Here is a 72,089-nt window from a genome sequence, read left to right on the forward strand (position 1 = left end):
AGTCCCTATCTGTATGTCTTTGGAGTGTGGGAGGAAACCGGAGTACCCGGAGGAAACCCACGCAAACACGGGGAGAACATACAAACTCCTTGCAGATAGTGTCCTTGGTGGGATTTGAACCCAGGACCCCAGCGCTGCAAGACTGCAGTGCTAACCACTGAGCCACCGTGCCGCCCAATGACCCCAAACACACCTCCAGGCAGTGTAAGGGCTATTTGACTAAAGCGGGCTTTACACGCTGCGACATCGCTAACGATATATCGTCGGGGTCACGTCGGTAGTGACGCACATCCAGCGCCGGTAGCGACATCGCAGCGTATGACGCAAATGAGCGACGGTTAACGAGCACAAATATGTGCGATATCGTAGCTCATTGTCACGTCGCTCATTTCCATAATATCGCTGCAGTGACGGTACGATGTTGTTTGTCGCTCCAGCGGCATCACACATCGCTGTGTGTGACGCCGCTGGAACGACAAACATCTCCCTACCTGCCTCCACCGGAAAAGGAGGAAGGAAGGAGGCGGCCAGGAGGTTCCGGCTGCTCATCTCCTCCCCTCCTTTTCTATTGGGCGGCGGTTCAGTGACGCTACTGTGACGTCGCTGTGACGCTGAACGAATCGCCCCCCTTAGAGAGGAGGCGGATCGCCAGTCACAGCGACGTCGCAGGGCAGGTAAGTAGTGTGACAGGGGAGTGCGATTTTGTGCGCGACAGACACCGATATGCCCGTGCCGCACAAAAGAGGGGGCGGGTATGCACGATAGTGATATCGTCACCGATATTGCTCCCGTGTAAAGCCCGCGTAAGAAGGTGAGTGATGGGGTGCTACGCCAGATGACCTGGCCTCCACATCACCAGACCTGAACCCAATCGAGATGGTTTGGGGTGAGCTGGACCGCATAGAGAAGGCAAAAGGGCCAACAAGTGCTATGCATCTCTGGCAACTCCTTCAAGACTGTTAGAAAACCATTTCTGGTGACTACCTCTTGAAGCTCATCAAGAGAATGCCAAGAGTGTGCAAAGCAGTAATCAAAGCAAAAGGTGGCTACTTTGAAGAACCTAGAATATAAAACATATTTTCAGTTGTTTCACACTTTTTTAAGTATTTCATTCCACATGTTTTCATTCATAGTTTTGATGTCTTCAATGTGAATCTACAATTTTTATAGTCATGAAAATAAACTCTTTGAATGAGGTGTGTCCAAACTTTTGGTGTGTACTGTATCTGCGAATGAAACAGACTGTATTACGTTTATGTTTCTGAATAGCAGAAGGAAACCTTTGCAGAAGGTAACAGTCTTGAAAGCCTTGTATATATACTGGCCGAGTCAGTTACTAAGGCGCTAATGTGAAGGACTGTATACAAAACAATGTGTGTGATACCTAAGTTAAACGGACTGTAATACCGTGTATGTTCCTTTAAGCCATAAGAGGCTTTTGTGTTTACGTTGCATTTGTGGTTTATGTCACTTTAAATAAACCAATGGACTTTTTAAATGGAAACGTGTTCCTGTGTGCCTCAATCTAGCAACCAAGCGAGTGTCCCCCAGTACATTCAGTTGAGTGCAGCCTCACACCACACATTTTGCATTTAGCCCAAAATGTTCTCCTCTGACTATAACACCTTTTTCTACATAACAGCTGTGTCCACTACATGGCTTTTTGGAACCTGCAAATTGCTTCTTTCTTTTGAAAATGTCTTATTCTTGCCACTTTTCCATAAAGCCAGATTTGTGGAACATACAACTAATAGTCGTCCTGCTGTGATCTCTTCAGCTCCTCCAGTGACCATGGTCTTCTTGACTGTTTCTCTCATTAGTGCTCTCCTTCTTGAGGTTTTGTTGAGGCTGGGACACAAGCGATCCCTTTTCGATCTGACCGCTGTTTCAAATTAAAATGTCATGAGTGCACGTGAGACTAAATAACGGACAAAGAGTCAGTTACATCTATCTCCATGACTGGCACTGAGGCAACTGAACTTTATTGTTTAAAACTTTTCACAACTCTTCAGAAGTGAAGGGCGTGGACAAAATACAGTCCAATCAAGTATCGTAGGTCGGGGCTTCATGACATAGAGAGATCTGCATATCCTCCTTGGATTGGTCAGTCCAGGCTCCAGGAATTTCTTTTGTTTATCACCTCGGGTGTAGACAGGAAATGGCAGCCATCTTTAAAATTACATGTGCTGGTATATACTGTGTCTAAGGAAAATACACTGAATATGCAATATACATATATATATATATATGTTAGTAAGGAACAAAAGCATACATAAACATGTGTGTTAGTTTACATTTACAAAACTATATACCTGAGTCTATGAAATAGCTGAATTAAGTATTTTTTATACTCAATTCTTATCCTCAACAGTTTCAGTTTTGGTGGACGGCCATGTGTTGTAAGTTTGCAGTTGTGCCTTACTCTTTTCATTTTTGGATGATTGATCTGTGAGATTTTCAGAGGTTTGGTTATTTTTTATAACCTAACCCTGCTTTCCTCTTCTCCTCTTTATCCCTGACCTTTCTGGTAGGTTCCTTGTTTTTTTTCGATGCTGTTTGATCCCTGATATTCTCACACACACTTCTGACGTCTTCACAGAACAGCTGTAGTTTTATTGAGAAGAAATTACACACAGGTGGATGCAATTTACTAATTTTGAGACTTCAGGAGACAACTGGTCACTCCGGATTTTACGTAGGGGATTAGACTACAGGGGTCTGAATACAAACGTACAATTTTCAGATTTATACTTTTTAAAATATTTAGAAAACCAGGTATCAATCCTTTACTCTACAAAACTACTTGTATTTAGTTATGGTTTCACATAAAATCCCAATAAAATAAATTTAAATTTGTGGGTGTAACGTGAAAAAATGTGGAAAAGTTCACAGGGTATGAATACTTTTTGAAGGCACTGTATATACTAGCTTTTTAAAATCATGTTTCTTATGCCTTGGAATGTTCTGTACCATGATGTTTTTTTCTAGATACGATGAACTGACAGAAACAAGATATGTTAACTTCTTCATGACACATGACAAACTGGGTACATCATGGATCGTGTCAGGTTAATCCCCACCCACTGCCGTGGGCAGCCAGCAGCAATCCCTGCACATGTCAGCTGATTTGAATAGCTGACATGTGTGGCTATCAGGCAGGAGTGGATTTGTTTTCCACTCACGCCTGTCAATCCCTTGCATCTTGATGTCAAAATGTGACAGCGAGATGAAACAGTGCGCCGCAGTAAGCATTCACTTACACGGCACCATCAGGTCACATGACGGGATCACCTGACATCCGATGGTTGCCATGGTAGCACAGGGTCACGTGATGAGTCCTGTAGCTATCATGACTCGCTTCCTCTTACTGGCGGCAGAATGCTGGCTGTAAGAGGAGAGCAGCTTTTCTGTAGATTTCAGCTCTACAGCTGTGATCTACAGAAAGGAACAAGCGATCAGACTGCTGATTCTTAAAGGCCCCTAGGGGGACTAGTAAAATACAAAAAAGTCAAAAAAAGTTTTAAAACATTAAAAAAAAAATAGAAGTTCAAATCACCCCCCTTTAACCCCATTGAAAATTAAAGCATTAAAAAAATAAAAAATATACACATATCTAGTATCGCCACATTCAGAAATGCCTGATCTATCAAAATATAAAATCAGTTAATCTGATCTGTAAACGGCGTAGCGGCAAACAATTCCTAACGCCAAAATTACGCTTTTTGGTTGCCACATATTTTGCGCAAGATGTAATAACAGACGATCAAAACGTAGCATCTGCGCAAAAATTGTAGCACTAAAAATGACAGCTCGAGATGCAAAAATAAGCCGTCACTGAGCCATAGATCCCAAAAAATGAGAATGCTACGGATCGTGGAAAATGGAGCAAAAAGTGTGCCATTTTTTTGGACAAACTTGTGAATTTTTTTGAACTCCTTAGATAAAAGTAAATCTATTGATTCATATGCAAAGTTTAATCTGCCCAATTTCTGGATTAAGGTAATCTTCTCTGATAATAATAAATAATAATAATCTTTATTTCTATAGCGCCAACCTATTCCGCAGCGCTTTACAATTCAGGAGGCTCATATACATATACATATCATATACATAAACATATACAAATAAGTATAGAAGATACAATATTTAAAGGGAAAAATGGCAACCCTGCTCGTGAGAGCTTACAATCTACAATGAGATGGGGGAGGGGCATGGTACAAGTGTTTATTTACAATGACAATCCAGCCATCTCACGGAAATGGGGGATAGATAATGGTTTCCTGGACCAATAGGCCAGAGCCTTGAGATGCATTTGGGTGCCATGGAGTTTGACGTGGGGTTATGTTCTGAGAAGTTGTAGAGGGATTAGGTGAAATTAGTTTGGCTAGGGAGTGTGATAGGCCGCCCTAAAAAGATGCGTTTTTAGGGAGCGTCTGAAGCTGAGTAAGTTGTGATTTGTCCTAACTTCTTGGGGTAGAGCGTTCCAGAGGTTTGGTGCAGCTCGAAAGAAGTCTTGGATTCGGGAGTGGGAGGTTCGAATTAGTGTGGATGTTAGTCAAAAGTCGCTTGCAGAGCGTAGAGAATGGGTGGGCTGATAGACAGAGAGGAGGGTGGAGATGTAGGGGGTGCTGCACTGTGGAGAGCTTTGTGGGTGAGAACAAGCAGTTTGAATTGGATCCTGTGATATATGGGCAGCCAGTGCAATGACTGGCAAAGAGCAGAGGCATCCGAGTAGCCAGATAGGTGACCCTGGCTGCTGCATTAAGGATGGACTGTAGAGGAGAGAGTCTAGTTAGGGGGAGACCAATTAATAGAGAGTTACAGTAGTCAAGGCGAGAGTGGATCAGGGCCACGGTGAGGGTTTTTGTCATTTCCATTGTGAGAAAGGGGCGAATTCTAGAGATGTTCTTGAGGTGCAAGCGGCAGGAGCGGGCAAGAGATTGTTTGTGGGAGGTGAAGGAGAGATCAGTGTCAAGTATAACACCCAGACAGCGAGCCTGCGGCCTAGAACTTATCGTTGTGCCACACACAGAGAGGGAGATGTCAGGTTTAGGAAGGTTGGAGGATGGAGGGAAAAGAAGAAGTTCAGTTTTGGAAAGGTTAAGTTTCAGATAAAGAGCAGACATGACATTGCAAACTGCAGTCAGGCAGTCACTTGTGTTCTGTAGTACAACGGGGGTGAGCTCAGGGGATGAGGTGTATAGCGGTGTGTCATCAGCATAAAGATGGTACTGAAAGCCAAATCTGCTGCTGGTCTGTCCAATTGGGGCAGTGTAGAGGGAGAAAAGAAGAGGGCCAAGGACTGAACCTTGAGGGACCCCAACAGTGAGAAGAAGAGAAGAAGATGTGGAGCCAGCAAATCATACGCTGAATGAGCGGCCAGAAAGATAGGAAGAGAACCAGGAGAGCACAGTGTCCTTTAGGCCGATAGAATGGAGCATAGAGAGAAGGAGATGGTGGTCAACAGTGTCGAAGGCGGCCGAGAGGTCAAGAAGAATGAGCAGAGAGTGGTCTCCGTTACGTTTTGCTGTCAATAGGTCATTGGTCACTTTGACAAGGGCAGTTTCTGTTGAGTAATGATGAATGATGAATCTAATTTTCAGCTTTGCCCAACATCTGGTGGTCTAATGGTTAGACGGAGACTTGGAGAGGCGACAAGCCACAGTGTCTTGCACCCACTGTGAAATTTGGTGGAGGATCGGTAATTATCTGGAGATGGTTCAGCAAGGCTGGAATTTTGCAGATTAAACTTTGCGAAGGACGTATGAATCAAGCCGCATACAAGGTTATCCTGGAAAAACAGCTGCTTCCTTCTGCTCAGGCAATGTTCCCCATCTCTGAGGACTGGTTTTCCAGCAGGACAATGCGCCATGCCACACAGCTAGGTCAATCAATGTGTGGATGAAGGACCACCACATCAAAACCCTGTCATGGCCAGCCCAATCTCCAGACCTGAACCTCATTGAAAACCTCTGGAATGTAATCAAGAGGAAAATGGAGAGCCATAGGCCATCAAACTAAGAAGAACTGCTTACATTTCTGCACCAGGAGTGGCATAAGGTCACCCAAAAGCAGTGTGAAGACTGGTGTAAAGCAGCCAAGATGCATGAAAGCTGGGATTACACATCATGATTATTCCACAAAATATTGATTTTTGAATCTTCCTGATGTAAAACATTATTAGTATTGTTGTTTCTAAATGATTATGAACTTGTTTTCTTTGCATTATTTGTGCATTGTTCTGTTATTTTCACCATTTCTCATTTTCAGAAAATAAATACAAAATTTACTGCTTGGAGTAATTCGGAGACGTCGTCAGCAGTTTATAGAATGAAAGAACAATTTACATTTTACTCAAAAATATAAAGAGAAAATTCAGAAAAACTGACAATTTTTGCAGCAGTCTCTTCATTTTTGCCAAAGCTGTATATGTATATTTTTATATAGTAGTTCTTTATTTTAACTGGGGAAAAGGAGGTGATGAGAAATGTTATGGGGTTTTGTTGTTGTTTGTTGTTATTCTTTTCTTTTTTCTTCTCCTGTAACTCCTGTTCTCCTGTCCCTTAAATGATGGGATTCATCAATATTTGCTGATAAATATGACGTAAGTGAGCACCACTTTTGGGAGCAGCAAAGGCGCACTAGAGCAAATCAGTAGAGATGACCTATCATGCTGCTGCACTCTGCATAGGCAGATGACAAATAATGATTCTACTGATTACTGAATGCTTTGTCATCTTGGTTGCTGCCTATGCAGAGTGCTGCAGCATGATAGTTACCTTAATGGCTGTACTCTGCTGTGCTCTGCATAGGCAGCAACCAAGATGCTGTAGCATTGGTTGTACAGCTCTTAGTGACTATAAACCAAGAGGGAAGATTGTAGACAATAATGAATGCGGAGGTGGAAGTACAGTCAGGAGACACCGGGAAGACCCTGGTGCTTTACTCAAAACACAGGTGGGTGATCATGGACAGAGAAGCCGATGATTCCGGTGCTCCACATACCGGCCGGATGCAGGGCAGAGGACCCAGAGGACATGTGGGCACGGAGGTTTTGGGCTGGAGGCAACGACATTATTCTATTTGTTCACCTTAGAAGAAAAGTGAAATGGAATCATGTGCAAAGCGTCCATTGTATTAATGATGGAAGTAAAAGCTGAGGCCCCGCTGATTACTATGGGCTTTGTCTCAGTCCCGTTTGTATCAGTTTTTAGAATGGAAAATAAAGTCCCCCATGCAGAATATTTTCTTCCAATCGAAAAACTGGCACAAAACGGACCCCATAATAATCGTAGGGATCCCTCTGCTTCTGCTTTTGAAATTTGAAATATACGGAAGTGTGAACGCAGCCTTATATAACTATTAGTATTTTCTTAAAATGCAATATATCAGCTTGGAGAAGGGATTCAAAGCATGGTCTGGTGGAAGGAGGTGCGAAATGCCGGCTGTGCCCAAGGTGCTGGGAAACCATGCAGTGTATAAATACACCGTGTGCAGAATTATTAGGCAAATGAGTATTTTGGGGCTGGGGCGCAGGCACCACACAAGAGGGGCTGGGGCGCAGGCACCACACAAGAGGGGCTGTGGCGCAGGCACCACACAAGAGGGGCTGGGGCGCAGGCACCACTGGGGGGGCACAGATATCACTTGCGGAGCCCTAACATCAGTGGGGGGGGGAGGAGGGACACACAAACCTGGGGGGATACAGAGCATTGGGGCGTACACAGCACTGAGGGGAGGGGGGCCACAAAGCACTGTGTGACGCCCTGGGCAAGCCAGGGGTCACAGGTCATAACACTACACGCACCCCACATTCCCTGCAGGAACACCAAGGTCAGAACACAAATCCTTGTTGCCTTCCTCCAGAGACTGATGATCACACCAGGGGGTGGAGCCAGGCGGTTGGTCTCCACCCATCGAGGAGTTCACAGCACTGGAGGCGGGAAAACCAGGCAGATGAGTTTTAGAGTTGAAAGTGTGAGGAGTAAACAGTGGAGTTGTAGTGAGAAAAGGAAGAAGGAGAAAGAGAAAAGTGACAGCAAGAAGCCTGAAGTTGGTCCGGGTGTGTGCCCCGGACTGAGACAGCAAGGTTGGCAGACGGAGGTGACCGTCTGCAGGAGAGATTGCTCGGAGGTTGCCGAAAGGACCGTGGACGGGTGGTGACCCGGCGGTACCGGAGCGGTATACAAAGAACAGTCAGCACCAGGGCAGGGGCCTTTCGGATCCCGGCAAGGCTAGGAGTCGCCATAATATGCCAAATCCGTCAGTGAAGGGGTCCACTGGGTCTCCCAACAACCAAGTCCCGATTGAAGGCAACAGTCCGACCGTTAAGGGGAGACACCGCCACCACCAAGGCACCAGTTTCCCAGGGCCAGCGCCTGCGGGCAAGAGAGGGGCTCCTCCGGCTCCTATCTAGGTCGGGGAGCGGGTTACCGGTGGGAATCCATCGCTACCAAAGGACTTTACAAAGGTGCAAGGAAGAGACTGTCACCGCTAACTGCAGGGAACATCAGCACCGTAGCCGTCCGAGGGACCCGTCCAACCAGCCGTTTGTTTACCGAGAACTTTGTCATCATCCTTTGGCTGAGTGAGTACCTCCGTGCCGCGCGGCACAGCGCTGCCCCTGCGTCCCTGCACCTCCACAGGCCCCATAACCCGCCTGTCCACCATCCCAACCCCATCACTGGGCCCCGGGACCACCAAACCCCCTACCCACGGAGGGGCAAATCAACAACTGGCTGCTCCATACTACCACTTCTGGGATCCCCAGACAGAGCAGCGGTGGTGTCCACACAATCACCACAACCGTGGGTGGCGTCACGGACAATAAACTATCCCAACAACCAAACCCCTTTCACTCACGGGCGAGGAGCGCCGCTCGAGTCCCCGGGATCCGGCCCATCGCTCGAGCCACCGAGCAGCAGCAGGCTGCAGCAGTAGCGGCAGCCGGACCCGAGCAGTGGGAGAGCGCAGCGTCCCCTCCTCCACCCGCGACAACTTGGCGTCACGAACAGGATCTTACCGCTCTGCCGTTGGGTAGAGGTGCGCCTTGTGACCGCCGGAGGTGTCCGGCCGGAAAATTTCAGAAGCCGCCATCTTTGTCGTGAAGAGTTCCCGCTCGAGCGTCTTCTCGAGTAGCAGAGGCGCGAAGGCCAAAACCCCGCCCCGATAGAGTAGGGGCCGGAAAGAGGCTAAGGGGGACGGAAACAAGATGTCTGCGCCCGACGGAGCTGCTGGAGGAGCGGTGGTCGCAGCCGCAGTGGCACCCGTGGATGGGAATGGGCCTGCCCAGGTCCCGGTCGTGCTGGCAGGAGGTGCCGCGGCCCCCACTCTTGCTCAGGTGATGCCGTTCTCCTTGCCCTATGCGCCCGGAGCTACCTGGCTACCGCAGTATGACGGGAAACCTAATGCTTTACAGGTCTTCCGGAAAAAGCTTAATCCGCTTTTGGAATTGTACCCCCTGACTGATAAGCAACGTGCAGCGGTAGTGCTGGGCCAGCTAACCAGCGCGGCTGAGCAGGAAGCGGAGACCTGGGCCGAGGGGGGACCGGCTCTCTGTAGCCACCATATTTGAGAAGCTACAGACTGCCTTTGAGACCCGTACCGAAGCTGAGCTGAGGATTCAGTTTTACCAGTGCCGTCAACGGCCTGTGGATAGCATTCGGGACTACGCTTTATGCCTGCAAACCGCTCTTCGCACCCTAAAGCGGGTAGACACTATCAATGAGGCGGACAGCAACAAGATGCTAGTAGAGCAATTCGTGCAGGGGATGAGGTCCTCTGAGGATCGCAAACAGCTCTGGCTGTGGGCCCTGGAACACCCTGATGTGGATTTTGCTGTGTTAAAGGAACGGGCCATTAAAGCACTGCAACCCCCAGCTTCAGAAATCTTGGAGCCAGCCCCGTGGCCCATTGAGACAGCCCCCGTCGTGGTGGCCCCTGCTCCACCAGCCTCTCCAAGGCCTACAACTCCCAGCAGCACAATTGAAGAACTGGCAGCCCAGGTCCGCCGCATGGATGGAGACCTCGCCAAGATTCTCGCTGCACTCCAACCTTTGACCAGATCCCAGTCTCCACCCAGGATACAGCTCGCTGACAGCCCTGAGGATGTTCCCTGGATGCAGCGGAGAAGTGCTAACAACTCACGGAACAGACCTCCAACCTGCTACAAGTGCAACAAGCCTGGCCATTACTTCCGACAGTGCCCGTTAAACGAGCAACCCCTGGGGCCACGGGCCAATCCTCAGGAGTAGAACCCCGTGGCCCCCCAGACTGGCGGGACCGGTATATCGGTGCCCGGCCCATCATCCCCGTGGCTGTGGACGGCATACCGGTGATGGCTCTCTTGGACACTGGATCACAGGTAACCACCATACCATACACATTATACCAGCGGTATTGGGGGACAGACGAGCTGGCACCCCCAGATACTAGTATAACACTGATTGCTGCTGATGGACTCCCGTTGACCCAAGTGGCATATAAACAAGTGAACCCAGTGACCATAACCCAAAGATAGTGCTAGGAACCAATGTGATGGAGCACTGTATGGGTGATGTGTTGGCCCTACTGCAGCAGCTGGCCGCCACGGCGGCGGGGAGCCGACAGAGAGCTGTGCAGCGTTAGATCCGAGCCTTGATATACCGCCAGCATGTAAACTCAACAGGTGGAGAGATTGGTGGAGTGAGAGTGATGGATGCTGCTCCGTTGATTGTACCTCCTAGGAGTGAGATGATGATTTGGTGTAGAGCGGCAGTAGGGCCTCAGGGACGTGACTACCCTGCCATGATAGAGCCCATGCCCTCCGAACACTGGCCCACCGTAATGGCCGCCCGAGGGGTGGTAGATGTAAAGAAGGGGAGAGTGCCCGTGAGGGTGCTGAACTGTGGGGAGGAAGAAGTCAGGCTTCCCCGGTATGCCACCCTTGCCAAGCTGCTCACCCTAGATCCCCACACGATCCACGAGGCAGCTCCCCCAGTCTCCCCACCTATTACCAGCACTCACCCGCCCCCAGGGGAGTCAAATGAGTGGCACCAACAGCTACACGTGGGCACTGACGATACCCCTATACATCACAAAGAAGGGGTGTACAGGGTGGTGCGGGAGTATGAGCAAGTTTTCAGCAAACATCCATTAGACTTTGGGCAGATTAAAGGGGTCCAACACCACATCCCCACCGGTGAGCACCCTCCTATCAGAGAGAGGTACAGGCCTATTCCCCCTGCGCATTACCAATGCGCCAAAGATATGTTGAGGAACATGAAGGAGGCAGGGGTTATTCGAGACAGCTGTAGTCCCTGGGCCGCCCCGCTGGTGCTGGTCAAAAAGAAGGATGGCACCATGCGGATGTGTGTGGACTACCGGAAGATTAACCAGATAACGCATAAAGATGCTTATCCACTGCCCCGTATCGAAGAGTCTTTGGCCGCACTGAGAACTGCAAATTACTTCTCTACCCTCGACCTCACCAGTGGGTACTGGCAAGTGGCAGTGGCACCGGAGGACCGGGAGAAAACCGCCTTCACCACCCCAATGGGGCTCTGTGAATTCAATAGTATGCCGTTCGGACTGTGCAACGCCCCTGGAACCTTCCAACGGCTGATGGAGTGCTGTCTGGGACATCTAAACTTCGAGACCGTCCTGTTATACTTGGATGATGTGATTGTGTACTCCCAGACGTATGAAGCCCATCTGGAGCACCTGGCCGAGGTGTTCGCATGCCTTGCTAAATACGGGATGAAGTTGAAGCCCTCAAACTGTCACCTGCTGAAACCCAGAGTGCAGTACCTGGGGCATGTAGTGAGTGCAGAAGGTGTCGCCCCCGACCCTGAGAAGATCACTGCCATCCAAGGCTGGCCGAGACCAACCAGAGTGAGGGAAGTAAGGCAGTTTCTGGGTCTGGTGGGGTACTATCGGCGCTTTATCAAGGGGTACACGAAGATGGTTGCCCCCATGCAAGATCTCCTCATGGGACAGACCAAAGGTGGTAGACCCATCGGAGCCCCACTAGTGTGGGAAGAAAGGCATGAGGAATCCTTCTGCCAGCTGAAAGCGGCCTTGACCGGGGAAGAGGTCCTAGCGTACCCTGACTATGGCTGCCCATTCATCCTATACACAGACGCCAGCAATGTGGGATTGGGGGCAGTCCTGTCCCAGGTCCAGGACGGGAAGGAAAAAGTGATTGCTTATGCTAGCCGAAAACTCCGGCCCACCGAAAGGAACCCTGAGAACTACAGCTCCTTCAAACTCGAGCTCCTGGCACTGGTATGGGCTATCACCGAGCGGTTCCGCCACTACTTGGCCACAGCAAAATTCACCGCTTTCACGGATAACAATCCGTTGACTCACCTGGACACGGCCAAGTTGGGCGCGTTGGAGCAGCGGTGGGTGGCCAGGCTAGCCAACTATGACTTCACAATCAAGTACAGAGCTGGTCGTGTCAACATTAATGCTGATGCACTCTCTCGGATGCCCCATTTGTCAGAAGAAGGGTGCGAGGATGACGACCTCGAAGAGATCGAGTTACCTGCCTTTCACCAGCCACCAACTGAGAAGGTACATGTCCACCAACAACGGGTGAACCTGGACCCACTGCCCAGCCAGGAGTGGCAGGAAGCTCAAAACCAGGCGCCTGCTGTCCGCCTCGTCAAGACCCTGGTGGAACAAGGCGCTGTTGGAATGGACCCTGCCGCCCCAGCGGAAGCCCAACGCTTGTGGAAGGAACGAAACCGGCTGTATCTACATCAAGGGAAGCTGTACCGTGAGTTGATCAACCCGAAGACTCATGAGAAAATCCGCCAGTTGGTGATTCCCCAAGCTGATGTGCCCACTGTTTTGCAGGCATACCATGATGGTGCCGGACACTTCAGATGGAAGAAGCTGGAGATGCTGTTGAGAGAGCGGTTCTATTGGAGTGGGATGCGGGAGTCTGTAGAGGCTTGGTGCCGAGAGTCCGGTCCTTGCACGCTGAGGAGGAAGGACGAGGCCAGCCAGAGGGCGCCCCTACACCCGATCATTACACATCAGCCGCTGGAGCTGGTCGCCCTGGACCATGTCAAGCTCACCCCCAGCCGAAGTGGGTACGCCTACGCGTTGACCATAGTAGACCACTATTCAAGATTCAAGGTGGTTGTCCCAGTCAAGGACCTAACTGGTCGTACTGCCGCTAGAGCATTCCAGGCTTATTTCTGCCGACCACATGGATACCCAGAAAAGGTGCTTACTGACCAAGGCCCGGCTTTTGAAGCAGAGGTGTTCCATGAGTTCTGCCAGTTGTACGGCTGTAAGAAGATCCGGACCACCCCTTACCATGCCCAGACCAACGGCATGTGTGAGAAAATGAACCACTTGGTCCTGGGACTCCTCAAGACGTTACCGCTGGAAGAACGGAACCTGTGGCCGGAGAAGCTACCCGACTTGGTTGATATGTACAACAACATCCCGTCCAGCTCAACAAAGTGCACCCCAGCATATCTGATGAGGGCTCGCCCCGGCCGACTGCCGGTGGACCTGGAGATGGGATTGGAGGCCCCAGAAGCACTCCCTTCGACAGCTGAATGGGAAACTCGGCGGAGGGTACAATACCGGCAGATTCAAGAATATGTTGAGAAGAACTTGAGACGGAGTCGGGAACTGCAGGAGCAGCGCTTCAATCAAAAGGCGTCTGCTGGCCCTTTTCAGCCCGGAGATGTCGTCCTGAAGCGGAAGAGGAGAACCCACAAGCTGGATGATTAATGGGAACAAAACCCGTACGTCATACAGCCCACAGGATGGGAAGGCCTACCAAATGAGTCGTGACCAAGGGGGCACTTTGGCCACGGTTTCCCGGGACCATCTGAAAAGGTGCCCACCAGCCTTAAGAGCGGCGGCTGAAGTACCGGTTCCCCTACCAGCAGAAAAGGCAAAAGAGGTGATCCACACTGCAATGGGAGACTTCCCAGTGGACTGGCCTACACAGAACGGCGCGGTGATTCTTCCAGTGATACTGTTCCCACAACCCGTGGATGAAGAAGTGATGGAAGCGGTCAACCGTGAGTCAGTGCCAGTGCCCAGGGATGAACCTGTACCCAGCTCCCCTATGCCTCCGCCTGCCCCACACGATAGCAGGGAGGAGGAACTGATTGTTCCCTCCACCCCACTGCCCAGCCCTACTTACACCGGACCCCGGAGGTCCACCCGTCCCCACTTAGGTACAGGGAAACCGTCCTTTAAAAGGGGGGGGGAAAGTCTGTTTGTGTTTGCAAGTTGTTGGAAATGAAAATGATAAGAAAATGGAACCGAACAGTTACCTGATTGTCCTACCGTGATTTGGAAAACCGGCCGTTGCCGGCACCGTTGTCCCCGTGGGGACCGTTTGCAAATTGTTTGGCATAAGGAACTCCTTATGGACAAGCCCGTGAACTTGCAGGGCAACCACAGACGTTAGTGGCCTGTAAATAAGTTGTGTTACCGTTACCATTTCCGCAATTGCCGCCTCCGGAGAGGCAGGTTGGAGGGAGGGCCCGCAGTAGAGCAGGCTGGGGCCCAGCCACCACCGGGACCGGTGGCTACCCTCTGGAGGGGAAGGACAGATCCCGTTCGGGTAACTTGGTGCAGGACTGGGGTCAAGGGGTGCTGCCTGTTTCTTAGGGGCAGCATCAGGGCCAGGTTGCTTGGGTGGGTGAGAGCGGAGACCGTAACCGTTAACCGTTTAAAAACCGTAACGTTAAGCAATGTGCCTCCTGCTGTGGGATGATGTTAGTATACCTGTATATGTGTTACCGTTTTTCTTATCTTTCAGAAAAAAAAAAAAAAGGAAAATAAAACCGGTGTTGGACGGGCAGGCCGAGGACGGTCTGCGTTTTGCTAAGGGGGAATGTGACGCCCTGGGCAAGCCAGGGGTCACAGGTCATAACACCACACGCACCCCACATTCCCTGCAGGAACACCAAGGTCAGAACACAAATCCTTGTTGCCTTCCTCCAGGGGCTGATGATCACACCAGGGGGTGGAGCCAGGCGGTTGGTCTCCACCCATCGAGGAGTTCACAGCCCTGGAGGTGGGAAAACCAGGCAGATGAGTTTTAGAGTTGAAAGTGTGAGGAGTAAACAGTGGAGTTGTAGTGAGAAAAGGAAGAAGGAGAAAGAGAAAAGTGACAGCAAGAAGCCTGAAGTTGGTCTGGGTGTGTGCCCCGGACTGAGACAGCAAGGTTGGCAGACGGCGGTGACCGTCTGCAGGAGAGATTGCTCGGAGGTTGCCGAAAGGACCGTGGACGGGTGGTGATCCGGCGGTACCGGAGCGGTATACAAAGAACAGTCAGCACCAGGGCAGGGGCCTTTCGGATCCCGGCAAGGCTAGGAGTCGCCATAATTTGCCAAATCCGTCAGTGAAGGGGACCACTGGGTCTCCCAACAACCAAGTCCCGATTGAAGGCAACAGTCCGACCGTTAAGGGGAGACACCGCCACCGCCAAGGCACCAGTTTCCCAGGGCCAGCGCCTGCGGGCAAGAGAGGGGCTCCTCCGGCTTCTATCTAGGTCGGGGAGCGGGTTACCGGTGGGAATCCATCGCTACCAAAGGACTTTACATAGGTGCAGGGAAGAGACTGTCACCGCTAACTGCAGGGAACATCAGCACCGTAGCCGTCCGAGGGACCCGTCCAACCAGCCGTTTGTTTACCGAGAACTTTGTCATCATCCTTTGGCTGAGTGAGTACCTCCATGTCACGCGGCACAGCGCTGCCCCTGCGTCCCTGCACCTCCACAGGCCCCATAACCCGCCTGTCCACCATCCCAACCCCATCACTGGGCCCCGGGACCACCAAACCCCCTACCCACGGAGGGGCAAATCAACAACTGGCTGCTCCATACCACCACTCCCGGGATCCCCAGACAGAGCAGCGGTGGTGTCCACACAATCACCACAACCGTGGGTGGCGTCACGGACAATAAACTATCCCAACAACCAAACCCCTTTCACTCACGGGCGAGGAGTGCCGCTCAAGTCCCCGGGATCCGGCCCATCGCTCGAGCCACCGAGCAGCAGCAGGCCGCAGCAGTAGCGGCAGCCGGACCCGAGCAGTGGGAGAGCGCAGCGTCCCCTCCTCCGCCCGCAACAACTGGACAGGACACACAGCAGCGCCGGACTCACAGCACCGGAGAGCAGACACCGGACACGCAGGTCCGATGACTGGGGGCGGGCACGCAGCTCCGAGGGTCGGGGGCGGGAACGCAGCTCAGAGGGCCAAGGGGCGGGAACACAGCTCAGAGGGCCGGGGGACGGGAACGCAGCTCAGAGGGCCGGGGGGCGGCACGCAGCTCTGAGAGACGGGGAGCGGGAACGCAGCTCAGAGGGCCGGGGGGTGGGAACGCAGCTCAGAGGGCGGGCAACGCAGAGCACTAAACCCGCCCACAAAGTAAGTCCTCTCTCGCTGGCACTGGCCAGCGGGAGAACACATTGGTAAGCACAGCAGCACATGTGCGGATTTAAAGGGCCGGTGGCGCACAAGATGGCGGTGGCAGCTCGAGCACTGCCACCCCCGGGAATTTGCCCGGGGGCCGCATAAAAGGGCATGGCGGGCCGTATACGGCCCGTGGGCTGGAGGTTCCCCACCCCTGGTTTACCTGGTGAAAATAAACAAATGAGATGGGAATATATTTGGTTTTTATTAAGTTGTCTAATAATTCTGCACAGTAATAGTCACCTGCACAAACAGAATCCTCCTAAGAAGCCAAATCTAAAAAAGACCGCACTCCAACTGCCAAAAATATTAAGCTTTGATATTTATGAGTCTTTTGGGTTGATTGAGAACATAGTTGTTGATCAATAAAAAAAATCCTCTCAAATACAACTTGCCTAATAATTCTGCACACGGTGTATACTGTATATATGTGTGTGTGTACATACATATTTATTATTTTATTAACTTTCCTCCACACTAAAATTACAACATCAAAAGGAAAAGTCGTAGAATATGGAGATCACAGAATGGAGACGTCCCTGATCTGGCAAAAAAGGTTTTCATAACCTTTGGATTTCTTCAGTCTGGAGTCAGAAATCCCGGCACTTGCCGCCTCGGCTGCTGTCAATCTGGTTATTAAAGGGGTTGTCCAGGGATAACAGTCTGCAGTGACTCTCCTTGTAACTCCACACAGCCTCATAATATGATTGAATATGGCAGAAAAATAAATGACAGCTCTGATGAAATGTAACATTTTATTGAAGGAAAGTTTGTGAAGAATCATTTCTGGGGGTTGATGACTCTTGCGAAGAACAGAATACTGTTGGTTTTCTTGTCATATATAGATAATGTGAAAGGACGGTTAAAACTAATATCTGGATGAGTGGAGGTTGGGATCATCTCCATCACTGTAGTGCCGGCCGCCTCCGTCCCCTTCTCATCCACACTGAGAACAGCTTTATGGACAGCCTGCGGAGGGGGAGAACAAGACGCCTCTTAAAATCCTTACTATAGTTGGTATGAAAAGCATTCAGACCCCTTTAAATTTTTCACTCTCTATTTCATTGCAGCCATTTAGTAAATTCAAAAAACTTCATTTTTTTTTCTCAGTAATGTGCACTCTGCCCCCATCCCCCAACTTGACAGAAAAAAACCCAGAAATGTAGAAATTTTTGCAAATTTATTAAACAAGAAAAACTGAAATATCCCATAATCATAAGTATTCAGCCCCTTTGCTCAGTATTGAGTACAGGCACCCTCCCTTTTGAGCTAGTACAGCCATGAAACGTCTTGAGATTCTGGATTTGGGGACCCTCGACCATTCTTCCTTGCAGATCCTCTCCAGTTCCGTCAGGTTAGATGGTTGACGCCATTTTCAGGTCTCTCCAGAGATGCTCAATTGGGTTTAGGTCAGGGCTCTGGCTGGGCCGGTCAAGAATGGTCACAGAGTTGTTCTGAAGCCGCTCCTTTATTATTTTAGCTGTGTGCTTAGGGTCATTGTCTTGTTGGAAGGTGAACCTTCGACCAAGTCTGAGGTCCAGAGCACTCTGGAGGAGGTTTTCTTCCAGGATATCTCTGTACTTGGCCGCATTCATCTTTCCTTCAATTGCCACCAGTCGTCCTGTCCCTGCCCCCATAGCATGATACTGCCACCCCCATGTCTCACTGTGGGGATTGTTTTGGGCAGGTGATGAGCAGTGCCTGGTTTTCTCCACACATACCGCTTAGAATTATCACCAAAAAGTTCTATCTTCGTCTCATCAGACCAGAGAATCTTATTTCTCATAGTCTGGGAGTCCTTCATGTGTTTTTTTGCAAACTCTATATGGGCTTTCATATGTCTTGCACTGAGGAGAGGCTTCCGTCGGGCCATCCTGCTATAAAGGCCCGACTGATGGATGCTGCAGTGATGGTTGACTTTGTGGAACTTTCTCCCATCTCCCTACTGCATCTGTGGCGCCCCTGAGGCTTCCGTCGCCACAGAGATATTGCACCTCAGCCAGAGGTGTGATGTCCTATCCTAGGTAAGGACAAAGGTATATACCGGTTCACAGGCAAATTCACATGAACACCCATTGTTAGGCACATACAGGGACCAGAGATAGTGGCAGCTACCCCTGTGCTGTAGTCAGGGGGCCGTAAGACCCATCTCTCCTCCCATGGGGTGGGGGCCTAGCAACAGGAAAAGTGGGAGGAGCCAACTAGAAAGTGAGGGTAGAAACAGGAAGTTCAAGGGCAGAGTAGTCTGTCAGTAGGAGAGAGGAGTGAGGAGTCTGCGTGAGGCAGAGGAGGAGAGTGGTAGTAGGTTGAGACAGTGAAGAGAGAGAAGTTTCCTGGTGGAGATCCTGGGCCCCAGCTAGGCCCAGGTGACACCACAGACAGAGAAGAGAGGATCCCAGGGCCACGGAAGGGCATATTTGCTCGTGGCCTGCTCCACAGGAAGATCGGGTGGAGGGGTCTGGCTGCATTCGGGGACGGTTCCCAGACAGAGCGAAGAAAGACATTTCCTCAAAGTAATAACGAAGGCCCCGGGTGGTTGCAAGCGCCCAGGGCCACAACCTGCTGTAGATCCCCTGGGAAGAGGCAAGATTCCAGTCAGGCAAGCCCCCTTGACCAGATTCTATGGGAGAGGCCAAGACAAGTTCTTCTATCAAAGTCAAGGCTGTGAAGCCAGCCAAGGAAAGAGACCTAAAAGTGGTGCACCGGTATTAACCCTAAGAATTACCTGGGATCGGTGGAGGCACCGGATGGTGGATTCCAGCACTCCAACGGCAACCAGTCTGCTGCAGCCCTGGCAACAGTGAGTAAAAGACCTTGAACTGCAACCTCCGGTGTCACTTCCTTTATTTTGCCCTGCACTGCGTCATTCACAAAACACCATAGACTCTTACGAGCACCAACGGTTGTCCCGGGGTACCGCTCCACCTGTGGGGAGCAGAACCACCATAGCTGCCATTACATCAGCCCCGGAGACCCCATCCAGCAGCGGCAGCTCCATAGCCGCAATCCACAGGTGGTGTCACGAATATATTTCCATAAACTTTATTATTAATCATCACCATCCATACCGCCACTTTAATTGACTCCACCAGGGTCACGGAGTCGGGCCCCGCCACCGCTGACTACCCTGGACTAGTCCGGCCCGACACCGAGTCACCTAAGGCCCTGGGGTGGGCGAGTCACATCTCTGGAGCTCAGCCACAGTGATCTTGAGGTTATTCTTTACCTCTCACCAAGGCTCTTCTCCCACAATTGCTCAGTTTGGCTGGACGGCTGGGTCTAGGTAGAGTTTTGGTGGTCCCAAACTTCTTCCATTAAAGGGTTATGGAGGCCACCGTGCTCTTAGGAATCTTGAGTACTGCATAAATTCTTTTGTAACCTTGGCTAGATCTGTGCCTTGCCACAATTCTGTCTCTGAGCTCCTAGAGCACTTCCTTTGACCTCATGATCCTCATTTGGTGTGACATGCAGTGTGAGCTGTGAGGTCTTATATAGACAGGTGTGCGCCTTTCCAAATCACGTCCTATCAGTGTAATTACACACAGCCGGACTCCAATGAAGGAGGAGAACCATCTAAAGGAGGATCACAAGGAAATGGACAGCATGGGACTTACATATGAGTGTCTGAGCAAAGGGGCTGAATACTTATGACCATGTGATATCTCAGTTTTTCTTGTTTAATACATTTGCAAAAATTTCTACATTTCTGTTTTCTTCTGTCAAGATGGGGGATGGAAACTAAATTGGGAGAGAAAAGGCGCAATAGGGTCTTACCCGATTTACTGGGTAAAAAGTATAAAGAAGCGGTGCACTCACCTGATCGGGTTGTGCCAGTCACAACTCCTTTAGTGGCATAAGCGAGTGCCTAAGTGGTCCAGCAGCAGCCCTGTTGTACAAGTGGAACATCAACTTCGGAACTGGAGGAAAACAGGTTTAGCGCCGCGCTTGAAGACCACAGACATCAGTGTTGAACAAACAATTCTTTTATTTCATTTCATTCCTACGCGTTTCGGAGACCACAACTGCCTCCTTCTTTTCCCTGAAGAAGGAGGCAGTTGTGGTCTCCGAAACGCATAGGAATGAAATGAAATAAAAGAATTGTTTGTTCAACACTGATGTCCGTGGTCTTCAAGCGCGGCGCTAAACCTGATTTTCCTCCAGTTCCGAAGTTGATGTTCCAAGATGGGGGATGGGGCGCAGAGTGCACATTAATGAGAATTTACCAAATGGCTGCAGTGAAACAAAGAGTGAAAAATTTAAAGGGGTCTGAATACTTTCCGTACCCACTGTATATAGAATGGAAATAAATCGGAGATAGATGGATCGATCGATGGATCTTACCTTAGCAATCTTTGCATTGGTTTCTTCAGTAATTCCAGATAGATCAGCCTTGTCTGAGAAGACGTCTACTATGCCCATCTTGCTTAATGTTTCCTTAATGTTGATAGTGCTGGAGATCTCGAATTTTGGGAGGAATAGGTCCACCACTCTATGTAAAATAAAGAGGAGCAGAATCATATATATATATATATATATATATATATATATATACTTTGTTATCTTGTCCTGAAAAAATGTACTTGCCAAGAAAAGGATTGTGTTTCTACATCCTGACACACGGTGATCCCTTCATGACTATTGTAGTGCCCCCAAATTACTCCAAGATGGAAAAATAGACTAATGCGGGCGTCACACGATACGATCTATCGTGCGATCACATGAGCGATCGTACCCCCCCCCCGTCGTTTGTGCGTCACAGGCAAACCGCTGCCTGTGTCGCACAAAGTCGTTAAACCTCCGTCACACGAACTTACCTGCTGAGGGGCGTCGCTGTGGGCGGCGAACATCCACTTCCTGAAGGGGGTGGGTTGTTTGGCGTCACTGCGACGTCACACAGCGGACGCCCAATAGAAGAGGAGAGGCGGAGATGAGCGGGATGTAAACATCCCGCCCACCTCCTTCCTTCCGCATTGCCGGCGGGAGCCGCGGGACGTAGGTAAGCTGTGTTCATCGTTCCCGCGGTGTCACATGGAGCGATGTGTGCTGCCCCGGGTACGATGAACTACCTGCGCAAATAAGATTAAGCGATTTTTTTAAAAATGAGCGACGTGTGCACGATACACGATTTACAACCGATTAAGAGTCGCTCTTAGGTGTCACACGAGACGAAGTCGTGAACGATGCCGGATGTGCGTCACGAAAACCGTGACCCCCACAACATATCACACAATAGATCGTCTCGTGTGACGTCCGCATAAGGGTGATGATTATGAGAGATGAATATATAAGAGTGACCAAAGCAGAAAGAATAGAGAGAAAGAGGAGAGAGGGAAGAGGCTGTATACACAGTTATAGTGGGTGGCCGGGTGACTAAAGAGCGTCCTCCTTAGCCTCCATAATGGCCGCCTATGGATACAACTTCCTTTTTAGTTATGGCAAGAAAAACAGCTTAGTGTGCGATAGACAGAGACATAGATAAACACTATAGATAGATATCAGATAAAAGTCAGGTGGCCATATATTTCTTTACCGTCTCCTCATCGACTTCTTCCACTTTTGAATTGTTTCGCTATTATAATTCTGTTCTATTTCGCGTAACTTTCCCTTCTTCGGCAGGATGAATAAGGCGTTGGCATCTCCTTTATAGGGTATGGAGATCACGGTGGCCTCATCACTAAAAACCACGTCATACCATCCCATTCTATTCATGAACGGCACCTTCACAGTTGTGCTCTCACTGACGTGAAAGTCTCCTTCTTTCGTCCGGTCTACAGTAAATGGTTTTTCCCATTTACCTATGAAGAAATAGAAATAAAAATGGTTGTATCACTGAGATAATAGTGGCTGAGCTGTGATATTATATGACAGGTGTTATTTACACTCAAAAAATGTGAAGTAGGAGAAAACTTTACCCAAAACTTTACGCAACTGCAAGTGAGACATCCCATTGATAGCAGAGGACGGTTTACTAGAGAAGGGTTTGGTATTAATATTTCCATCTTAGATAATCATGGGCGCTACTGAGCATGGATGGGGGGGTGAAGACAGAATTTATATGACTATGTGTGGTGGACTATGTGTTATAATGTAATTACCTCTGAAATAAATGTAGTTGATCAGGACCAAAATGGCATCCTGGTCTACGCTGTCCAGCAGATCTGTGATCTTGCCATGGGTGTTCTTTTCTACGTAACTGTTAATCTGATTTTTCGCTTCTTCACTGTTCCTGAAGTCAGTTGAAAATGCCTCGGAGTTGTAGAGTTTCTTCGCCTTATCTAAGAACGTCTGGAGAATCTTATATTCTCTGGATATGAAGAGCGCATTCCCACCACTGAGTTGCAGCTCCCTGTCCACATCATTCAGGAGAACCTGAAGTTGGTGAACGCCTTCATGCATGTCTTGTTCTGAAATCTCCGAAATATTGAAACCGATTCCTTCAATGATTTGTGAGCGGGTGTGATCCTTAGCACCAAGAGACAGCAGAGCAAATGCAGTCGAAATACTGACCGGTGAGAAGACAATGTTCTCTGAAGGATGATCTAGAGCCACCTGCCGATACAGGTCAAAGGAGAATTTTGAAGTGAATGGAGCTATCTTGTGGCAGGGCATGGACTCGTTATGGTGTTCATGGTGCTCCTTGCATTGGGTTTCCGCTTTCATGGTATGGCCATCATGGTGGTCATTGTTATGTTTAGGATCGCCTTCATGGTGATCAGCAAAAGCCAATGTGAGAAGTAGAGCCACTCCCAAAAACAGAAAGAACCTCATTGTTCTGAAAGAAAAAGAACATTTCACTCCTAGTCAGATTATGCTGAAGACAATAAAAATACGTCCTCTCTATACCTCCCACTATTACCTGCCATTAATCACTTAGTAATAGGATGTACTTTTATATTATATTTGTGTTTTTTGTTGGCTCTCAGAATACTTTGAGCCTAATTCATCATTTGCATTTTTTCATATTTACTTTTTATGTCTTGTGATATTTCTTGACTTTTTCAAAATGGTGCAGGCTGTTAATGGCAATGAAAAAAATGTTTACATTTTTGGCTTTAAACCTTTTCCCAATTTTCTGATAAAATATTACAAAATTTTGTCAAGAAGTTATGACGTACATGACCTCACTAGAGGGGGGGGGGGTGTTGGAGTATACTTGCGTAATAAAAGTTATGGCACTGTTTAAAAAAAACTAAAACATATTGAAAAGCCCAAACTGCGCCCACAATAATGAGCAAAAGAAAAACAGTCAAACACGTACATAAAAGACTTTAAAAAAGTTGCAAATTAGAAAAAGAATAAGGTGCAAATGAAATGCAGACAAAAGATGACAAAAAGTAAATAGCAATATTGACTATTGGAGACCCTTTGTTCTTTGAGAAGTCATCTAAGAAGTACGGAACATTGTAGGTGGTTTGTCAGCAATAAAACATAATTAAGACAAAACAATCACTGATCTCGAGGAGACCAGCCAGAGAAAACACTGCCAGCAGCCAGCGAGGGCGCTCAAGACAGTGAAATCCTAGGTACATTGCCCCCTGGGAAATGTGCAAATCAAAAAAGTCCATGGAGCCTCTGTTAGGAGTCTCAACACAGAAACCAGCCAGATATCCCTCCGGGAAGGACCCAGCCAAGGGGTGGCTCTTTTTAGGAGACCACCATAATCACCATATTAAGTGGCCCTTTTGGTCAAATATCCAACAAAACAATCACTGATCTCGGGGAGACCAGTAGTTATGGTGGTCTCCTTAAAAGAGCCACCCCTTGGCTGGGTCCTTCCCGGAGGGATATCTGGCTGGTTTCTGTGTTGAGACTCCTAACAGAGGCTCCATGGACTTTTTTGATTTGAAAAAAACATAATTATACACATGAGAGGTAACTAATTGGTGCAGGAGACACTCTACTGTCCAGTCGTGGATGCTAAAATGTATAACAATATAGGATTAGAAAGTTGTGACTCCTTTCATCCAGAACCAGTGTCACACCCGTGCTCAGATTGAAGTCATATCTGTCAGCACTAACGTAGGGTAGGAAGATCATGGGGACATCAGAAAACCATTGGACTCATTGACTCTTATTATAGAGGAAGCAAATTGAAGAAAAAATATGAAAAATTCCACAAATTCGACAATGTCGTAAATGTGAAAAACATCCATTATACACAACATCTCGGTACTCACGGTGTTTCCAGCTCCTCCAGACCTTGCAGGTGTCTCCAGGATCACAGATGACTTTATATAGGACAATGGCTCCATATTCTTGTAAAACCTTCGTCCTCTAATCATTAACTACATAATCTGTGCCCTGCCGGATCGTCTTTGCCAAAGTCAATTAAAATTATTTGGTTTTGAGTTATCTCAGTGTTCGGCACACTCTATTCCCCTTGTCCACACGATGCAGACACACAGTCAAAATTGCAATATTAGTTTTCTCAGTTATTTAAAAAGAAAAAAGTTCCAAAAATTTGGTTATTTTCTTTGCCATAGATTTGTCAGATGGTCAATATTTAAAGGGGAAAATTGGACATAGTTTCACACAAAACCTCAGAAATGGTCTGGACAAATTTATCAACACCTTTTCCAAATTGTGGGTAAACAACTTTGGTTCAAGAATGTGACGCACGTTCAACCTCAGCTGTGACTAGTATTAGCTGTGGGCAATAAGAAAATCACACCTGAAACCAGATAAAAAAGGGAGAAGTTGACTCAATCTTCGCATTGTGTGTCAGACTAAGCATGGAGAACAGAAAGAAGAGACGAAAACTATCTGGGGACCAAAATTGTTGAAAGATATCAACAATCTCAAGGTTACAAGTTTATTTCCAGAGATTTTGATGTTCCTTTGTCCATGATGCGCGACAAAATCAATAAGTTAACAACCCATGGCACTGTAGCTAATCTCCGTGCATGTGGACAGCAAAGAAAAATTGATGATATGTTGCAGTTCAGGATAGTCCGGATGGAGGATAAGCCCCAATCAAGTTCCAAAGAAATTCAACCTGTCCTGCAGCTGAGGGGGCATCAGTGTCAGCGAGAATTATCCGTCCATACCTGAATGAAATAAAGCACTATGGAGGAGACCCAGGAGGACCCCACTGCTGACACAGATACGTAAAAAAGCCAAAATATACGTAGGTAACCAGAATCCTTCTGGGAAAGCGTCTCGTTGACAGATGAGACCAAGATAGAGGTTTATGGAAAGCACATCATTCTACTGTTTATCAAAAACAGAATGAGGCCTATAAAGAAAAGAGCGCAGCATCTACAGTCACACATGGTGGAGGTCAGAGATGTTTGGGGTTATTTTGCTGCCTCTGGCACTGGAGGCCCTGTCTGTGTGCAAGACATCATGAAATCTGAAGATTATCAAAGGATTCTGGGTGGCAATGTAGAGCCCAGTGTCAGAAAACTGGAGATGCATCGAAGGTCAGGGGTCTCCAGCAGGACTATGACCCCAAACACTTCAAGAATCTCCAGAAATGGATGGAAACAAAGCACCGGAGAGTTCTGAAGAGGCCGCAATAAGTCTGGAGCTAAATCCCATTGACACCTGTGAAGAGATCTGAAAATTGCTGTTGGGAGAGAAGAGAAGAAGAAGAGAAGAGAAGACGCCTTCAGATATGAGAGACCTGGAGACGTTTATAAAGAAGAGTCCGAGATTCCAGGTGAGAGGAGGAAGAAGCTGTGGATGTGTCCTGTATAGGAGACGACTGATGGAAGGGATTTATTCCAAAAAGTGTAGATCCAAATATTAAGTTGAGGGAGGCAACAATTTTGTCCCCTCAATTTTTCGAGTTTTGTGTGAAATTATCTCTAATTTGCCTTTTTCTGTTTTTTGTTTGTTTTTTTGTTGTTTTGTTTTAATACAAGAAAATAAACACGTGTATAACAAAATGTTTGACATTGTGAAAATTTTCTGGAGAAATACGTCTTTCTCTGGAATATTTTCAAGGGTGCCGCTGCCAACATTTTCGGCCATGACTGTCCATATTCAGGACGATTTGTTCTCTTCACCGCTCCTGAGTTCTCTATGCCAAATTGGGGACAAAAATAAGATACAAAATGTACTGCACAGTTGTATCAGTCTTTCCAATTTACGCCGTAGATTTGGCTGGACGTCGCGCTCATTGTTCCGTCTTCTGTGTTATTGTGCTCTCGTTCCTTAGTCACTTACTTGGGAGAAAAAAGATTTCGAAAGAAGCTGACAACAAAATAATAAATAACATTTCCCACATCGCTCCTTTACATCTGCACAATTTTTGAAACATGATTTTTTTTTTAGATAAGTTAGAAGGATTCAAAGTTCATCAGCAATTTCTAATTTTTCCAACAAAATTTACAAAACCATTTTAGGGACCACATCACATTTGAAATGACTTTGAGAGGCCAAGGTGACAGAAAATACCAAAAAGTGACCCCATTCTAAAAACTGCACCCCTCAAACTGCTCAAAACCACATTCAAGAAGATTATTACCCCTTTAGGTGCTTCACATGAATTAAAGCAATGTGGAAGGAAAAAAAGAAATGTTTCCTTTTTCCTACAAAAATGTTACTTTACCCCAAATTTGGCATTTTTACAAAGGTAACAGGAGAGAATAGAGTGTACAGTTTGTTGTGCAATTTCTCCTGAGTATGCTGATAACTCATATGTGGTGGAAAACTACTGTTTGGGCACTGGGAAGGGAAGGAGCGCCATTTGACTTTTCGAATGCAAAATTGTCTATAATAGATAGTGAACACCATGTTGCATTTGCAGACCCCCTGATGTACTTAAATAGTGGAAACCCCCCACAAGTCACCCCATTTTGGAAACTAGACCCCTCAAGGAATTTATCTAGAGGTGTGGTGAGCACCTTGAACCCCCAAGGGTTTCACAGAATTTTATCACGTTGAGCTGTGAAAATGAAAAATTACATTTTTTCTACAAATATATTGCTTTAACCCCAAATTTTTAATTTTCTCAAGGGTAACCGGAGATAGTGGACCATACACATTGTTGTCCAATTTTTCCTCAGTACAGGGATGTCCCATGTATTATGGAAAACTACTTTTTTATGGCAGGAGTCACAAGTTAAGGAGCACTATTTGAATTTTGGAATGCAGGATTGGTTGTGGACACCATGTCGTGATTGAAGATCCCCTCACGGGGCATAACAGCAGAGACCCCCACAAGTGAAGCCATTCTGGAAATTACACCTCTCAAGAAATTGATCTTGAGGTGTAATGAGCAATTTTAACCATTAGGTGATTCACAGAGATGTATAACATTAGGTTGTGAAAATAAAAACTTACCATTTTTCTGCTAAAATGTTACTTTGACCCCAAAGTTTTAATTTTCAAAAAGGGTAATAGGAATAAATGGACCATAAAATTTATTACACGATTTCTCCTGAGTTCGCCAATACCCCATATGTAGTTGAAAACTACATGGCTTTTTGCAAACTGCAAATTACTTATGGCTTCTTGCTTTCAAGAAGACCAGATTTGTGGAGTATACGTCTCATAGTCATCCCGCTGTGATCTCTGTGGCTCCTCCGGTGACCATGGTCCTCTCGGCTCTTCTCTCATAAGTGCTCTCCTTCTTGAGATGTCAGTCTCGGTGGACAGCCATGTCTTGTAGGTTTGCAGTTGTGCCATACTCCTTCCAGTTTTGGATGATGGATTGTACAGTTCCCCATGAGATGTGCAGAGCTTGAGCTACTTTTTATAACCTAACCCTGCTTTACTCCTCTCCTCTTTATCCCTGACCTGTCCGGTGTGTTCCTTGGTTTTCTTGATGTTGTTTAATCCCTGATGTTCTCCTACAAACCTCTGAGGCCTTCACAGAACAACTGTGAACAAATTACACACAAGTGGAGGCAATGTCCTAATCATGTGACTTCTGGAGGCGACTGGTCACTCAGGATTTTACTTAGGGGATTAGACTACAGGGGGCTGAATACAAATGCATCTCACAATTTTCAGATTTATATTTTTTAAATATTTAATTACTATGTGCAACTTTCTTTGGTTTGGGCATATATAGATGCTCTATGGCAATTTTGATATAATCCCTGCTAACTCCTCTGCAGATCTAGATCTAGTAGTTCTCTGAATGCTGAGCCATCTATAACCCCTCCCACACCACTGATCGGCCATTTTCTGTGTATGCTGTGCATAAGCAGAAAGCTGTCAATCTCCCATATCTTTTTTATTTTTCTATGCACATAGCCATATGAGGGCTTGTTTTATTGCCTGCTGAGCAGTGGATTTTATTGGCATTATTTTCGGGTACCTACAACATTTCTTGGCTGATTAGGTGACTGAAAGATTGACTAAAAATGACAATTTTGGTTTTGATTTGATTTTTCACCTTATGATTCCGCTATGGGTTAAACATCTTTACATTTTTATAGAATGGACATATATATATATATATATATATATATATCTTTTAACTGGTGAAAAGGAGGTGATGAGAAATGTTATGTTTTTAGTTGTTTGTTATTCTCTTATTTTGTTTTTCTCCTATAACTTCTGTTTTGTTCTTCGTCAAATGATCGGATTCATCAATATTTACTGATAGACATGATGAGCGGTTGTAATATGTGAAAGATTTTGGGTACTCTCTGTGGAGACACGGGGATCAGTGGGTGCTCTCGTCCTCTGGCCCAGCCGCCTTTAGAAAGACAGCGTGGCCCAGGGTTCATCCCAACTGAACGCACGACCTCCTTAACTGTGGGCGGAACACTACTCAGACAACACAGGGTGAGGGAACCACAATAATTAGACTTTATTGGATTCCCAAAATATTAATGGCACATAACACATAACCAGCAAAACACACAAATGTAACAGGCAACAGAGTCTCACCCTTCCGCTGGCTCACCGGGGATTTAGAATGTCCATGCCTCAGATGTTCCAGGGCTAATTACTCCAATCCAGCAGCACCCCGCTTTCGGCGGGCACCCACCGTGACTGGAATAACGCCAGATTTAGGAAGCTGGCTGAGGTCTGCAAAGTCTGTACCAGGTGACCGATTTGTCCCAACCTGGGTTTCCTCCTTAAGTAGTCTCTGGTATGATGATATAATCCTGGCAGCCGGAGTCGAAATCCCTAGGCTGTGAATATGGTCTCCAATCGGAACCGAAGTCCCTAGATTGAAGCCACAAGGTATCCTAATCCTCTAGCCAGCTTCTAAGAGCTTAGACTGGATCGTGCACATCCATCAACAACCTCTGGTGACTTAAAGAAATCCCTTTTATAGCCACAGCCTTCCACTTGGATACACTGCGTCCTCATCGGATTGGTTGGACAAGATTGCTTCTCATTGCTTCTTCATTGGATGAATATCAAGCTGCATGGATAATGTTCATTTAAATGATGTGGGTAGGAAGACTGAGGTTATCTACATGGAGTCTGCAAGTCACAGACTAGACAATGGCTACTAAGGTAATTACATTAGCAATACACAACTACATTACAATGATTACTGGAAGGGTCTGGAGAAACAATAGCTAAGCAAACATGAGTTAATACACAAAAGAACAATACATCTGGCTGAATGTTAAGAAACTTTAACTCATGAGAGTCCATGTCGTCACATTCCTCCCCCTTCTTAATATTAGCCAGACATGATAGGCTTCCGATCATCCTTCTCCTCTTGACGGCATTGTCCTTTTTAATGGTGAGGTCAGCAACAGAGGCTTGCATCTATACACCTCCCCCTGATTACCCCCCCAAGTTGAGCAGCCATATTGCGGACAAGCACTAAGGCGGGGTCCATGAGTTGGGCTTGCATACATTTCTTACTATCAATCTTCCCCCAGTCAATAGCCACAGTGTGGTTAGGCTTACTCACGGTTCTTGGCTCAGAAGTGGATGCTGGAGACTGGGAATGTGAATTATCCTTGGAAAAGATGTTAGAAAGATCCACATCAGGGTCCTGCTTGGCTTGGAAGTGGGTGATGGCTGCTTCAAACTGACTGGATAGTCATTGTCCTAGGTCATACTCCAAAATAACTGGTGTGAGCAGGTAATTCACAAGCCCCACTTCCACTCCCCTCTGAACCCGACTTCAATTTTCTCCTGGTTAGTCCCCGAAATAACAGAAGTGGTTAGACCATGCATGAGCCCCACATCAACTTCATCCTAGTTAGTCCCCGAAACAACAGGTGTGGGGAGGCTGTCCATAAACTCCATATGGACCTCTTCCTGGTCACACCCCAAAATAACAGGTGTGGGGATGCTGTGCATTAGCTCCACATCAGCTTTGCTCTGGTTAGTCTCCACAATGACAGGTGTGGGGAGGCTGTTCACAAGTCTCACATCAACCTCTCCCTGGTAATTTCCCAAAATATCTGGTGTGGGGACAATGTCCATAAGCTCCACATCAGCCTTGCTCTGTTTAGTCTCCACAATGACAGGTGTGGGGAGGCTGTTCACAAGTCTCATATCAACCTCTCCCTGGTCATTTCCCAAAATATTTGGTGTGGGGACGGTGTCCATAAGCTCCACATCAGCCTTGCTCTGGTCAGTCTCCACAATGACCGGTATGGGGAGGCTGTTCACAAGCCCCACATCGATCACTTCCTGGTTGGTCCCCAAAATACCAGGTGTGGGGAGGCTGTCCACAAGCTCCACCTCGACCTCTCCCTGGTCGGTCCTTAGGTCCAACTGCACACATGCCAGAGGGATGTCTGAGCGCTGGACCTCAGCCAGGGAGATGGATAATTGGGAATCTGGTAAAGGGTCTTCTGGGGAAATAATAACTGGGATTACCAGGGTAATGGAAGATCCAGTGTCTCGAAGTCCCTGGGCCTGTATATCACCGACCTTGACCGTCTGGATGTGGGGATGGAGGTTGGCTGGTGTACGGTGTCCGGCCTGCCGTAGGGTGTGGACTGGGTAAATTACTTCCTCAGCTATTGGTATTTCTCGGGAGTAGCATTCCTCAGGTCTCGTTGGTTCATCTCGGCATATGTTGACTGGTTGGACTGGCAGACAGGCTCCAAGCATGCGGCCTCTGTTTTGAAGACAATCTTTATCGACATTTCCATGGTGCCCACATGTATAACAGCACCATAGATTGGGCGAGTCACAGGCCCTGTTTGTAGTCCTTTGTTTTGGCGCAGCTTCTGCTGGGTAGCGGGACCATCCTTCTCGAGCAGCTGGTGTTAGCAGTACGGCAGCTGGAATCCCATAAACATATTCCAGAACATAAGCCCTCTCTTCTCTTGAGGATTTACGCCCCAATGCAGCCAACAACGCTGTGGCTTGGGCCATTTTGGACCAAGTTTATTCCCGATTGTCACTAGATCCATGGTGTGGCACATAGTTTAAATCCTCTGGGTCAATATCGGCGGGATCCTCATCTGCCTCTGCATCATTCTGGGCATCCCAACGGACTAATTTCCAGATCAAGTCTGACCGAGTGTCAGCGTTCCTGTAGTCAATCTTTTGCCTCTGGCACAGATCCTGTAGCATCCATTTACTGCTTTGGTCGTATCACCTCTCTTGTCCTTGTCCCATGGCTGAGCTGGTGGGGTTGGACATGGCAGCGTCCGAAACCTGAATGCCTCCCTGGTTGTTGAGTCCTGGATGGTGTCCACAAACACCAGTCCGCTGCAGCTCCCCTGGGTAAACCAGGCTGAGTAGTATCCCACTGCTGCCACCAATTGTGGAGACACGGGGCTCAGTGGGTGCTCTCGTCCTCTGGCCCAGCCGCCTTTAGAAAGACAGCGTGGCCCAGGGCTCATCCCAACTGAACGCACGACCTCCTTAACCGTGGGCGGAACACTACTCAGACAACACAGGGTGAGGGAACCACAATAATTACACTTTATTGGATCCCCAAAATATTAACGGCACATAACACATAACCAGCAAAACACACAAATGTGTGGTCTCCCGTTGAAGCACATGCGAAACACGTGTCGGGACCGGGTCCACATGTGAGGCTGACAGACTCCCTTTCTGGGTGCTATACATACCACAGGTAGGTCCTTCAGGTGCCAATTTACCCACCACTGTATGACTTTTTTTTTTTTTCTCTGAGCTTATTCTGGTGGTGTTACATACTGGTGTACTCAGGCCCTGATTTGGACCTTATCCTGTTGGTTACTGTTTAATGTATGGAAATTCCATCACTCCACTAGCCCAGGGGGTATACTATTGATATCTTTTGGTTACTTATATGTCCCCCCCCCCCGGGATATAGTAATACTACTTTCTTACCTGTTTTAGTTAAGGGGTAGTCTGTCTCCCTCCCTGGGACCTTTTTCTCTCTCTGTCTCATTTAATTGGATTTTAACTATGTATGTCTAACTACTAACTGTCATCACTTGTGACTTTTGATATTTGCACTTTTTGTAATAATAAAAACTATATACTTTTTCACAACTGTGGTACAGTAGTTTTACTTAAAAAACATGATAAATACCCCTTCTTGTTCACAAGTTCTTGTATGTATTTTATGGGGTCCATGTATATTACAACAAATATGAGGTCCGCTCTACTTGGTCTCTGTTTTCCGCTCTACTTGGTCTCTGTTTTTCTATTATTTTGGACAAAACAAGATTCGAAAGAAGCTGACAACAAAATAATAAATCACATTTCCCGCATGACTCCTTTACATCAGCGCAATTTTTGAAACATGATTTTTTGTTTTAGAAAGGTTAAAAATTTATCAGCAATTTTTCATTTTACCAACAAAATTTACAAAACCATTTTTTAGGGACCACATCACATTTGAAGTGACTTTGAGAGGCCGAGGTGACAGAAAATACCCCAAAGTGACCCCATCCTAAAAACTGCAGCCCTCACACTGCTCAAAACCACATCCAAGAAGTTAATTAACCCTTTAGGTGCCTCACAGGAAATAAAGCAATGTGGAAGGAAAAAAAGAAATGTTTCCTTTTTCCCACAAAAATGTTATTTACCCCAAATTTGGCATTTTCGCTAAGGTAACAGGAAAAAATGGGATGTAATTTCTCCTGAGTATGCTGATACCTCATATGTGGTGGAAACGTACTGTTTGGGTGCTCGGAAGGGAAGGAGCGCCATTTGACTTTTCGAATGCAAAATTGTCTGTAATAGATAGCGAACACCATGTTGCATTTGGAGACTCCCTGATGTACCTAAATAGTGGAAACCCCCTCACAAGTAACCCCATTTTGTAAACTAGACCCCTCAAGGACTTTATGTAGAGGTGTGGTGAACACCTTGGACCCCCAGGTGCTTCATAGAGTTTTATTACGTTGAGCCTTAAAAATGAAAAATGATATCTTTACCTCAAATATGTTGCTTTAACACCAAATTTTTAATTTTTTTAAGGGTAACAGGAGATAATGGACCATACAATTTGTTGTGCAATTTCTTTTGAGTGCAAGGATGCCCCATGTATAATGGAAAACTACTTTTTGGGTGCATGGCAGGACTCAGAAGGGAAGGAGCGCTATTTGAATTTTGGTATGCAAAATTGTCTGGAATAGATTGTAGACACCATGTCATGTTTGAAGATCCCCGTACAGGGAAAACCAGCAGAAAACCCCGCAAGTGAAGCCATTCTGGAAACTACGCCTCTCAGGGAATTGATGTTGGGGTGTAGTGAGCAATTTTAACCCTCAGGTGATTCACAGAGAAGTCTAGCATTGGGCTGTGAAAATAAAAAAATATAATTTTTTCACTAAAATGTTGATTTAGCCCCAAAGTTTTAATTTTCAAAAAGGGTAATAGGAACAAATGAGCCATAACATTTATTACACAATTTCTACTGAGTTTGGCAATACCCCATATGAGGTTGAAAACTACTTTTGAGGCACAGTGCAAAGTGAAGAAGGGAAGGAGCGCCATATTGGAGTGCAGATTTTGCTGCAGTGGTTTGGAGGTGCCATGTCATATTGATAGATCCCTTGACATGTCAGGAAAGCAGAACCCCAATAAGTGACCCCATTTTACAAAGTACATGTCTCAATGAATTCATCTAGGGGTGCAGTGAGCCTATTGGCACATCAGGTGTCCCACATCATTTCATACCTTTGAGAAGAAAAAAGAATTACATTTTTTTTCATTAAAATGTTGTTTTAGCCCCAAGTTTTTATTTTTTATAACGGATAATAAGAAAAAAATGTTTGCTGTGCAATTTTTCCCGAGTGCATCGATACCCTCCATGTAATCGCAAACTACTTTTGTGGTACAGTCCAGAGCGGAGAAGAGATGGAGCGCCATGTTGAACTTCAGAACTTGCTAGAATGATTTGTGAATGCCATGTCACATTGACAAAGCCCCTCAGGTGACAGAACTGCATAAATTCCCCCCAAAATGCCTCCATTTTACAAACTGCACCTGTCAGTGATGTCATCTAAGTGGGGATGGGCTTTTCAGGGTGATGTGCAGTGATAGTTGTTCATCACTGTGAGGTAGCGACCACCGATGTTGTAAATAGTCGATGTTATGATCCGGAACCATGGAAGACCACCACAAATCATTGGCAAAAAAGGTGACAAGAGCATTGGCAACTAATCTGGCCGCCATCCCCTTACTAACCAACACAACTAGAAGTAGCCGAGGGGTGAACTAACATCCTGTGCACCGCGAACCCAGCCGGAGAACAAACTATCCTAAAGGGAGGAAAGATGAATAACTCTCTGCCTCAGAAAATAGACAAGAATAGCAAGCCCCCCACATTCAAAGACTGCGGTGATATAGGAAAAACACAATACACAGGTAGATGACAGGATTAGCAAAAGGTGAGGCCCCCGCTGACTAAAATAGGAAAGGACAGGAAAGGGGCTGATGGTTGCCAGAGAAAAACCCTGCAAAATACCAACTTCCTGATAGTACAAAAAGGACCTCAGATCGCTCGATCTGAACTCCGTCCTATACCAGGTGCCCTTGTCATACCAATGAACAGAAAACAAGAATTATAACAAATTCAACAAGCCACAAACACATGGACCCAAAGGAGCTAAACTCCACACAGAACTGCAGGGAGTTCCTCAACAATCCACTGAGGGGGAAAATCCCTGGAAGGAAATAAACTGAAACCAACCACAACAAATGACAAACCCAGATAAGCAAAAGAACCAGACAATAAATAAAGAGCAAGCACTTATCTGGAGTAGATGTGGTGTAGAGCAGGATTAAGCAGGCTAGAGATACAAAGAACAACTGACATCCGGCAACAGCCTGCAATCAGACCAGGACTTAAATAAGCAGAGAGTTAGCATAGGAAACACCCACTGCACAACACACCTGGTCTCTGTCCAAACCATTCCTGGCCACCAGAGGGAGCCTCCCAGCAGCCAAAACATAACTAACATTCACAACAGTACCCCCCCCTTGAGGAGGGGTCACCGAACCCTCACCCACGCCACCGGGTCGCTCGGGATGAGCATGATGGAAGGCGCAAACCAACCTGTCCGCATGAATGTCAGAAGCCACAACCCAAGAGTTATCCTCCTGCCCATAACCCTTCCATTTCACAAGGTACTGAAGCTGACGCCTACTGCGACGGGAATCCAGAATTTTTTCAACCTCATACTCCAGATCCCCTTGTACCAAAATAGGGTCAGGAGGCGCTGCTGCAGGAACTGCCGGCTGCACATGTTTCTTCAACAAGGACTTATGGAAGACATTGTGAATCTTAAATGATGCAGGCAGAGTCAAACGGAAAGATACATGATTAATAATCTCCGAAATCTTATAAGGTCCAATAAATCTGGGCTTAAATTTAGGAGACGGAACTCTCATAGGAATATTTTTAGAGGACAACCACACCATGTCCCCTACTTTAAACCGGGGACCAACAGTCCGACGCCGGTTGGCAAACTTTTGGGCAGTTTCTTGGGACTGAAACAATTTATCCACTACCTGCCCCCAAATCTGCTGCATTCTGTTGACCACTGAATCCACCCCCGGACAGTCAGACGCCTCAAGCTGCCCTGAGAGGAACCTAGGGTGATACCCAAAATTGCAGAAAAAGGGGGACACCAACGTGGTAGAGCTAGCTCTGTTGTTAAGGGCAAATTCAGCCAAAGGCAAAAACAAAACCCAGTCATCCTGATCCGCAGAAACAAAACACCGTAAATAGGTCTCCAGGGTCTGGTTAGCCCTTTCAGTCTGACCGTTGGTCTGAGGATGAAACGCCGAGGAGAAAGACAGCTGAACACCCAATTTGGAGCAAAAAATCCTCCAAAACCTGGATACAAACTGCACCCCTCTGTCAGAAACAATGTTTTCGGGAATACCATGCAAACGTACAACATGTTGCAAAAACAAAGGCACCAACTCTGATGAAGACGGCAACTTAAATAGGGGAACCAAGTGGACCATCTTGGAGAATCTGTCACAGATCACCCAAATCACAGTCATTTTCTGAGAGACGGGAAGCTCTGAAATAAAATCCATAGAGATGTGCGTCCAAGGTTTCTTAGGTACAGGCAAAGGCAATAATAGCCCACTAGAACGTGAACAACAGGGCTTGGACCTAGAACAAACTCCACACGACTGCACAAAACGACGGACATCTCGGGACAGGGAAGGCCACCAAAAAGAGCGTCTCACAAGATCCCGAGTATCAAAAATGCCAGGATGACCCGTCAAAACAGAGCAATGAACCTCAGAGACAACTCAGTCTCTCCATTGGTCTGGGACAAACAGTTTCCCTGTAGGACATCTCTCAGGTTTATCCCCCTGAAATTCCGCCAGTGCCAACCGCAGATCAGGCGAAATAGCCGAGAAAACTACATCATCACTCAGGATAGTAGACGGTTCGACAACCTCCAAAGAGTCAGCGCAGAAACTCCTGGAAAGGGCATCGGCCTTAACATTCTTGGTGCCCGGCAAAAAAGAGACCACAAAATTAAACCGGGTAAAAAACAAAGCCCACCTGGCCTGCCGAGGATTCAGCCTCTTGGCCGATTCCAGATAGATGAGATTCTTGTGGTCCGTAAGCACCACAACTTGATGCCTAGCCCCCTCCAACCAATGCCTCCACTCTTCAAATGCCCACTTCATAGCCAATAATTCCCCGTTCCCCACATCATAATTCCGTTCAGAAGGAGCAAACTTCTGAGAGAAGAAGGCACAGGGCTTAAGTTTACCCAAAGTAGCGTCTCGTTGAGACACAACAGCTCCTGCTCCGATCTCTGAGGCATCGATCTCAACTTGAAATGGGCGAGACACATCAGGTTGCTGCAGAACTGGGGCAGAAGTGAATCGCCTTTTACGCTCCTGGAAGGCCACAATAGCCTCAGGGGTCCAATGCTCAGCATCAGCTCCCTTCTTTGTCAAATCTGTCAGAGATTTGACAATGGCAGAAAAATTGGCTATAAATTTACGGTAAAAATTAGCAAACCCCAAAAACCGATGCAGGGATTTTAGAGAAGTCAGTTGCACCCAGTCGTAAATAGCCTGAACCTTAACCGGGTCCATTTCAATAGCGAAGGGAGACAGGATGAAGCCCCAAAAGGAAATCCTTTGCACCCCAAAGAGGCACTTTGACCCCTTAACGTACAGTGCATTATCCTTAAGTATCTGAAAAACATCCCGTACTTGCCCAACATGAGAGTCCCAATCATCAGAAAAAATCAAGATGTCATCCAAATACACAATCAAAAATGTACCAATAAAGTCCCGAAAAATATCATTCATGAAGGCCTGGAAGACGGAGGGTGCATTAGTGAGCCCAAAAGGCATCACTAGGTACTCAAAATGCCCCTCAGGAGTATTAAAAGCCGTCTTCCATTCATCACCGTCCTTAATACGGATGAGATTATATGCACCCTTGAGATCCAGTTTCGTAAACCATTTGGCACTCTTCACTCTAGAGAATAGATCAGACATCAGAGGCAAAGGGTACTGATATTTGACCGTAATTTTATTAAGAAGACGGTAATCAATACAAGGCCTCAACGAACCATCTTTCTTAGCAACAAAGAAGAAGCCAGCACCCAAAGGAGAAGATGAGGGCCGAATGTGCCCCTTCTCCAATGATTCTCTGATGTATGACCGCATGGCATCATGTTCGGGCACAGACAAGTTGAAAATCTGCCCCTTGGGAAATTTACAACCGGGCACCAACTCAATGGCACAGTCACAGTCCCGGTGTGGGGGCAGAGAATCAGATTCCTGGTCATTAAATACATCACGGAAATCAGACAAGAAAGCTGGAACATCAACTGCCTGAGCAGACGTAGACGACACGGAAAGGTCCTGATGCAAACCTTGACAACCCCAACTAGCTACCGACAAGGATCTCCAGTCAAGAACCGGATTATGGGTCTGCAACCACGGAAATCCCAGAACCAAGGTATCCTGTAGATTATGCAATACTAAAAATGTACAAGTTTCCTAATGCGCTGGTGCAACTCTCATAGGCACCTGGGTCCAAAATTGGGGTTTATGTTCTGCCAAAGGGGTAGCATCAATGCCTCTTAAAGGAATAGGAGTTTGCAAAGGAACCATGGGGAAACCACAATCCCTAGCAAACCCAAAATCCATCAAATTGAGCGCTGCCCCTGAGTCCACAAAGGCAAATGCAGAAAAGGAAGACAATGAGCAAATCAATGTGACAGACAAAAGAAACTTTGGTTGCAAAGAACCCACAGTAACAGAAGTAGCCAATCTCCTTTCACGTTTAGGGCAGACAGAGATGTTATGAGAAGCGTCTCCACAATAGAAGCACAGTCTATTCTTCCATCTGAACCCCTGCCGACTAGCATTAGAAAGGACCCTATCACACTCCATAGGCTCCAAAGGCTGTTCCACAGGCACAAACCAGCAGGTATCTTCCTGCGTTCACGTAAACGCCTATCAATCTGAATGGCCAAGGTCATAGAGGCATCAAGACCAGAAGGGATGGGAAATCCTACCATTACATCCTTCACAGCATCCGCAATACCCTTGCGAAAAAGAGCCGCAAGCGCATCATCATTCCATTTGGTGAGGACCACCCACTTACGAAATTTCTGACAAAACGTTTCTGCAGAATCCAAACCCTGAGTTAAGGACAGCAAGACCTTTTCTGCTTGGTCCACAATATTGGGTTCGTCATATAATAATCCCAAGGCCTGAAAAAAGGAGTCCACATCATTGAGAATCGGATCATCAGACGCTAAAAAGAAGGCCCACTCCTGAGGGTCACCACGCAGCAAGGAGATGACAATCTTAACCTGCTGTACGGGATTCCCTGAGGACTTAGGGCGCAGGTCAAAAAATAATTTACAATTATTTTTGAAGCTCAAAAATCTCGACCTATCTCCCGAAAAAAATTCAGGAACAGGAATCTTAGGCTCTGCAAGGGGAGTCTGTGCAAGATAAGACTCTATATGACGAACCTTAGCATCAAGATGAGCAACACGCTCACCCAATTCATCCATGCTAGAAAAAAATCTTCCACAGAACCCAAAGAAGAAGAGGAAAAACACCAAAAAAAAATAATTCTCAGCAGCTTTTTTTTTTTTCCCTTCTTAAGAGTACCCTTTAAATTTGTTGGCCGGATGTACTGTTATGATCCGGAACCATGGAAGACCACCACAAATCATTGGCAAAAAAGGTGACAAGAGCATTGGCAACTAATCTGGCCGCCATCCCCTTACTAACCAACACAACTAGAAGTAGCCGAGGGGTAAACTAACATCCTGTGCACCGCGAACCCAGTCGGAGAACTAACTATGCTAAAGGAAGGAAAAATGAATAACTCTCTGCCTCAGAAAATAGACAAGAATAGCAAGGCCCCCACATTCAAAGACTGCGGTGATATAGGAAAAAACACAATACACAGGTAGATGACAGGATTAGCAAATGGTGAGGCCCCCGTTGACTAAAATAGGAAAGGACAGGAAAGGGATTGATGGTTGCCAGAGAAAAACCCTGCAAAATACCAACTTCCTGATAGTACAAAAACGCCCTCAGATCACTCGATCTGAACTCTGTCCTATACCAGGTGCCCTTGTCATACCAATGAACAGAAAACAAGAATTATAACAAATTCAACAAGCCACAAACACATGGACCCAAAGGAGCTAAACTCCACACAGAACTGCAGGGAGTTCCTCAACAATCCACTGAGGGCGAAAATCCCTGGAAGGAAATACACTGAAACCAACCACAACGAATGACAAACCCAGATAAGCAAAAGAACCAGACAATAAATAAAGAACAAGCACTTATCTGGAGTAGATGTGGTGTAGAGCAGGATTAAGCAGGCTGAAGATATAAAGAACAACTGACATCCGGCAACAGCCTGCAATCAGACCAGGACTTAAATAAGCAGAGAGTTAGCAAAGGAAACGCCCACTGCACAACACACCTGGTCTCTGTCCAAACCATTCCTGGCCACCAGAGGGAGCCTCCCAGCAGCCAAAACATAACTAACATTCACAACAGGTCGATATGTGTAACAGTGGAGAAGGTCCCCTACAATATAAACCTTAAAATGTTACTATGCGACTTGTAGTTCCACAAGTCTAGGTATTGTATTTAAGGGTCAGGTTCCCTTTAAGAATAGCCAGTGTGTTGGACAGGTCTGGATAATCACATACCTCCAACCGTGGGTGTGTCCGGTCTGATTTAAGAGACTGCTTGTTAGATCACATGGTGGATTAGAGTTGGCTGCAGTTTCCCCTGATGTCACTGGCTAGGAGGCCAGGTGTATGGAACCTGTGGTCGCTCTGCACTTAGGGAGCTGGAGTCCTCCTGTGCAATGTGGACTGACCGGCGTCCGTGGCTGAGAGCAAGTCACAGTTCCTGGCTGGTGAACTTAGGGAGGCAGTCTTCCTACATATCCGTGGGAGCCCTGCTCAAGCTCCTGAAAAGGTAACCTCACACGAAGGGTTGTATACGGACACAAGTCAGTGAGTGGACAGTGCAATACTTCCACTTGCTGTGCAGGCATACAGTACAGACCAAAAGTTTGGACACACCTTCTCATCTCTAGAACAACTATTAAGAGGAGACTTTGTGCAGCAGGCCTTCATGGTAAAATAGCTGTTTGCGTTTAGTTGGACCATCATTTATTTTTCAACAGGACAATAATAATAATAATTTATTCATTTATATAGCGCTATTAATTCCACAGCGCTTTACATACTTTGGCAACACTGTCCCCATTGGGGCTCACAATCTAGAGTCCCTACCTGTATGTCTTTGGAGTTTGGAGGAAACCGGAGACCCCGGAGAAAACCCACGCAAACACACACGGGGAGAACATACAAACTCCTTGCAGATAATGTCCTTGGTGGGATTTGAACCCAGGACCCCAGCGCTGCAAGACTGAAGTGCTAACCACTGAGCCACCGTGCCGCCCAATGACCCCAAACACACCTCCAGGCAGTGTAAGGGCTATTTGACTAAAGCAGGCTTTACACGCTGCGACATCGCTACTGATATATCGTTGGGGTCACGTCGGTAGTGACGCACATTCAGCGCCGGTAGCGACATCGCAGCATATGACGCAAATGAGCGACGATCAACGAGCACAAATATGTGCGATATCGTAGCTCATTGTCACGTCGCTCATTTCCGTAATATCGCTGCAGCGACGGTACGATGTTGTTTGTCGCTCCAGCGGCATCACACATCGCTGTGTGTGACGCCGCTGGAACGACAAACATCTCCTTACCTGCCTCCACCGGAAAAGGAGGAAGGAAGGAGGCGGCCAGGAGGTTCCGGCCACTCATCTCCTCCCCTCCTTTTCTATTGGGCGGCGGTTCAGTGACGCTACTGTGACGTCGCTGTGACGCTGAACGAATCGCCCCCTTAGAGAGGAGGCGGATCGCCAGTCACAGCGACGTCGCAGGGCAGGTAAGTAGTGTGACGGGGGAGTGCGATTTTGTGCGCGACAGACAGCGATATGCCCGTGCCGCACAAAAGAGGGGGCGGGTACGCACGATAGTGATATCGTCACGGATATTGCTCCCGTGTAAAGCCCGCTTAAGAAGGTGAGTGATGGGGTGCTATGCCAGATGACCTGGCCTCCACAGTCACCAGACCTGAACCCAATCGAGATGGTTTGGGGTGAGCTGGACCGCATAGAGAAGGCAAAAGGGCCAACAAGTGCTAAGCATCTCTGGCAACTCCTTCAAGACTGTTAGAAAACCATTTCCGGTGACTACCTCTTGAAGCTCATCAAGAGAATGCCAAGAGTGTGCAAAGCAGTAATCAAAGCAAAAGGTGGCTACTTTGAAGAACCTAGAATATAAAACATATTTTCAGTTGTTTCACACTTTTTTAAGTATTTCATTCCACATGTTTTCATTCATAGTTTTGATGTCTTCAATGTGAATCTACAATTTTTATAGTCATGAAAATAAACTCTTTGAATGAGGTGTTGCATTTGTGGTTTATGTCGCTTTAAATAAACCAATGGACTTTTTAAATGGAAACGTGTTCCTGTGTGCCTTAATCTAGCAACCAAGCGAGTGTCCCCCAGTACATTCAGTTGAGTGCAGCCTCACACCACACATTTTGCATTTAGCCCAAAATGTTCTCCTCTGACTATAAGGCTATGTGCGCACACTGCGTTTTTTTGATGCTGCGTTTTTGTGCGTTTTTGGCCTCTAAAACCGCATAAAAACGCACCCGCGGCAAAAAAACGCGGCAAAAAACGCACGCGTTTTGCCGCGATTTGGTGCGGTTTTTTGCTGCGTTTTGCTGCATTTTTGCTCACTGCGTCTTTATGCGTTTTTTATAAGTGAACAAAAAAAAAAGGTCTGATGTCATTTCCTTCATCAATGTGTTCTTCATTCTCCACTAGTGTATGCAGAAGAGCAGACAGCTGCAGAACTACAAGGCTCAGCATACTCCATCCAATAGTGTATGCAGGAGAGCAGACAGCAGCTGCAGAACTACAAGGCTCAGCATGCTCCATCCAGGACTGTATGCTTGAGGGAGAGTCAGGGGGAGCAGACCTACAAGGCTCAGCATCCTCCATCCAATAGTGTATGCAGGAGAGCAGACAGCAGCTGTCGAACTACAAGGCTCAGCATCCTCCTTCCAGGACTGTATGCAGTATTTCTTTGCCCCCCCAAACAAAAAAAATGATGTGGGCTTCGCCATATTTTTGTATGCTAGCCGGGTACAGCAGGCAGGTACGGGCTGCCCGCAACCCCCAGCTGCCTATTTGTACCCGGCTGGGAACCAAAAATATAGGGAAGCCCTTTTTTTTTTAAATTATTTCATGAATTTCATGAAATAATTTAAAAAAATAATGACGTGAGCTTCGCCCAATTTTTGAGTCCAGCCGGGTACAACTAGGCAGCTGGGGATTGGAATCCACAGTGCAGGGTGCCCATGCTTTCTGGGCACCCCCGCTGTGAATTGCAGTCCCGCAGCCACCCCAGAAAATGGCGCTTTCATAGAAGCGCCATCTTCTGGCGCTGTATCCAACTCTTCCAGCTGCCCTGAAGCCGGGTGGCTAGCTGGGTAATAATGGAGTTAGGGCTAGCTGTATATTATCAGCTAGCCCTAAGCCCGAAATTCATGGTGTCACGCCAATATTAGACATGGCCACCATGAATTTCTAGTAAAGATAAAAAAAAACACAACACAGAAAAATATTTTTATTAGAAATAAAACAACACAATTAGTGACTCCATCTTTATTGAAATAAAGAACCCCCCCTCCGCAGTAATCCTGGGTCAGGGTCCCGCACCGTCCAATCCGGATCCAATATCATCTGATCGGTTTGCTGGAAGGCAAAGCGATCAGATGATGTGTCAGGATCAAGTGCCTGAATCCCATCACACATCAGCAGATTGTATAAAAGCCGATTATACAATCAGCTGATGCATCGGTGCAAAAAAAAATAAAAAAAATAATACTCACTTATGTGCTGATTACCGGCAGCTCCTGCAGCGATGGGGCGGGAGTTTGATCCCGTCCGATCGCTGCAGCAGCTGCCGGTAATCAGGGATGAAGTCTCCTGACGCATCCGCTGATACCGGCCGGGCGCCCGCGTCACCGCGATACTTACGATCACCTGATGCGTCAGGTGACTGCATCAGGTGATCCATCGCCAGGTCCTGCATCCATCGGAGGTTTCCCGGCCGTCTGCACACAGCCGGAGCGGCGATACCGTGAGAGGAGATGGGAGCAGGCATGGCACTGGGAGTCTGCAGACAGGTGAGTATAACTTTTTTTTTTTTTTCTACTGTTAACTTTTGTTTTCGCAGCCGCTTCCACCTCCTGCCTGTACATGGCGCCGCACGGCAGCATACATGCACAGGACGGGAGGTGGAAGTGGCGGTGACGGTACCGGGAGGATTCACGCTTCTGTATATACTGACAGAAGGAATCCTCTTCCTGTACACGTCACTTTACTACTCACCTCCTGCGTTTATAGGTGCGTTTTTGGTCTTCAAAACGCACCAAAACGCAGCTATTTGCGTTTCTCATTGCGTCTTTCAACATCCCATTGAACTCAATGGATGAAAAGCGCAGTGAAAAACGCGGGAATAATTGACATGCTGCGTTTTTGTGGCACCACAAAAACGCAGCTGAAAAAAAACAGATGTGTGCGGACAGCAAAAATTAAAACTCATAGACTTTACTGGGGAAGCAAAGTCCTGCAGTTTTGAGGCCAAAAACGCACCCGAAAAACGCGCAAAAACGCCGCGAAAAACGCACTGTGCGCACATAGCCTAACACCTTTTTCTACATAACAGCTGTGTCCACTACATGGCTTTTTGGAACCTGCAAATTGCTTCTTTCTTTTGAAAATGTCTTATTCTTGCCACTTTTCCATAAAGCCAGATTTGTGGAACATACAGCTAATAGTCGTCCTGCTGTGATCTCTTCAGCTCCTCCAGTGACCATGGTCCTCTTGACTGTTTCTCTCATTAGTGCTCTCCTTCTTGAGGTTTTGTTGAGGATGGGACACAAGCGATCCCTTTTCGATCTGACCGCTGTTTCAAATTAAAATGTCATGAGTGCACGTGAGACTAAATAACGGACAACGAGTCAGTTACATCTATCTCCATGACTGGCACTGAGGCAACTGAACTTTATTGTTTAAAACTTTTCACAGCTCTTCAGAAGTGAAGGGCATGGACAAAATACAGTCCAATCAAGTATCGTAGGTCGGGGCTTCATGACGTAGAGAGATCTGCATATCCTCCTTAGATTGGTCAGTCCAGGCTCCAGGAATTTCTTTTGTTTATCACCTCGGGTGTAGACAGGAAATGGCAGCCATCTTTAAAATTACATGTGCTGGTATATACTGTGTCTAAGGAAAATACACTGAATATGCAATATACATATATACATGTTAGTAAGGAACAAAAGCATACATAAACATGTGTGTTAGTTTACATTTACTAAACTATATACCTGAGTCTATGAAATGGCTGAATTAAGTATTTTTTTATACTCAATTCTTATCCTCAACAGTTTCAGTTTTGGTGGACGGCCATGTGTTGTAAGTTTGCAGTTGTGCCTTACTCTTTTCATTTTTGGATGATTGATCTGTGAGATTTTCAGAGATTTGGTTATTTTTTATAACCTAACCCTGCTTTCCTCTTCTCCTCTTTATCCCTGACCTTTCTGGTAGGTTCCTTGTTTTTTTTCGATGCTGTTTGATCCCTGATGTTCTCACACACACTTCTGACGTCTTCACAGAACAGCTGTAGTTTTATTGAGAAGAAATTACACACAGGTGGATGCAATTTACTAATTTTGAGACTTCAGGAGACAACTGGTCACTCCGGATTTTACGTAGGGGATTAGACTACAGGGGTCTGAATACAAACGTACAATTTTCAGATTTATACTTTTTAAAATATTTAGAAAACCAGGTATCAATCCTTTACTCTACAAAACTACTTGTATTTAGTTATGGTTTTACATAAAATCCCAATAAAATAAATTTAAATTTGTGGGTGTAACGTGAAAAAATGTGCTAAAGTTCAGAGGGTATGAATACTTTTTGAAGGCACTGTATATACCAGCTTTTTCATAGTATCATAGTATCATAGTTTTTAAGGTTGAAGGGAGACTCTAAGTCCATCTAGTTCAACCCGTAGCCTAACATGTTGATCCAGAGGAAGGCAAAAAAAACCCCAATGTGGCAAACAAGTTCCAATGGGGAAAAAAATTCCTTCCTGACTCCAGATCCGGCAATCAGACTAGTTCCCTGGATCAACACCCTGTCATAAAATCTAATATACATAACTGGTAATATTACATTTTTCAAGAAAGGCGTCCAGGCTCTGCTTAAATGTTAGTGGTGAATCACTCATTACAACATCATGCGGCAGAGAGTTCCATAGTCTCACTGCTCGTACAGTAAAGAATCCTCGTCTGTGATTATGATTAAACCTTCTTTCCTCAAGACGTAGTGGATGCCCCCGTGTTCCAGTCGCAGGCCTAGGTGTAAAAAGATCTTTGGAAAGGTCTCTGTACTGTCCCCTCATATATTTATACATTGTGATTAGATCCCCCCTAAGCCTTCGTTTTTCCAGACTAAATAACCCCAAGTTTAATAACATGTCTTGGTATTGCAGCCCCCCCATTCCTCTAATAATCTTGGTGGTCTTCTCTGCACCCTCTCCAGTTCAGCTATGTCCTTCTTATATATCGGTGACCAGAATTGTACACAGTATATAAGTGCGGTCGCACTAGTGACTTGTACAGAGGTAGAACTATATTTTTTTCATGAACACTTATACCTCTTTTAACCCCATTACGACCGCGTTACGTTTTAAAACGGCACTAAAAAAAGGGTACTTATTCCTTTCTGCCGTTTTAAAACGGCGGTCGGAAAAAAGGGTCTAGCGCCCCCCAGAGTCAGAAAATTTCCGGGGTCTCAGCTGCCGGGGGTAGCTGAGACCCTGGAGATCATGATTCGGGCCGGTTTTTCCGGTCCCCAGTCACGTGATGACCGGTATACACCGTATACCGATCATCAAGTTATAGTAAATGACCGCTCCGGTAAAAAATGATTTATCTCCCATCTGGCATGATCAAACATGCCAGATGGGAGATAAATCTTTTTCCCGGTTCCCTCCGGTCCCCTCGGTATCCCCAAAGTGCCCCCCCCGACCCCCAACCCCCTCCCGAAAATCCAAGATGGCCGCGCGCATCGGAGAGCACAGCAGCGCGCCGGCCGCATTTACAGTGTTCCTATGGTTTCTGTCGTATGTGCCATAACACATACGACAGAAACCTGCTCCCTAGGCCCTGCCGGGTCCCCCCCTATATCCCCCTGGTGTTCCCCGGTGTCATACATACCGGAGCGCTGATCCCCCGCGGCCCCCTCCTCCGGCTCCTTCTCAGCAGACTCCGGTCACATGTGCAGAGCGCAGCTGTCAGCGTCCTGTGTTCAGGACGCTGGCTGCTGCACAGAGTCTGCAGCTGTGACCCGGGGAGAGTAGGTGCAGATTCTTTGCACCCACTCTCCTCAAATGGAGGGTCTGCCCTCCTAGAAAATGGGGGATACGTTCCCTGAACGTGTCCCCCATATTCTAGAAGGTCCAGAGTCGACGTGGGACGTCCAAATGGATTATAGTGGATTTTTTTTTTTTCTTTTCAATAAATTGGTCAATCAGGGAATGTTTTGGGGAGTGTTTTTTCAAATAAATTTTTTTTGTTGTCAATTTTTTTTCTTATTACTGTCAATTAGTTATGTCAGGTATCTGATAGACGCCGTGACATAACTAATTGCTGGGCTTGATGCCAGGTGACATTACACACCTGGTATCAACCCCATTCATTACCCCGTTAGCACCAGGGCGCGGGATGAGCTGGGGCGAAGCGCCAGAATTGGCGCATCTAATGGATGCGCCACTTCTGGGGCGGCTGCGGCCTGCTATTTTTAGGCTGGGAAGAGTCCAATAACCATGGCTCTTCCCATCCTGAAAATACCAGACCCCAGCTGTCAGCTTCACCTTGGCTGGTGATCTAATTTGGGGGGACCCCACGTTTGTTTTGTTTTTTTAATTATTTATAAATAATTAAAAAAAAAAAAACAGCTTGGGGAGCCCTCCAAATTGATCACCAGACAAGATGAAGCTGTCAGCTGTGGTTTGCAGGCTACAGCTGTCTGCTTTACCCTAGCTGGCTATCAAAAATAGGGGGGACCCCACGTCATTTATTTTAATTATTTTTTTTTTTTTTTGGGCTAAATACAAGGCTAGGCATCGAAAGGCACTAAAGGGCGCCAGCTTAGAATATGCAGGGGGGTGGGACGTTATATATGTTTGACATCTATCCATTCATCCATTGTAGCATTTTACACTGTGTGCCCACAATCAGGGTTTGCAACGTTTTGGGCGCAGAGTGTTTTCCCTGCGTCCATAACGCTGCCTTGTGCAGTAGAAGCACAGTGGCAGGATTTTTAGAAATCCCGTGCCCACTGTGTTTCTTTTCTCCGCAGCATAAATCGACCTGTGGCGCAGCTTCCCGAGCCTCAGCATGTCAATTTATGCTGCGGAGATGAGTGTTCTTTGCAGGTAGAATAGAACTAAAGTCCACAGCAGCCTGAACCCAAATCGTGGGCATGGGCAGCTGCGTTCTCCCGTGGACAACACTCACATTTCTGCAGGAGGCTGACACTGGGTACTAGACGCCGTGTCGCTGGATCATGGCCACATAGCTTAAAGGCTACTTTACACGCTGCAATATCGGTCCCGATATCGCTAGCGTGGGTACCCGCCCCCATCTGTTGTGCGACACGGGCAAATCGCTGCCCGTGCCGCACAACATCGCGCAGACGCGTCACACATACCTGCCCGGCGACGTCGCTGTGACCGGCGAACCGCCTCCTTTCTAAGGGGGCGGTCCGTGTGGCGTCACAGTGACGTCACTGAGCGGCCGCCCAATAGAAGCGGAGGGGCAGAGATGAGTGGCCGGAACATCCCGCCCACCTCCTTCCTTCCTCATAGCGGCCGGGAGGCAGGTAAGGAGAGCTTCCTCGTTCCTGCGGCGTCACACATAGCGATGTGTGCTGCCGCAGGAGCGACGAACTACATCGTTACTGCTGCAGTAACGATAATCGAGAATGGACCCCCATGTCACCGATGAGCGATTTTGCACGTTTTTGCAACGATGCAAAATCGCTCATCGGTGTCACACGCAGCAACATCGCTAATGCGGCCGGATGTGCGTCACCAATTCCGTGACCCTAACGACTCCGCATTAGCGATGTCACAGCGTGTAAAGCCCCCTTAACAGTGAGAAATTTGTTGCTACAGCAACATTTTTGTGAAGTACCTGTGGATTCAAAATGTTTACTATACTCCTGAATAAAATACTTGAGGGGTCCAGTTTCCAAAATGAGGTCACTTGTGGGGGTTTTCTGATGTATAGGTACCCAAAGGGCCCTGCTAATGTGACATGGTGCGCGCAATTTACTTCAACTTTTCCAAAATTCAAATGGTGCTCCTTCCATTCCAAGCCCTCCCATTTATCCAAACAAAGGTTTTTGGCCACATGTGGGGTGTCCCTGCACTCACAAGAAATTAGATAACAACCTGTGGGGTACACGTTTTGTTGTTGCCTCTTGAAAAAGTGAAAAATGTGTCGCTAAATCAACATTTTTGTGAAAAAAATGAAAATTTCAATATGGCAACCTAAGCTTATCAAATTCTGTGAAGTATTCGTGGATTCAAAATGCTCAATATACACCTAGATTAAAGCCTTGAGGGGTCTTATTTCCAGAATGGGGTCACTTGTGGGGGACCTCCACTGCTTAGGCACCTCAGGGGCTCTCCTAATGCAACATGGCGTCCGCTATTGATTCCAGCCAATTTTGCAGTCAAATTGCACTCCTTCTCTTCTGAGCCCTGTAGTGTGCCCAAACAGTTGATTTCCACCACATACAAGATATCAACAAACTCAGGAGAAATTGCGCAATAAATTTCATGGTGATTTTTTTCCTGTTACCCTTGTGAAAAAAAAAGCTACCTGGTTGAAGTAACAATTTTGTGGTAAAATTTTATTTTTTTATTTTCATGGCTCAACGTTATAAACTTCTGTAAAGCACCTGGAGGTTCAGGGTACTCACCAAACATCAAGATAAATTCCTTGAGGGGCCTAGTTTCCAATATGGGGTCACTTGTGGTGTTTTTTTGCTGTTTGCGTACCTTAGGGGTCCTCCAAATGCGACATGGTGCCCGCAATCTTTTTCAGGCAAATTTCCTTTCCAAAATTCAAATATTGCTCCTTCCGTTCCAAGCCCTCCCATTTCTCCAAACAAAGGTTTCAGACCACAAGTGAGGTATCACCGCGCTCATAAAAAAGTGGGTAACAAACATTGGGGTCAAATTTTTGGAATTACCTCTTGAAAAAGTGAAAAAATTGATGCTAAAGCAACATTTTTGAGAAAAAAATGAAAATTTTCAATGTGACAACGTAACGTTATCAAAATCTGTGAAATACTTGTGGATCCAAAATGCTCACTATACCCCTAGATAGAAGCCTTAAGGGGTCTAGTTTCCAAAATGGTGTCACTTGTGAGGGGTTTCTGCTGTTTAGGTACCTTAGCGGACATGTAAATGCAACATGGTGCCCGCAATCTATTTCAGCCAAATTTGCTTTCCAAAATTCAAATATTGCTCCTTCTGTTCCGAGCCCTCCCATTTGTCCAAACAAAGGTTTCTGACCACATGTAGGGTATTGGCGCGTTCATAAGAAAGTGGGTAACAAGTTTTGGGGTTCATTTTGTTGTGTTATTTCTTCTAAAACTGAATAAATTTGGGGTAGAGCAACATTTTAGGTAAAATTTTATTTTTTGCTTTTTTCATTCCACTTTGCTTTAGTTCCTGTGAAGCACCTGAAGGGTTAATAAACTTCTTGGATGTGGTTTTGAGTACTTTGAGGGGTGCTGTTTTGAGAATGGTGTCACTTTTGGGTATTTTCTGTCACCTCGGCCTCTCAAAGTCACTTCAAATGTGATGTGGTCCCTAAAAAAATGGTTTTGTGAATTTTGTTGAAAAAATGGGAAATTGCAGATGAACTTTGACCCCTTCTAACTTCCTAACCCCAAAACATTTTGTTTCAGAAATTGCGCTAATGTAAAGTAGACATGTGGGAAATGTTATTTATTAACTGTTTTGTGTGACATAACTCTCTGGGTTAAGGGCATAAAAATTAAAAGTTTGAAAATTGCAAAATTTTCAAAATTTTCATCAAACTTCCGATTTTTTCACAAATAAAAGCAAAAAATATCGTTCTAAATTTATAACTATCATGAAGTACAATATGTCACGAAAAAACAATGTCAGAATCACCGGGATCCGTTGAAGCGTTCCAGAGTTATGACCTCATAAAGTGACACTGGTCAGAATTGCAAAAAATGGCCTGGGCATTAAGGACAAAACTGGCTTCGTCCTTAAGGGGTTAATACATCCCATTATTTTATTAGCCCTGGCAGCAGCTGCCTGACACTGTCCACTAAAGTGAAGTTTACCATCCACCCATACACTCAAGTCTTTTTCTGTGTCTGCTTTACCCAGTGTTCTACAATTAAGTACATAATCATAAATGTTATTTCCTCTACCCAAGTGCATGACCTTACATTTATCTACATTAAACTTCAATTGCCACTTCTCAGCCCAATCCTCCAATTTACATAAATCTCCCTGTAATATAAAATTATCCTCCTCTGTATTGATTACCCTGCAGAGTTTAGTATCATCTGCAAATATTGAAATTCTACTCCGCATGCCCCCAACAAGGTCATTTATAAATATGTTGAAAAGAAGCGGGCCCAATACTGACCCCTGTGGTACCCCACTATGAACTGAGACCCAGTCCGAGTACGTACCATTAATAACCACCCTTTGTTTCCTATCACTGAGCCAGTTTTTAACCCAGTTACACATATTTTCCCCTATCCCCATTATTCTCATTTTATGTACCAACCTTTTGTGTGGCACCGTATCAAAAGCTTTTGAAAAGTCCATATACACAACATCCACTGCATTTCCCTGGTCCAGGCTTGAACTTACCTCTTCATAGAAGCTGATCAGTTTGACAGGATCGATCCCTCATAAACCCATGTTGATACTCTGTCATAAGGTTATTTTTCTTGAGATACTCCAGTATAGCATCTCTCAAGAAACCCTCAAGGATTTTACCAACCGTAGAGGTTAAACTTACCGGCCTATAATTTCCCGGCTCAGTTTTTGTCCCCTTTTTGAATATTGGCACCACATTTGCTATGCGCCAGTCCTGCGGTACCGACCCTGTTATTAAGGAATCTGAGAAGATTAAAAATAATGGTGTATCTATCACAGAACTCAATTCCTGTAGTACTCTGGGGTGTATGCCATCCGGGCCCGGAGATTTGTCAACCTTAGTGATTTCGAGGCGGCGGCGTACTTCCTGCTGGGTTAAGCAGGTAATATTCAAGGGTGAATTTATGGTACCACTGGTCATGTCATCTGCCATGGCATTTTCTTGTATAAAAACCGTAGAAAAAAAGTCATTCAGCAGGTTGCTTTACCCTCATCCCCTTCCACCATTTCACCAAGACTATTTTTAAGGGGGCCAACACTATCGCTTTTCAGTTTTTTACTGTTTATGTAGTTAAAGAATATTTTAGGATTATTTTTACTTTCTCTCGCAATGAGTCTCTCTGTCTCAAACTTAGCTAACTTAATTTGCTTTTTACATATTTTATTTAATTTTCTATAATTATATAATGCCTCATCACTACCTACCCTCTTTAATTCTTTTAAGGCTTTCTGTTTTTCTTTTATTGCTTCCCTTACAGCTCTATTTAGCCATAGGGGTTTCCTCCTATTTCTAGCATGTTTGTTCCCATAGGGTATATTTTCTGCACAAGCCCTATTCAGGATGCTCATAAAAGTCTCCCACTTGCTTTGTGTACTTTTATTACTTAGTACATCCCAGTTTATTGCACTAAGATCATCTCTCAACCGTTTAAAATTTGCTTTCCTGAAGTTTAGTGTCCTTGTAGCCCCTCACTAGACATCTTACTAAAGAATACATGAAAACTTAATATTTTGTGATCACTATTCCCCAAATAACCCCCAACTTGTATATTTGATATGCGGTCTGGCCTATTGGTTAGTACAAGGTCTAGTAGTGCTCCCCCTCTTGTGGGGTCCTGTACCATTTGTGAAAGGTAATTATCTTTCATTGTTATCAAAAATCTATTTCCTTTGCTGGAACTGCAAGTTTCTGTTCCCCAATTTATATCAGGATAGTTAAAGTCCCCCATAATAATTACCTCTCCGAGACTCGCTGCTTTATCAATTTGCTTTATGAGGAGATTCTCTACCTCTTCCATAATATTCGGCGTCTTATAACACACCCCTATCAGTATTTTATTATTCATTCTCCCCCCCCTTATCTCCACCCATAGGGACTCTACATTCTCAGTACCCTCACATATGTTGTCACGCAGGATGGGTTTTAAGGATGATTTTACATATAGACACACCCCTCCCCCTCGCTTATTTGTACGGTCATTCCTGAATAGGCTATAACCCTGTAAATTAACAGCCCAGTCATAGCTCTCATCCAGCCATGTCTCTGATATCCCCACTATATCATCATTTTCTTCCAACAATATTAATTCTAATTCCTACACCTTATTTGTGAGGCTTCGGGCATTAGTGTACATGCACGTTACGTATGACTCTGTACCTGTATTCCTGCTTACTGTATTAACTGTCCTAACCCTTCCCCCCGTACCACCCCCAATTTCATTACTTGTGCCCTGGTCACTATCTGCACTACATTCCCCTTCTATAAAGTGAATACCCTCGCCCCCCCATTCCTAGTTTAAACACTCCTCCAACCTTCTAGCCATTTTCTGCCCCAGCAGAGCTGCACCTTCCCCATTAAGATGCAGCCCATCCCTAGCATAGAATCTGTAGCCAACTGAAAAGTCGGCCCAATTCTCCAGGAACCCAAAACCCTCTTTCCTACACCAATTCCTGAGCCACCTGTTAACCTCCCTGATCTCTCTTTGCCTCTCTGGTGTGGCTCGTGGCACAGGTAGTATTTCCGAAAATACCACCTTTGAGGTCCATGCTTTAAGCTTACAACCTAATTCCCTGAAATCATCTTTAAGGACCTTCCACCTACCTCTAACTTTGTCATTTGTGCCAATGTGTACAATGACCGCTGGGTCCTCCCCAGCCCCTCCCAGTAATCTGTCAACCCAATCAGCGATGTGCCGAACTCGAGCGCCAGGAAGACAACACACTGTTCGGCGATCCCTGTCTTTGTGACAGATTGCCCTTTCTGTCCCCCTAATAATTGAGTCCCCCACTACCAGTACCTGTCTTGCCTGCCCTGCACTCGTATTCCCCCCCTTACTGGAGCAGACACTCCTCTGGCGTTCAGAGGTCATGCCTTGCTGCAGCAATGCTACCCCTGTAATGACATCCCCCTCATCTGCCAAGTTTGCAAACCTATTGGGGTGTGTCAGTTCAGGACTAGCCTTCCTAGCACTTTTCCCTTTCCCCCCCTTTCTAACTGTCACCCAGCTACCTACCTCACCGTCCTGCCGCTCCCTACTACGATCCTCCCCCACATCTGACCCAGCAAGCTGCTGCTCAGTGAGCAGCACACTCCTTTCCATATTGCTAATGCATCTCAGAGTTGCCAGCTGCTCATTTAGATCCAGTATCTGGGCTTCCAAACGTGCAACGTGCGCACATCTCGAACAACAGTATGCACCCTCGAACGGCTTTTCAAGGACTGCATACATGAGACAAGATGTACACTGGATCGCATTAGCAATAGTGGAGCACATTTTCTAATGGGGATAGCACTAAACAAATGTTAAGTAATTAAACAACTAAATACAAACAATTCTACTCACACTTACTTTTGCTCACACTTTGCTCACTCACGCGCACAATGAAGAAGACAGGCTAAAATTCCTAGCGGCGCACGGTTTTCAGAAGTCTTCCTTCCGGCTGTAACGGCCAAAACCCGGTTCTCCTTGAGCTCGCGGTGACTCTTCACTTATCCCAGAAGGCACTGGGAATATGCAAATTATCCTCGCAAGATTCCTTCCCTGGCTTTTAAAATCATGGCTTCCCTGGCTTTTTAAAATCATGTTTCTTATGCCTTGGAATGTTCTGTACGATGATGTTTTTTTCTAGATACGATGAACTGACAGAAACAAGATATGTTAACTTCTTCATGACACATGACAAACTGGGTACATCATGGATCGTGTCAGGTTAATCCCCACCCACTGCCGTGGGCAGCCAGCAGCAATCCCTGCACATGTCAGCTGATTTGAATAGCTGACATGTGTGGCTATCAGGCACGAGTGGATTTGCGTTCCACTCACGCCTGTCAATCCCTTGCATCTTGATGTCAAAATGTGACAGCGAGATGAAACAGTGAGCCGCAGTAAGCATTCACTTACACGGCGCCATCAGGTCACATGACAGGGTCACCTGACATTCGATGGTTGTCATGGTAGCACAGGGTCACGTGATGACTCCTGTAGCTATCATGACTCGCTTCCTCTTACTGGCGGCAGAATGCTGGCTGTAAGAGGAGAGCAGCTTTTCTGTAGATTTCAGCTCTGCAGCTGTGATCTACAGAAAGGAACAAGCGATCAGACTGCTGATCCCTATAGGCCCCTAGGGGGACTAGTAAAATACAAAAAAGTCAAAAAAAGTTTTAAAACATTAAAATAATAAAAAAAAATAGAAGTTCAAATCACCCCCCTTTAACCCCATTGAAAATTAAAGCATTAAAAAAATAAAAAATATACACATATCTAGTATCGCCACATTCAGAAATGCCTGATCTATCAAAATATAAAATCAGTTAATCTGATCTGTAAACGGCGTAGCAGCAAACAATTCCTAACGCCAAAATTACGCTTTTTGGTTGCCACATATTTTGCACAAGATGTAATAACAGACGATCAAAACGTAGCATCTGCGCAAAAATTGTAACACTAAAAATGACAGCTCGAGATGCAAAAATAAGCTGTCACTGAGCCATAGATCCCAAAAAATGAGAATGCTACGGATCGTGGAAAATGGAGCAAAAAGTGTGCCATTTTTTTGGACAAACTTGTGAATTTTTTTGAATTCCTTAGATAAAAGTAAATCTATTGATTCATATGCAAAGTTTAATCTGCCCAATTTCTGGATTAAGGTAATCTTCTCTGATAATAATAAAATAATCTTTATTTCTATAGCGCCAACATATTCCGCAGCGCTTTACAATTCAGGAGGCTCATATACATATACATATCATATACATAAACATATACAAACAAGTATATAAGATACAATATTTAAAGGGAAAAATGGCAACCCTGCTCGTGAGAGCTTACAATCTACAATGAGATGGGGGAGGGGCATGGTACAAGTGTTTATTTACAATGACAATCCATCCATCTCACGGAAATGGGGGATAGATAATGGTTTCCTGGACCAATAGGCCAGAGCCTTGAGATGCATTTGGGTGCCATGGAGTTTGACGTGGGGTTATGTTCTGAGAAGTTGTAGAGGGATTAGGTGAAATTAGTTTGTCTAGGGAGTGTGATAGGCCGCCCTAAAAAGATGCGTTTTTAGGGAGCGTCTGAAGCTGAGTAAGTTGTGATTTGTCCTAACTTCTTGGGGTAGAGTGTTCCAGAGGTTTGGTGCAGCTCGGAAGAAGTCTTGGATTCGGGAGTGGGAGGTTCGAATTAGTGTGGATGTTAGTCGAAAGTCGCTTGCAGAGCGTAGAGAACGGGTGGGGTGATAGACAGAGATGAGGGTGGAGATGTAGGGGGTGCCGCACTGTGGAGAGCTTTGTGGGCGAGAACAAGCAGTTTGAATTGGATCCTGTGATATATGGGCAGCCAGTGCAATGACTGGCAAAGAGCAGAGGCATCCGAGTAGCCAGATAGGTGACCCTGGCTGCTGCATTAAGGATGGACTGTAGAGGAGAGAGTCTAGTTAGGGGGGAGACCAATTAATAGAGAGTTACAGTAGTCAAGGCGAGAGTGGATCAGGGCCACGGTGAGGGTTTTTGTCGTTTCCATTGTGAGAAAGGGGCGGATTCTAGAGATGTTCTTGAGGTGCAAGCAGCAAGAGATTGTATGTGGGAGGTGAAGGAGAGATCAGTGTCAAGTATAACACCCAGACAGCGGGCCTGCGGCCTAGGACGTATCGTTGTGCCACACACAGAGAGGGAGATGTCAGGTTTAGGAAGGTTGGAGGATGGAGGGAAAAGAAGAAGTTCAGTTTTGGAAAGGTTAAGTTTCAGATAGAGAGCAGACATGACATTGCAAACTGCAGTCAGGCAGTCACTGGTGTTCTGTAGTACAGCAGGGGTGAGCTCAGGGGATGAGGTGTATAGCGGTGTGTCATCAGCATAAAGATGGTACTGAAAGCCAAATCTGCTGATGGTCTGTCCAATTGGGGCAGTGTAGAGGGAGAAAAGAAGAAGGCCAAGGACTGAACCTTGAGGGACCCCAACAGTGAGAAGAAGAGGAGAAGATGTGGAGCCAGCAAATGATACGCTGAATGAGCGGCCAGAAAGATAGGAAGAGAACCACGAGAGCACAGTGTCCTTTAGGCCAATAGAATGGAGCATAGAGAGAAGGAGATGGTGGTCAACAGTGTCGAAGGCTGCAGAAAGGTCAAGAAGAATGAGCAGAGAGTGGTCACCGTTACGTTTTGCTGTCAAAAGGTCATTGGTCACTTTGACAAGGGCAGTTTCTGTTGAGTAATGATGAATGATGAATCTAATTTTCATCTTTGCCCAACATCTGGTGGTCTAATGGTTAGACGGAGAATTGGAGAGGCGACAAGCCACAGTGTCTTGCACCCACTGTGAAATTTGGTGGAGGATCGGTAATTATCTGGAGATGGTTCAGCAAGGCTGGAATTGGGCAGATTAAACTTTGCGAAGGACGTATGAATCAAGCCGCATACAAGGTTATCCTGGAAAAACAGCTGCTTCCTTCTGCTCAGGCAATGTTCCCCATCTCTGAGGACTGGTTTTCCAGCAGGACAATGCGCCATGCCACACAGCTAGGTCAATCAATGTGTGGATGAAGGACCACCACATCAAACCCTGTAATGTCCAGCCCAATCTCCAGACCTGAACCTCATTGAAAACCTCTGGAATGTAATCAAGAGGAAAATGGAGAGCCATAGGCCATCAAACTAAGAAGAACTGCTTACATTTCTGCACCAGGAGTGGCATTAGGTCACCCAAAAGCAGTGTGAAAACTGGTGTAAAGCAGCCAAGATGCATGAAAGCTGGGATTACAGATCATGATTATTCCACAAAATATTGATTTTTGAATCTTCCTGATGTAAAACATTATTAGTATTGTTGTTTCTAAATGATTATGAACTTGTTTTCTTTGCATTATTTGTGCATTGTTCTGTTATTTTCACCATTTCGCATTTTCAGAAAATAAATACAAAATTTACTGCTTGGAGTAATTCGGAGACGTCGTCAGCAGTTTATAGAATGAAAGAACAATTTACATTTGACTCAAAAATATAAAGAGAAAATTCAGAAAAACTGACAATTTTTGCAGCAGTCTCTTCATTTTTGCCAAAGCTGTATATGTATATTTTTATATAGTAGTTCTTTATTTTAACTGGGGAAAAGGAGGTGATGAGAAATGTTATGGGGTTTTGTTGTTGTTTGTTGTTATTCTTTTCTTTTTTCTTCTCCTGTAACTCCTGTTCTCCTGTCCCTTAAATGATGGGATTCATCAATATTTGCTGATAAATATGATGTAAGTGAGCACCACTTTTGGGAGCAGCAAAGGCGCACTAGAGCAAATCAGTAGAGATGACCTATCATGCTGCTGCACTCTGCATAGGCAGATGACAAATAATGATTCTACTGATTACTGAATGCTTTGTCATCTTGGTTGCTGCCTATGCAGAGTGCTGCAGCATGATAGTTACCTTAATGGCTGTACTCTGCTGTGCTCTGCATAGGCAGCAACCAAGATGCTGTAGCATTGGTTGTACAGCTCTTAGTGACTATAAACCAAGAGGGAAGATTGTAGACAATACTGAATGCGGAGGTGGAAGTAAAGTCAGGAGACACCGGGAAGACCCTGGTGCTTTACTCAAAACACAGGTGGGTGATCATGGACAGAGAAGCCAATGATTCCGGTGCTCCACATACCGGACGGATGCAGGGCAGAGGACCCAGAGGACATGTGGGCACGGAGGTTTTGGGCTGGAGGCAACGACATTATTCTATTTGTTCACCTTAGAAGAAAAGTGAAATGGAATCATGTGCAAAGCGTCCATTGTATTAATGATGGAACTAAAAGCTGAGGCCACGCTGCTTACTATGGGCTTTGTCTCAGTCCCGTTTGTATCAGTTTTTAGAATGGAAAATAAAGTCCCCCCATGCAGAATATTTTCTTCCAATCGAAAAACTGGCACAAAACGGACCCCATAATAATCGTAGGGATCCCTCTGCTTCTGCTTTTGAAATTTGAAATATACGGAAGTGTGAACGCAGCCTTATATAACTATTAGTATTTTCTTAAAATGCAATATATCAGCTTGGAGAAGGGATTCAAAGCATGGTCTGGTGGAAGGAGGTGCGAAATGCCGGCTGTGCCCAAGGTGCTGGGAAACCATGCAGTGTATAAATACACCGTGTGCAGAATTATTAGGCAAATGAGTATTTTGGGGCTGGGGCGCAGGCACCACACAAGAGAGGCTGGGGCGCAGGCACCACACAAGAGGGGCTGTGGCGCAGGCACCACACAAGAGGGGCTGGGGCGCAGGCACCACACAAGAGGGGCTGTGGCGCAGGCACCACACAAGAGGGGCTGGGGCGCAGGCACCACTGGGGGGGCACAGATATCACTTGCGGAGCCCTAACATCAGTGGGGGGGGAGGAGGGACACACAAACCTGGGGTGATACAGAGCATTGGGGCGTACACAGCACTGAGGGGAGGGGGGCCACAAAGCACTGTGTGACGCCCTGGGCAAGCCAGGGGTCACAGGTCATAACACCACACGCACCCCACATTCCCTGCAGGAACACCAAGGTCAGAACACAAATCCTTGTTGCCTTCCTCCAGGGGCTGATGATCACACCAGGGGGTGGAGCCAGGCGGTTGGTCTCCACCCATCGAGGAGTTCACAGCCCTGGAGGCGGGAAAACCAGGCAGATGAGTTTTAGAGTTGAAAGTGTGAGGAGTAAACAGTGGAGTTGTAGTGAGAAAAGGAAGAAGGAGAAAGAGAAAAGTGACAGCAAGAAGCCTGAAGTTGGTCCGGGTGTGTGCCCCGGACTGAGACAGCAAGGTTGGCAGACGACGGTGACCGTCTGCAGGAGAGATTGCTCGGAGGTTGCCGAAAGGACCGTGGACTGGTGGTGACCCGGCGGTACCGGAGCGGTATACAAAGAACAGTCAGCACCAGGGCAGGGGCCTTTCGGATCCCGGCAAGGCTAGGAGTCGCCATAATATGCCAAATCCGTCAGTGAAGGGGACCACTGGGTCTCCCAACAACCAAGTCCCGATTGAAGGCAACAGTCCGACCGTTAAGGGGAGACACCGCCACCACCAAGGCACCAGTTTCCCAGGGCCAGCGCCTGCGGGCAAGAGAGGGGCTCCTCCGGCTCCTATCTAGGTCGGGGAGCGGGTTACCGGTGGGAATCCATCGCTACCAAAGGACTTTACATAGGTGCAGGGAAGAGACTGTCACCGCTAACTGCAGGGAACATCAGCACCGTAGCCGTCCGAGGGACCCGTCCAACCAGCCGTTTGTTTACCGAGAACTTTGTCATCATCCTTTGGCTGAGTGAGTACCTCCGTGCCGCGCGGCACAGCGCTGCCCCTGCGTCCCTGCACCTCCACAGGCCCCATAACCCGCCTGTCCACCATCCCAACCCCATCACTGGGCCCCGGGACCACCAAACCCCCTACCCACGGAGGGGCAAATCAACAACTGGCTGCTCCATACCACCACTCCCGGGATCCCCAGACAGAGCAGCGGTGGTGTCCACACAATCACCACAACCGTGGGTGGCGTCACGGACAATAAACTATCCCAACAACCAAACCCCTTTCACTCACGGGCGAGGAGCGCCGCTCGAGTCCCCGGAATCCGGCCCATCGCTCGAGCCACCGAGCGGTAGCCGGACCCAAGCAGTGGGAGAGCGCAGCGTCCCCTCCTCCGCCCGCGACAACTTGGCGTCACGAACAGGATCTTACCGCTCTGCCGTTGGGTAGAGGTGCGCCTTGTGACCGCCGGAGGTGTCCGGCCGGAAAATTTCAGAAGCCGCCATCTTTGGCGCGAAGAGTTCCCGCTCGAGCGTCTTCTTGAGTAGCAGAGGCGCGAAGGCCAAAACCCCGCCCCGATAGAGTAGGGGCCGGAAAGAGGCTAAGGGGGACTTAAACAAGATGTCTGCGCCCGACGGAGCCGCTGGAGGAGCGGTGGTCGCAGCCGCAGTGGCACCCGTGGATGGGAATGGGCCTGCCCAGGTCCCGGCCGTGCTGGCAGGAGGTGCCGCGGCCCCCACTCTTGCTCAGGTGATGCCGTTCTCCTTGCCCTATGCGCCCGGAGCTACCTGGCTACCGCAGTATGACGGGAAACCTGATGCTTTACAGGTCTTCCGGAAAAAGCTTAATCCGCTTTTGGAATTGTACCCCCTGACTGATAAGCAACGTGCAGCGGTAGTGCTGGGCCAGCTAACCGGCGCGGCTGAGCAGGAAGCGGAGACCTGGGCCGAGGGGGACCAGCTCTCTGTAGCCACCATATTTGAGAAGCTACAGACTGCCTTTGAGACCCGTACCGAAGCTGAGCTGAGGATTCAGTTTTACCAGTGCCGGCAACGGCCTGTGGATAGCATTCGGGACTACGCTTTATGCCTGCAAACCGCTCTTCGCACCCTAAAGCGGGTAGACACTATCAATGAGGCGGACAGCAACAAGATGCTAGTAGAGCAATTCGTGCAGGGGATGAGGTCCTCTGAGGATCGCAAACAGCTCCGGCTGTGGGCCCTGGAACACCCTGATGTGGATTTTGCTGTGTTAAAGGAACGGGCTATTAAAGCACTGCAACCCCCAGCTTCAGAAATCTCGGAGCCAGCCCCGTGGCCCATTGAGACAGCCCCCGTCGTGGTGGCCCCTGCTCCACCAGCCTCTCCAAGGCCTACAACTCCCAGCAGCACAATGGAAGAACTGGCAGCCCAGGTCCGCCGCATGGATGGAGACCTCGCCAAGATTCTCGCTGCACTCCAACCTTTGACCAGATTCCAGCCTCCACCCAGGATACAGCTCGCCGACAGCCCTGAGGATGTTCCCTGGATGCAGCGGAGAAGTGCTAACAACTCACGGAACAGACCTCCAACCTGCTACAAGTGCAACAAGCCTGGCCATTACTTCCGACAGTGCCCGTTAAACGAGCAACCCCTGGGGCCACGGGCCAATCCTCAGGAGTAGAACCCCGTGGCCCCCCAGACTGGCGGGACCGGTATATCGGTGCCCGGCCCATCATCCCCGTGGCTGTGGACGGCATACCAGTGATGGCTCTCTTGGACACTGGATCACAGGTAACCACCATACCATACACATTATACCAGCGGTATTGGGGGACAGATGAGCTGGCACCCCCAGATACTAGTATAACACTGATTGCTGCTGATGGACTCCCGTTGACCCAAGTGGGGTATAAACAAGTGGCTATGACAGTGTATGACAGTGGGGCGCGCTGAACTGCAACACCAGGGTATGATTGTGATCATGAATGAACCCAGTGACCATAACCTGAAGATAGTGCTAGGAACCAATGTGATGGAGCACTGTATGGGTGATGTGTTGGCCCTACTGCAGCAGCTGGCCGCCACGGCGGCGGGGAGCCGACAAGAGCTGTGCAGCGTGAAATCCGAGCCTTGATTTACCGCCAGCATGTAAACTCAACAGGTGGAGAGATTGGTGGAGTGAGAGTGATGGATGCTGCTCCGTTGATTGTACCCCCTAGGAGTGAGATGATGATTTGGTGTAGAGCGGCAGTAGGGCCTCAGGGGCGTGACTACCCTGCCATGATAGAGCCCATGCCCTCCGAACACTGGCCCACCGTAATGGCCGCCCGAGGGGTGGTAGATGTAAAGAAGGGGAAAGTGCCCGTGAGGGTGCTGAACTGTGAGAGGAAGAAGTCAGGCTTCCCCGGTATGCCACCCTTGCCAAGCTGTTCACCCTAAATCCCCACACAATCCACGAGGCAGCTCCCCCAGTCTCCCCACCTACTACCAGCACTCACCCGCCCCCAGGGGAGTCAAATGAGTGGCACCAACAGCTACACGTGGGCACTGACGATACCCCTATACATCACAAAGAAGGGGTGTACGGGGTGGTGCGGGAGTATGAGCAAGTTTTCAGCAAACATCCATTAGACTTTGGGCAGATTAAAGGGGTCCAACACCACATCCCCACCGGTGAGCACCCCCCTATCAGAGAGAGGTACAGGCCTATTCCCCCTGCCAAAGATATGTTGAGGAACATGAAGGAGGCAGGGGTTATTCGAGACAGCTGTAGTCCCTGGGCCGCCCCGCTGGTGCTGGTCAAAAAGAAGGATGGCACCATGCGGATGTGTGTGGACTACCGGAAGATTAACCAGATAACGCATAAAGATGCTTATCCACTGCCCCGTATCGAAGAGTCTTTGGCCGCACTGAGAACTGCAAATTACTTCTCTACCCTCGACCTCACCAGTGGGTACTGGCAAGTGGCAGTGGCACCGGAGGACCGGGAGAAAACCGCCTTCACCACCCCAATGGGGCTTTGTGAATTCAATAGTATGCCGTTCGGACTGTGCAAGGCCCCTGGAACCTTCCAACGGCTGATGGAGTGCTGTCTGGGACATCTAAACTTCGAGACCGTCCTGTTATACTTGGATGATGTGATTGTGTACTCCCAGACGTATGAAGCCCATCTGGAGCACCTGGCCGAGGTGTTCGCATGCCTTGCTAAATACGGGATGAAGTTGAAGCCCTCCAAGTGTCACCTGCTGAAACCCAGAGTGCAGTACCTGGGGCATGTAGTGAGTGCAGAAGGTGTCGCCCCCGACCCTGAGAAGATCACTGCCATCCAAGGCTGGCCGAGACCAACCACAGTGAGGGAAGTAAGGCAGTTTCTGGGTCTGGTGGGGTACTACCGGCGCTTTATCAAGGGGTACACGAAGATGGTTGCCCCCATGCAAGATCTCCTCGTGGGACAGACCAAAGGTGGTAGACCCATCGGAGCCCCACTAGTGTGGGAAGAAAGGCATGAGGAATCCTTCTGCCAGCTGAAAGCGGCCTTGACCGGGGAAGAGGTCCTAGCGTACCCTGACTATGGCTGCCCATTCATCCTATACACAGACGCCAGCAATGTGGGATTGGGGGCAGTCCTGTCCCAGGTCCAGGACGGGAAGGAAAAAGTGATTGCTTATGCTAGCCAAAAACTCCGGCCCACCGAAAGGAACCCTGAGAACTACAGCTCCTTCAAACTCGAGCTCCTGGCACTGGTATGGGCTATCACCGAGCGGTTCCGCCACTACTTGGCCGCAGCAAAATTCACCGCTTTTACGGATAACAATCCGTTGACTCACCTGGACACGGCCAAGTTGGGCGCGTTGGAGCAGCGGTGGGTGGCCAGGCTAGCCAACTATGACTTCACAATCAAGTACAGAGCTGGTCGTGTCAACATTAATGCTGATGCACTCTCTCGGATGCCCCATTTGTCAGAAGAAGGGTGCGAGGATGACGACCTCGAAGAGATCGAGTTACCTGCCTTTCACCAGCCACCAACTGAGAAGGTACATGTCCACCAACAACGGGTGAACCTGGACCCACTGCCCAGCCAGGAGTGGCAGGAAGCTCAAAACCAGGCACCTGCTGTCCGCCTCGTCAAGACCCTGGTGGAACAAGGCGCTGTTAGAATGGACCCTGCCGCCCCAGCGGAAGCCCAACACTTGTGGAAGGAACGAAACCGGCTGTATCTACATCAAGGGAAGCTGTACCGTGAGTTGATCAACCCGAAGACTCATGAGAAAATCCACCAGTTGGTGATTCCCCAAGCTGATGTGCCCACTGTTTTGCAGGCATACCATGATGGTGCCGGACACTTCGGATGGAAGAAGCTGGAGATGCTGTTGAGAGAGCGGTTCTATTGGAGTGGGATGCGGCAGTCTGTAGAGGCTTGGTGCCGAGAGTGCTGTCCTTGCACGCTGAGGAGGAAGGACGAGGCCAGCCAGAGGGCGCCCCTACACCCGATCATTACACATCAGCCGCTGGAGCTGGTCGCCCTGGACCATGTCAAGCTCACCCCCAGCCGAAGTGGGTACGCCTACGCGTTGACCATAGTAGACCACTCTTCAAGATTCATGGTGGTTGTCCCAGTCAAGGACCTAACTGGTCGTACTGCCGCTAGAGCGTTCCAGGCTTATTTCTGCCGACCACATGGATACCCAGAAAAGGTGCTTACTGACCAAGGCCCGACTTTTGAAGCAGAGGTGTTCCATGAGTTCTGCCAGTTGTACGGCTGTAAGAAGATCCGGACCACCCCTTACCATGCCCAGACCAACGGCATGTGTGAGAAAATGAACCACTTGGTCCTGGGACTCCTCAAGACGTTACCGCTGGAAGAGCGGAACCTGTGGCCGGAGAAGCTACCCGACTTGGTTGATATGTACAACAACATCCCGTCCAGCTCAACAAAGTGCACCCCAGCATATCTGATGAGGGCTCGCCCCGGCCGACTGCCGGTGGACCTGGAAATGGGATTGGAGGCCCCAGAAGCACTCCCTTCAACAGCTGAATGGGAAACTCGGCGGAGGGTACAATACCGGCAGATTCAAGAATATGTTGAGAAGAACTTGAGTCGGAGTCGGGAACTGCAGGAGCAGCGCTTCAATCAAAAGGCGTCTGCTGGCCCTTTTCAGCCCGGAGATGTCGTCCTGAAGCGGAAGAGGAGAACCCACAAGCAGCATGATCAATGGGAACAAAACCCGTACGTCATACAGCCCACAGGATGGGAAGGCCTACCAAATGAGTCGTGACCAAGGGGGCACTTTGGCCACGGTTTCCCGGGACCATCTGAAAAGGTGCCCACCAGCCTTAAGAGCGGCGGCTGAAGTACCGGTTCCCCTACCAGCAGAAAAGGCAAAAGAGGTGATCCACACTGCAATGGGAGACTTCCCAGCGGACTGGCCTACACAGAACGGCGCGGTGATTTTTCCAGTGATACTGTTCCCACAACCCGTGGATGAAGAAGTGATGGAAGCGGTCAACCGTGAGTCAGTGCCAGTGCCCAGGGATGAACCTGTACCCAGCTCCCCTATGCCTCCACCTGCCCCACACGATAGCAGGGAGGAGGAACTGATTGTTCCCTCCACCCCACTGCCCAGCCCTACTTACACCGGACCCCGGAGGTCCACCCGTCCCCACTTAGGTACAGTTAAACCGTCCTTTAAAAGGGGGGGGAGAAAGTCTGTTTGTGTTTGCAAGTTGTTGGAAATGAAAATGATAAGAAAATGGAACCGAACAGTTACCTGATTGTCCTACCGTGATTTGGAAAACCGGCCGTTGCCGGCACCGTTGTCCCCGTGGGGACCGTTTGCAAATTGTTTGGCATAAGGAACTCCTTATGGACAAGCCCGTGAACTTGCAGGGCAACCACAGACGTTAGTGGCCTGTAAATAAGTTGTGTTACCGTTACCGTTTCCGCAATTGCCGCCTCCGGAGAGGCAGGTTGGAGGGAGGGCCCGCAGTAGAGCAGGCTGGGGCGCAGCCACCACCGGGACCGGTGGCTACCCTCTGGAGGGGAAGGACAGATCTCGCTCGGGTAACTTGGTGCAGGACTGGGGTCAAGGGGTGCTGCCTGTTTCTTAGGGGCAGCATCAGGGCCAGGTTGCTTGGGTGGGTGAGAGCGGAGACCGTAACCGTTAACCGTTTAAAACCGTAACGTTAAGCAATGTGCCTCCCGCTGTGGGATGATGTTAGTATACCTGTATATGTGTTACCGTTTTTCTTATCTTTCAGAAAAAAGAAAAAAAAAAAAGGAAAATAAAACCGGTGTTGGACGGGCAGGCCGAGGACGGTCTGCGTTTTGCTAAGGGGGAATGTGACGCCCTGGGCAAGCCAGGGGTCACAGGTCATAACACCACACGCACCCCACATTCCCTGCAGGAACACCAAGGTCAGAACACAAATCCGTGTTGCCTTCCTCCAGGGGCTGATGATCACACCAGGGGGTGGAGCCAGGCGGTTGGTCTCCACCCATCGAGGAGTTCACAGCCCTGGAGGCGGGAAAACCAGGCAGATGAGTTTTAGAGTTGAAAGTGTGAGGAGTAAACAGTGGAGTTGTAGTGAGAAAAGGAAGAAGGAGAAAGAGAAAAGTGACAGCAAGAAGCCTGAAGTTGGTCCGGGTGTGTGCCCCGGACTGAGACAGCAAGGTTGGCAGACGGCGGTGACCGTCTGCAGGAGAGATTGCTCGGAGGTTGCCGAAAGGACCGTGGACGGGTGGTGACCTGGCGGTACCGGAGCGGTATACAAAAAACAGTCAGCACCAGGGCAGGGGCCTTTCGGATCCCGGCAAGGCTAGGTGTTACACCTCGTGGCTCTCCTGTTGCAAGGAATGAGGTGGTCCCCCATTCCTTGTCTGCCGCGAGCCCTCCTGCTCAGCAGCACCAAAGGTCTGGGAGACTGTGCAGTCTGCAGGAGCTGCCTCCTTGGAGACGCAACAGAAGGGTGACACCTAGTGGTTCTCCCCTTGCAAGGAATGGAGTGGTCTCCCATCCCTTGTCTGCCACGAGCCCTCCTGCTCAGCATCACAGAGGGTCGGGGAGGTTGCACAGTGTGCAAAGGATGGATACTCCGGGAAGCAGCAAGACTTCCCTTATCTCTGCACATTGTGAAACCGAGGATCCCGCCTTTATGACCCAGAGGCAGGAAGATGAGTATGTGCCACACGTGACGTCTTCTGATTCGCTCACTGATATCACACGGCCCGATAACGAGGCTGGTGGTGTGCTGAATCTTGACTGGCCGGGCCAAGACGTCACGAATCCTGATTGGGTCACGTCCATCTCGCGCCCGCCCTTGGGTGGAGCTACACCTCCTTAAAAGCTCCCCCTGCCATCATGGCGGCGCGTGACCGTCCTTCTATGTTTGGATGTCTGGCAGTGTGCTGCCACGCCACTGCTCAGGCATTATTGTCTTTTGTGGGCTTTGCCCTTGCTGCTCAGGCAGCACTTGGTTTGCAGGCCGTGTTCCTGCCTTGCTGCTCCGGCAGTATCTCCTTTAACAGGCCGTGTTCCTGTCCCAGGTGAGCTCCTCGAGTCTCCACTGGACTCACCTGGTTATTGAAAGCACACGTGTGTGGGCACCTCTGTGCTACCCTCGTGCCATATCCTGTGACTCCCGCTGGCACACGTGCGTAGGCACCTCTGTGCGTCCCCGTGCAACAGGTACACCGATCGAGAAGCCCCGAGCCATACAACCCTCACGGGTTAGGGCGGACCGGTGTACATAGATCGTCTGTGACATTCCAGACGATCACTAGTAGCAACCCGCTCACTCTTTCCTGACCATAGCAGCGGTCCCTTACACCGCACAGTGGACCTTGACCGGCGGAAGCTGTCCATTTCCCATCTTGGCACGCTTCCCCGGGTCCCCCTCGTAACAGCTAGGAGTCGCCATAATTTGCCAAATCCGTCAGTGAAGGGGACCACTGGGTCTCCCAACAACCAAGTCCCGATTGAAGGCAACAGTCCGACCGTTAAGGGGAGACACCGCCACCGCCAAGGCACCAGTTTCCCAGGGCCAGCGCCTGCGGGCAAGAGAGGGGCCCCTCCGGCTCCTATCTAGGTCGGGGAGCGGGTTACCGGTGGGAATCCATCGCTACCAAAGGACTTTACATAGGTGAAGGGAAGAGACTGTCACCGCTAACTGCAGGGAACATCAGCACCGTAGCCGTCCGAGGGACCCGTCCAACCAGCCGTTTGTTTACCGAGAACTTTGTCATCATCCTTTGGCTGAGTGAGTACCTCCGTGCCGCGCGGCACAGCGCTGCCCCTGCGTTCCTGCACCTCCACAGGCCCCATAACCCGCCTGTCCACCATCCCAACCCCATCACTGGGCCCCGGGACCACCAAACCCCCTACCCACGGAGGGGCAAATCAACAACTGGCTGCTCCATACCACCACTCCCGGGATACCCAGACAGAGCAGCGGTGGTGTCCACACAATCACCACAACCGTGGGTGGCGTCACGGACAATAAACTATCCCAACAACCAAACCCCTTTCACTCACGGGCGAGGAGCGCCGCTCAAGTCCCCGGGATCCGGCCCATCGCTCGAGCCACCGAGCAGCAGCAGGCCGCAGCAGTAGCGGCAGCCGGACCCGAGCAGTGGGAGAGCGCAGCGTCCCCTCCTCCGCCCGCAACAACTGGACAGGGCACACAGCAGCAGAGGGCTGGCACTGGACACACAGCAGCGCCGGACTCACAGCACCGGAGAGCAGGCACCGGACACGCAGCTCCGATGACTGGGGGCGGGCACGCAGCTCAGAGGGCCAAGGGGCGGGCACGCAGCTCAGAGGGCCAAGGGGCGGGAACGCAGCTCAGAGGGCCAAGGGGCGGGAACACAGCTCAGAGGGCCGGGGGACGGGAACGCAGCTCAGAGGGCCGGGGGGCGGCACGCAGCTCTGAGAGACGGGGAGCGGGAACGCAGCTCAGAGGGCCGGGGGGTGGGAACGCAGCTCAGAGGGCGGGCAACGCAGAGCACTAAACCCGCCCACAAAGTAAGTCCTCTCTCGCTGGCACTGGCCAGCGGTAGAACACATTGGTAAGCACAGCAACACATGTGCGGATTTAAAGGCCGGCGCACAAGATGGCGGTGGCAGCTCGAGCACTGCCGCCCCCGGGAATTTGCCCGGGGGCCGCATAAAAGGGCATGGCGGCCGTATACGGCCCGTGGGCCGGAGGTTCCCCACCCCTAGTTTACCTGGTGAAAATAAAAAAATGAGATGGGAATATATTTGGTTTTTATTAAGTTGTCTAATAATTCTGCACAGTAATAGTTACCTGCACAAACAGATCCTCCTAAGAAGCCAAATCTAAAAAAGACCGCACTCCAACTGCCAAAAATATTAAGCTTTGATATTTATGAGTCTTTTGGGTTGATTGAGAACATAGTTGTTGATCAATAAAAAAATCCTCTCAAATACAACTTGCCTAATAATTCTGCACACGGTGTATACTGTATATATGTGTGTGTGTGTGTACATATATATTTATTTTTTTATTATATACTTTCTTCCACACTAAAATTACAAGATCAAAAGGAAAAGTCGTAGAATATGGAGATCACAGAATGGAGACGTCCCTGATCTGGCAAAAAAGGTTTTCATAACCTTTGGATTTGTTCAGTCTGGAGTCAGAAATCCCGGCACTTGCCGCCTCGGCTGCTGTCAATCTGGTTATTAAAGGGGTTGTCCAGGGATAACAGTCTGCAGTGACTCTCCTTGTAACTCCACACAGCCTCATAATGTGATTGAATATGGCAAAAAAATAAATGACAGCTCTGATGAAATGTAACATTTTATTGAAGGAAAGTTTTGTGAAGAATCATTTCTGGGGGTTGATGACTCTTGCGAAGAACAGAATACTATTGGTTTTCTTGTCATATATAGATAATGTGAAAGGACGGTTAAAACTAATATCTGGATGAGTGGAGGCTGGGATCATCTCCATCACTGTAGTGCCGGCCGCCTCCGTCCCCTTCTCATCCACACTGAGAACAGCTTTATGGACAGCCTGCGGAGGGGGAGAACAAGACGCCTCTTAAAATCCTTACTATAGTTGGTATGAAAAGCATTCAGACCCCTTTAAATTTTTCACTCTCTATTTCATTGCAGCCATTTAGTAAATTCAAAAAACTTCATTTTTTTTTTCTCAGTAATGTGCACTCTGCCCCCATCCCCCAACTTGACAGAAAAAACCCCAGAAATGTAGAAATTTTTGCAAATTTATTAAACAAGAAAAACTGAAATATCCCATAATCATAAGTATTCAGCCCCTTTGCTCAGTATTGAGTACAGGCACCCTCCCTTTTGAGCTAGTACAGCCATGAAACGTCTTGAGATTCTGGATTTGGGGACCCTCGACCATTCCTCCTTGCAGATCCTCTCCAGTTCCGTCAGGTTAGATGGTGGACGCCATTTTCAGGTCTCTCCAGAGATGCTCAATTGGGTTTAGGTCAGGGCTCTGGCTGGGCCGGTCAAGAATGGTCACAGAGTTGTTCTGAAGCCGCTCCTTTTATTTTAGCTATGTGCTTAGGGTCATTGTCTTGTTGGAAGGTGAACCTTCGACCAAGTCTGAGGTCCAGAGCACTCTGGAGGAGGTTTTCTTCCAGGATATCTCTGTACTTGGCCGCATTCATCTTTCCTTCAATTGCCACCAGTCGTCCTGTCCCTGCCCCCATAGCATGATACTGCCACCCCCATGTCTCACTGTGGGGATTGTATTGGGCAGGTGATGAGCAGTGCCTGGTTTTCTCCACACATACCGCTTAGAATTATCACCAGAAAGTTCTCTCTTTGTCTCATCAGACCAGAGAATCTTATTTCTCATTGTCTAGGAGTGCTTCATGTGTTTTTTTGCAAACTCTATATGGGCTTTCATATGTCTTGCACTGAGGAGAGGCTTCCATCGGGCCATCCTGCTATAAAGACCCGACTGGTGGATGCTGCAGTGATGGTTG

General features: G+C 47.8%; 2 protein-coding genes across 2 annotated transcripts in view; both read right to left on the reverse strand.

Annotated features, from left to right (window-relative positions):
• Positions 1–17,216: 17,216 nt before the first annotated feature.
• LOC142258488 (alpha-1-antiproteinase-like) lies at positions 17,217–24,683 on the reverse strand. The gene is made up of 5 exons (XM_075331107.1): positions 24,615–24,683; positions 22,533–23,209; positions 21,968–22,232; positions 20,779–20,926; positions 17,217–17,406 (listed from the first exon to the last, which is right to left on the reverse strand). Exons 2-5 carry the CDS (start codon positions 23,203–23,205, stop codon positions 17,218–17,220), a joined length of 1,275 nt encoding a protein of 424 aa, XP_075187222.1. The 5' UTR covers positions 23,206–23,209; positions 24,615–24,683; the 3' UTR covers position 17,217.
• A 46,271-nt stretch (positions 24,684–70,954) lies between these two features.
• LOC142258505 (alpha-1-antitrypsin-like) overlaps positions 70,955–72,089 on the reverse strand; it is a 7,852-nt gene continuing 6,717 nt past the window's right edge. Inside the window, exon 5 of the mRNA XM_075331126.1 lies at positions 70,955–71,143. Coding sequence (XP_075187241.1) covers positions 70,955–71,143 — 189 coding nt within the window. The remainder of the gene's footprint in view (positions 71,144–72,089) is intronic.

This window comes from Anomaloglossus baeobatrachus, chromosome 12 (genome assembly GCF_048569485.1).
Source record: "Anomaloglossus baeobatrachus isolate aAnoBae1 chromosome 12, aAnoBae1.hap1, whole genome shotgun sequence".
Lineage (NCBI taxonomy): Eukaryota > Metazoa > Chordata > Amphibia > Anura > Aromobatidae > Anomaloglossus > Anomaloglossus baeobatrachus.

Coding starts and splice junctions, on each gene's coding strand:
- LOC142258488 (XM_075331107.1), bottom strand. CDS start 23,205: ATGAGGTTCTTTCTGTTTTTGGGAGTGGCTCTACTTCTCACATTGGCT. Junction 20,927..21,967: donor AAGAAGTCGATGAGGAGACG/GTAAAGAAATAT, acceptor TATTTTACATAG/AGTGGTGGACCTATTCCTCC. Junction 17,407..20,778: donor CCAATGCAAAGATTGCTAAG/GTAAGATCCATC, acceptor CCCCCTCCGCAG/GCTGTCCATAAAGCTGTTCT.